Source organism: Medicago sativa, chromosome 8 (assembly GCF_051527215.1).
Source record: "Medicago sativa cultivar Bolivia chromosome 8, Bolivia_mono, whole genome shotgun sequence".
NCBI classification, from domain to species: Eukaryota; Viridiplantae; Streptophyta; class Magnoliopsida; order Fabales; family Fabaceae; genus Medicago; species Medicago sativa.
This window is the reverse complement of record NC_140756.1, coordinates 36,803,558-36,860,822: the sequence shown is the minus strand read 5'-3', so window position 1 is coordinate 36,860,822 and position 57,265 is coordinate 36,803,558. Positions and strand designations below refer to the sequence as shown.

Genomic DNA, 57,265 nt, shown 5'->3' with positions numbered 1-57,265 from the left:
GTTTGAAGATCTTTTTGAACTATCTCCCAAGTAGCAGTAGAGACTTTGACAAATTTTCACCATCTTTATGATTTCCATGTGTCTCATCAGTTTTAACATTGGACACAAAAGTAATGCCCTTGCCTTTCTTATCTGTCTTAGTATGGATGGTTATTTCAAAGTTTTGCAGAGACCCTATCAATTCATCAACCTTCAAAATTGAGATATCATGAGCTTCCTCAAGGGCAGTTACCTTCATGGGTAGTTTTGATAATCTCCCAATCATCCTTAGCCATAGTACATTGCTTGATCAATCTGAACATGTTCTTGTCTACCCCATAGAATAATGCATTCAATGCTTTGGAATTTCCAAGAGTCAGTTCATCTTCAGCAGTGGTCCATTCTTCTTCTAGTTTCAAGACAACTGTCTTGTTCCCATCTTTGCCAAGGGCCACAGGATGTTCCCAATCTTTCAGAACTGCTTTCCAAGTTCTGCTATCATTGGATTTGAGGAAAGCACTCACACATGATTTCCAATAGTCATAGTTTGACCCATCCAATTGAGGTAGTCTGTTAACAAATCCTCCTTCTGTAATATCTCACTTGTCAGTATTGGAATATTACAAGTCGATCATGCCAGAGGATCATTGTAACAAAAAGCAAGTATGACGGAAAAATGTATTAAGTTATGTCACCTAAATACGAGTTAAGTATCAGTGTCGTATTTAACACGCTTAAGATGAAGGACATTTTGGTACTTTCACACAAAAGGGTATTTAAGTGTTTTTAGGCCAATAATCTTCATAATTTTGGGATGTTTCTCTCTCTAGGTTTTGGGGAAAATAGTTCTCTCTTCCTTCTCTCTAGGCCATCGCCCCTTCCTCTCTCCCAATCCACTCAAACTCTCTCAAGGATCCTTTGGATGGGGATGTAGCAAGCATCATAATCTTCTTCTTCTCCTTCATGTAACAACTAGAAAGCTTGGATTGATCATAGAGTTTGATCTTTGGAAGCTTAAGCTTGTACTTATTGCAGGAATTTTCTTAAGTGAGTTTTTTCGCTAGTTCTCCTACCATGGGTTGTGCAATTCCTTGTGACAAAAGTATGAATTGTGTTAGTATATGTTTTAGGGTTTTAGTACCCCTTTGTACCATTTATGATTAAATATTGTTAATTGATGTCATGCATATGATATAAGTTGTTTGTATGATGTTTTTGGAAGATTAGGATGCATTAGAACACTTGAATTTGGAGGTTTTTATGTAAAAATACGATTTCTGCACTTGTGGACTGGTGTCAGCACGCTCAAGCGTGCAAAACGTCGTAACTTCTAGTTCTGCATGCTTGGGAGAACGCTTAAGCGTCTGGAGCACGCTTAAGCCTCCACAACACGTTTAAGCGTGGAGCTCCCAGACATCACTAGACAACACTTTTTGAAAATGTTCCGGTGGTCCAGAAATGTCGTTCGGGGACCTTTTCTTGCAAAATTTTGTTGTAATATGAACCCCTCAATTCCAAGTGTTTAATGTACAATTCCAAACAAGGTTTCAAACAAGGGAAAGGCATGGTAAATCGTTAACAATGCTTGCTGATAAATGATACACAAGAGTGATATGTTACGCAATATGTTCGGGTAGTGATGAACTAAGAAGGGGAATGAATGTAGAGCCTTGACATAGCTTGTCAAGAACTAGAATAACTTGTAAGGAAATAGAATGCTACGCATGAGCAATAAGCTTGATAAGACGCGAAGTGATATAGAGTATTCTCTTTGCATAGGAGCTAGAGTGACCATACGAGTATGGCAAGACGTGAATTGATTAGATATCTATTCACAAAGGAAGTTAAGCAAGCATATAGTTTACCTTTAGTAGGATCGTTTAAGGAACCGAGGTAAAAGAGATAGCATATATAGTTGTAACATTCATGCATGCATAGACCAAGACTTTAAAAGTTAAAAGTGCCATGTCTCTTGTAATCCTTCCAAGGTTGGATACAAGGGGTTCTCATGATGGGAACGGGGTTAGTCGTAAGGAACCCGCATGTCACTTAGTAAGCAAGATGTAGTGGTCGTGTCTCTTGGGATCCACACTAGGTTGGACTCAAGGGGTTCTCCAAGGGGAATGGTTTAGCCGTAAGGGAGCCACGCGTCACTGCAGGAGTTTCGTTGGTTATACCTTAGATAGGTTTCCATCGGTTAGAAGGGATTGTGCTCGGGTTTACTCCACTCTGGGGCTCTCCGTAAAATGAACTCAGATAATTGTTTGTTTGTTCAACGCTAACCTAATGAATGAATTTGACTATGCATATTTATTAGACATTTATATGTCATGTCATAGAGCCATGGCGTAGATTGTCAAGAACTAGTAGACCATTGATGTAGATAGTCAAGAACTATTATGATAGCAAGATAAGATATGTTGTTAGACACAAAGTATGTATGCAATAGAGAATGTAGAGAAAGTTATGTCGATGATGATCTTAGGTTTCCCCTAATCGTCCGGTTTAGAATCGTGTCATGATTATGTTATGCTTAGGCCTCGATACGAAAAACATATTCTTGGCAATGCGGTTTTAGATTCCCCTTGACCGCCATGACACATATAAGAAGTGAAGCCTATAACAAGGTAATAAGAATCTAATGACGGCCCTAGTATGCATGACCGTCTAAGTATGTAAGTCCCCACACACGTATAATCAACCGTCAGGTTGTATTGTAGACACGTGGTGACCGTAGGTTTCCGCCGAGGTTACCTATAGCCCAGGATTAGGTAGAACTCACTAAGACATTATGTCTCATCCCAATCCTTATTTGTTTCAGATAAATAGGTTGGATGGCAAGCTAGTAGCCGAATGGATGTTTCAGCAAGTGTTCGTTCGTACCCGCTGCATGATGATGTGGATATTTGAGGACGTATTTACTATGTTTTAGAAAAGTTGAATTGTATTATCATTGTACGAACGCATATTGTTGTATAAGACATTCATTCAAAGTTTTATTGTTGTAAATTTTAATGTATCCAGTACTAAACTTAACGCACATGCTAAACTTTCTAGATACGTTTAGTGTGGGTGTTACATTTGGTATCAGAGCAGGTCGATTCAGATCGTGCCATGGATCATTAAGTTACAACTAAGGTAGGGGAACCATTGGGTTCCGGGTAGATGTTTTAATTTTTGTTGTTAGTTGAGCCTGATCAACTCAATTTAGCATTCAACGATTAGAACGGATGCCTGAGAGATGGATAGTGTAACATCCCGTTTTCCCAACGTAAAAATTTCATAACAATTATTAGAGTTTTTCATCACAAAACGGAATGTCACATTTCTTAAAAATCATAAATGGAATAAATTAATATTTATCCTTCAAAATTCAATCAACAATTAATTAATACTTTGCAACGGAATTATTCATCATCTAAAACAGTCTTTGGCACGAAGGCCTCATCATAAAAGTCTCATAAATACTCTAAAACATAATAATTAGTTCAAATCCAACAACTTCATTATAAATCTCTTAAAACAATACGTAAGGAATAGAAACAATGTCAAAACTCCCATCCTGTTACGTATCAGAGCACCTAAAGACACTATGTGAGGAGTCCGCTCACGACCACGCCTAATCTTGATTACCTGCAAGTTACTCATACGAAGAGCAACATTTTCAAGCAGAAGGGGTGAGATTTCTCAAACAATAATATTAAGGTCATAAATCATAAATTACATTTAACAGTATAAACATCTTATAATATAACAATTATAATCAAATATATAGACATCATCATTTCATCTTAGCAATATATCATCATATAGCAGTCACAATCATCGTCACATATCATCATACTAAAAGACATCACAAGGTAATTCGTTAAAACATCACAACTTAACAACTTGACTTGACAATGCATCTAGACTCGACTATGCAACTCTTAACGTCTTAAACCATATGGAATCATCATGAAATGCAAATGCATGTGGTACCATTCTAGGGCATAAGCCCTCATCGTCGTTGAGCATAAATATACTCCTAGGGCATAAGCTCTCATCGTCGTTGAGCAAAAGCTCCTAGGGCATGAGCCCTCGTCGTCGTTGAGCAAAAGCTCTAGGGCATGAGCCCTCATCATTAAATGAGTATGCATGGACTCAACATCTTACGTCTTAGAAACTTCATGAACATCTTACAACTCTTTGACTTAGACCGACACTTACATCTTAAATAAGACTCAGCAGTATATGCAGCATATAAATAATTCATCTCATATCAGCTTCATAATACAACATCATCAAATGATAATCAATAACATCTTAAACATCGCATCAACATAAGCATCATAATTAACACATATAGTGCATAAATAACAATATCACATATTTATATAACCCATCTTTAAATCACACATCTTCAAATAACATATTTTTATATAACACATCTTTAAATAACACAACTTCAAATAAGACATCTTTATATCAACGTACATCTTTAGATAGAACATCAGCAGATAATTCACAGATTACACTTCATTAAATAATCCATTCAACACACATCATCAAATAATTCATCATTATTAAATAAACCTTGTAATAAATAGAAATTGAAAGTTTCATTCCTATACTAATTGTTAAATTTCTAACTAAAATCTAAAATAGAAGAAAAAATTTCAAACAGTATAAATGAGAATTCCAAATAAATGGGCACAGGCTCAAATTTGATTAATTGAGTGGTAGTCTGCCAATCGCGTGGCTCCACGAATCTTTAAACGATTGGAAAATGGTAAATATATGTGAAAGCTACATTGAATACAATAACCGTTATTCTCCCTATCAACTTATAACTCCACCATTCCGAGTCTTTGATTTGCAGAAGCTTCAAGTTGGAGGTCTTTTGACAGCTAACATGTCTTAAGTGAATCAGCTCTGACCCGATGCAATTACTTTGTCATAATCCTTAACTTTTGCATAGATCGCCCTTTTGGGTTTCAACCTATCAGGATAATCATTTTTTGTTTTTATGTCTCTAATTTTTTCCTGGACCGCCCTTTTGGGTTTTCAGTCCACCGAGACGCTTTTCAAGTTTGTGACTTATCGAGCTGTTTTTTTTAACAAAGTATTTCTTGACTACATCTGTATTTACAAGACGTGCGAGTTTGTCACCATCCTTTGTAATTAGGCATCCCTTTACCCCTGGAGTCTGGTTGAAAAGATAATATATTTTTTAGCACAAGGTCTCCTTCTCGGGGATGAACTTTCTTGTCCAAAGCCTTCTTCATCCTTTTGATCTAATTGTCCATGACATAAGGCAATATGCGTTTAAGTTCAAGTCAAGCTTGGCCTTCATCAAAACTTCTATTGACGGGGCTTCAACCTCCACGGGAAGCACAACCTCCATGTTGTATACTGAGGGAAGCAGAGGGGGGGGGGGGGGGGGGGGTTGCCCCTATTGAAGCGTGTGTTCTGAAGTACAATATCCATGCAAGACAAATGGTAGCATCTCGTGCCAGTCTTTGTAAGTGAATGTCATCTTCTGGACAAAATTTTGATACTTTTGTTTGCATCTTAGACGGCTAAGATGCCCTAGTAGGCGAGAGATCTCATTGGGAACCTCTTCATCCTTATCTTCTTCATTTTCGAACACAGGGAACTCAATGTTAGGAGAGAGTACAGGGTTGATGTGTTCAACTGGTTATTAATGTATGATTTGATTTTAGCATGTAAATAAATGTTATGATTATTTGTCAAAAAAATGTTATGATTATATGCAAATATTCGAAAATGATTATTCTTTTTCGGTTTTTTTTTGTGTTACCATTTTTCCAGAAAAAAACACAAAATAAAAACAAAAGTCGGGATCAAAACGACCTTTTCATTAATGATGGAAATAAATAAAGCAAAAAGCCCGAACCATGTTCACTTTCGGCTCGGGTGGGACGAAAGGATATATTTTTTTTAAAACAGAAGACAACAAAAAAACACATTATTTGAACAAAGGAATAGTAGAAGGAACATCAACAGTGACCCAAATGCGGCTAAACATTCCATGTGTCAACACTAGGCACCATGATTTGGCAGTGGGTTAGCTTGCACATATAGATTCGGATGTTCGAAGGACAAGATGTTAGCTCGGACAAGGTGCCTTGGCGTGGACCAAATTCCTTTCAAGCAAAGTCGGGAGTAACTCTGAACACTTTCGTAGGAATCGGATTAATCTGTGTCCTTTGAGCACAATTTTGTTGCTTAAATTATTGAGGAGCCTTTTGTCGAGACTGACCTTTCACCATACTTACCTCCTGGTCTTTCTTCTTGGTACCGTTAGTGGGAACACTTTCTTTGACCAGACGTCCTTCTCGGATGAAGATCTTCCAGATGCATACCCATGTTTACTGTAACAGCCCGATATTTGCCAGATTATTTTGAATTGTTTTAATATATGTTTATATGTGCTTGTGTCTGATTATTTATCAATGGGTGAATTTTAAAGGGTTTTAGTGCAAAAAGAGTATTTTGGTCATTTAGTGAGCAAGGGTAAATTAGTAATTTCATGGTGAGGATTATTTTCAGTGTTTCAAGTGAGAACCATTATTTTTACCAAGTTACTAACGTGGTTGTGGTAATTAATTAAGAGCTGGTGTGCAATTGTTATTTTTACCGTTAAGTGAGTAGAAACTTTTCGAATTGGTTAATGAGTGTGTTTAACCCATTAAGACATTAAGGGTTAAGCCCAATAGTGGTGAGCCTATTTAAACATTAGTCTTTGAGGAAATTAGGTCACCTAGTATCATTTATTCATTCTCATAAAACATTTTGAGAGAGGTAGAAAGAGAAGGAGCTAGAGAGAGGGTTTTGAAGAGAGAAGATCTTGGGGAGCAAGAAGAGGGTAGAGACTAAAGGGATTGGAGCTAAATTGAAGCACTAGCTTAGATCTGTGAAGATTTGAGGTAAGGGGGCTAGTTTTCATTCATAATCTTTTGTATAATCTCTTTTCTTCTTAAACCCATAAGTGGTTATTTGTATAAAATGATTATTATGAATTTAATTGATTAAATTCGTGCTTATGCTTGATGTATTGTTTGGGTATGTGAATTTGTTGACAATTAAGTTGTTGTTGATGAAATTACATGCTGAGTATATGTTTATAAGTATTCTTTGTTGATTTTGCTCAAATTGGTATAAATTAGTTGTTGGGTATTTGTGTTGGCTGCATTATTGCTAAAACAAATATCCTTAATATGTAAGTTGGAACCAATGTTCTAGCATGTGGTTAGGCGACTCTGTAAGATGTTGGATACAATGTTCCAACATCCTGGCACGGTTCAGTGTGCCTGGGTTCATACCTATTCTGTACGCGTGTATTTTATCGTTTAAGGAAACCATATTTCCTTTACTTACTGACCAAGTAACACGCATATCTTATAAGAATCAGTTGTGGAATATTTCTAAAATAGATATTTTATTTTAGGAAATATTTGTTATTATTTGGAACGTTCCTAAAAAGGTTTCGACATATTAGGACTTTCCAGATTTGTTTATGATTCTGTTTTGCAGGTTTGCTGAACCTATCTGCAAGTTTACTGAAGCCCAATGAATTATTTAGCCCAAGCTGCTTCAATATAAAAGGAAGACTTCAAGACCTAATTGTTCATTCAAGCCGTCATACTAAAAAGTTTAGATTTTTAGGGTTTGAGTCTTCATGTATTCTGTTTTTGTATCGTTTGTGATGCAAGTCTAAAATCTATATTGTGTACCTTTCTTGTGTCGGTATAGATACTTGTTTAGGACTGAGTTTGTGAGTATTGATACTCTTGTGCATCAAACCGAAGTTGTGAAACAAGGTTTGGTTGTTTGTGTTGGAAGGTAACTTCTATCTTGTTGTGTTTGAGGTCTGATAGGTCACTGGGGCAGTGACTGACCATTAGGATAGTGAGATGGGATCTCAGATCTTGGAGTTCCTAGGTTGAAGTCTATACGGGTAGGTCCTAGGTCATATAGTGTAAACGAGGAGTTTGCTGAGAGCTATTGAATAAGGACTACACTAGTGGATTTCCTTCCTGGCTTGGTAGCCCCCAGATGTAAGCGTGTTGTGTTGAACTGGGTCAACAAACTCACTGTGTTCTTTATTTTTTCTGTCCTTTATTTTCTTGTTTTTATTTCTGTTTTATCGCTCGATGTTGAAACATTAACCAGAACATTGTAAACATTAAAACATCTGACAGAACATTTAGAACAAGTGCGCTAGAATTTCAATTGGCATCAGAGCAGGCACCCTGCCTGTTTTAGGGTGAGCTCCAGGGAGTTCTATTCTGGCATTATGGACAAGGAAGGTGGATTTGTAAACAGGCCCCCTCTGTTGGATGGCATCAACTATGATTACTGGAAATCACGCATGAGTGCCTTTCTCAAATCTATTGACAGCAAAACATGGAAGGCAGTTCTGAAAGGTTGGGAACATCCTGTGCAACTTGATGATGATGGCAACAGGACTGAAGTGTTGAAACCAGAAGAAGAATGGAGTGCTGATGAAGATGAATTGGCTCTTGGAAACTCAAAGGCATTGAATGCTCTATTCAATGGTGTAGACAAGAATATGTTCAGATTGATCAAGCAATGTACTGTGGCTAAGGATGCTTGGGAGATTCTCAAAACTGCCCATGAAGGCACAACGTAAAAAGTGCTAAAATACAACTTCTTACTACTAAATTTGAGAATTTGAAAATGTTAGAAGATGAGAGCATTCAGGATTATCACTTGAATATTCTAGACATTGCAAACTCTTTTGAGTCTCTTGGAGAGAAAATCTCTGAAGAGATATTAGTGAGAAAAATCCTCATATCACTACCAAAGAGGTTTGACATGAAGGTAACTACAATTGAGGAAGCTCATGATATCTCAGGTATGAAAGTTGATGAACTTATTGGCTCACTTCAGAATTTTGAACTAGTTGTTGACAACAAGACTGAGAAGAAAGGTAAAAGTGTGGGACTCATCTCAAATACTGAGGTTACTGAATCACTTGGAAATCTTGTGAGTAGGGAAGACTTGTCAGAGAATCTTGTCATGCTGGGAAGACAATTCAACAAAATTCTAGAGCAAGTAAACAAGAGATCCAGATCAAATGGGCAGAACATCAGATCCAACAAAGATCAACAAATCAGTGATGAGAGGAGTGTGAGACCTGATGAGAAGAACAGTCAATATAAGGAAGTTCAATGTCATGAATGTGAAGGATATGGTCACATCAGACCAGAATGTGCAACCTTCCTTAAGAAACAAAAGAAAAGCTTAGCTGTTACTTGGACTGATGATGATGAATCTGACAGAGATTTGGAAAATGAATCTAACCAACATGTTGCTGCTCTCACTGGAAGAGTTCTTTCTGAGGACGAATCTTGTGATGAAGATCTTGTCTATGATGAGTTGACGATTTCCTACAAAAAACTTAATGACAGAAACACAGATATATGTAAACAACTTGAAGAACAGAAAAACATCACCATCAAATTGGAGGAAGAAAATACTGGTCATCTAGCAAAAATCTCAGAACTCAACAATGAGGTAATTCAGCTGAACTCTCAACTTGATCATGTTATGAAACAAGTAAAAATGATGACCACTGGGACTGATGTTCTAGATGAGATTCTGGAAGGAAAAATTCAGGGTAAACCAAATGGGATAGGATTCATTTCTAAACCATCAGATCAAAGTCAGCAAGCTAAGACCTTTGCCCATGCCCTAGTAGATTATGGGATGGCTAAGAAAAAGAGACCTGTAAAGAATATAAGGTTTGTAGCTTCCACTGGAACAAATAATCTAACAACAGATAAAGGCATGGTGCAACATACCAAGAAACATCAGGTTGAAAAGGTATCTCTGTCCAGGATATGTCATTTTTGCAAGAAAAAGGGGAACATAAGACCTTTCTGCTATAGATTGTATGGATTGACACAACAATCTCGTCAGAAGAGACATAAACCAAGCATGAAAACTGTCAAGAAAGTATGGAAACCTAAGACTTATAACGTAGGATTGATGGCTCACATCTCTCTAAAGACATCTTCTAAGGAAAGCTGGTATTTTGACAGTGGATGCTTTAGGCACATGACTGGGTCTAAAGATCTTCTTAATATTGAGAAATCTTGCACCAACAGCTATGTTGTATTTGGAAATCAGACAAGAGGTAAAATTCTTGGTTCATGTAGGCTGATCAGCCCTGAGTCACCAAAACTTGATAACGTTCTATGGGTAAATGGTCTAACCACCAATCTGATTAGTATAAGTCAACTGTGTGATCAAGGGATGAGGGTGGACTTTAGCAACTCTGCTTGTGTTGTGACTGATAAGAAAAGGGAAGTAATAATGAGAGGTATCAAATCTGAAGGTAATTGTTACTTGTGGATTCCACCTTACAAAGATTGGACTAAGGAACTGACTGGTTCTAATCAAGCTTTGATTCTAGAGAAGAGTGAATGTGTATCTCAATGTACTTGTGAAGATAAGTTCACTTCGGTTGAGAACAGACTCTCAAAACATGTGATACTGGAAAAAGGGTATGTTGAACAAGATGTTCCAACATTATGCCCCATGAACTTGAGCATAGTTATTGTTCCACAAGATACCTCTCAGTACAGTTGGTTAAATTCATATATCTTCAAATTTATCTGTCTCAGTGAGAAAAATATTACAACCCGGATAACGCCTAAGTCTCAAGATAAAGTAGTCACCTTTAATTTAAGAATCTTGGATTACAAGCTTCTTAGAGATTTGAGGGGCATTTTAGAAATTGCACTACGAGAAAAATTATGGCAGTTAATTGCCTTCAAATATGCTCCGTTATTGCACACTAATCTAGGGCAAATTTCTCTAACCTCCCTAAAACCACCAACCACACGCAATAACTTCCATCCTATCATTACATTGTCTTTCTCTTCACTCAAATTCAGAGAAATCGTGTGTGTTATCTTCTTCCCGTTCAAACACCTTCTTGCTCATCACGTCTTTGTCTCTCACCAAATCAATCTAGCTGCTATGATCTTCAAAGACAACCCACAGACCACCAAAGAAAGCTCAACCACAAAACCTTGTGAAATTGAATCGTCTAAAATGATCGATCCCATCTCAATTGTGACTTCTCCAAAATCTAAAATGATCGGTTCAGTGTGCCTGGGTTCATGCCTATTTTGTACGCCCGTATTTTATTGTTTAAGGAAACCATATTTCCTTTACTTACTGACCAAGTAACGCGCATATCTTATAAGAATCAGTTGTTGAATATTTCTAAAATAGATATTTTATTTTAGGAAATATTTGTTATTATTTGGAACGTTCCTAAAAAGGTTTTGACATATCAGGACTTTCCAGATTTGTTTCTGATTCTATTTTGCAGGTTTGCTGAACCGATCTGCAAGTATACTGAAGCCCAATGAATTATTTAGCCCAAGTTGCTTCAGTATAAAAGGAAGACTTCAAGAACTAATTTTTCATTCAAGCCGTCATACTAAAAAGTTTAGATTTTTAGGGTTTGAGTCTTCATGTATTATGTTCTTATATCGTTTGTGATGCAAGTCTAGAATCTATATTGTGTACCTTTCTTGTGTCGGTTTAGATACTTGTTTAGGACTGAGTTTGTGAGTATTGATACTCTTGTGCATCAAACCGAAGTTGTGAAACAAGGTTTGGTTGTTTGTGTTGGAAGGTAACTTCTATCTTGTTGTGTTTGAGGTCTGATAGGTCACTGGGGCAGTGACTGACCATTAGGATAGTGAGATGGGATCTCAGATCTAGGAGTTCCTAGGTTGAAGTCTATACGGGTAGGTCCTAGGTCATATAGTGTAAACGAGGAGTTTGCTGAGAGCTATTGAATAAGGACTACACTAGTGGATTTCCTTCCTGGCTTGGTAGCCCCTAGATGTAAGCTTGTTGTGCTGAACTGGGTCAACAAACTCACTGTGTTCTTTATTTTTTCTGTCCTTTATTTTCTTGTTTTTATTTCTGTTTTATCGCTCGATGTTGAAACATTAACCGGAACATTGCAAACGTTAAAACATCTAACAGAACATTTAGAACAAGTGCTCTAGAATTTCATTAGTGTTCTTTTTGTTGATTTGTTGTGAATTCATGTTTAAACGAAGTTGTTGTTGAACTAGATACGTTGTTGTTGTTGATTTGTACCATGGGTATTTCATTTTGTGAAGTTGTTGTTTGAATTGATGAAGTTTGTGCTAAGTTGTTCATGTGGAGGACCAAAGTGAACTTTTGTTATATGAGGTTGTTGACTGAGTTTTTAATGTTGTTGGATGAATTGGACTTAGTATAATTTCTATTTTCATGTTGTGGATGTGTGTCATGTCGTTTGGGAGAAAAAGAGTTTTTCATGTGAAATGTCGGCGTTTAGGCATTTATGCAAATAAGTGATTATGTGAGGTTTTGGAAAATGATTTTTGGGATTGTGGAAAGACGAATTTTTCTGTAGATTATGATAGAGTCAAGTGTCAGGAGCACGTAGGCGAAAACGGCATCGAAATCCGATTAACGGTTTTAATTTTATGTGCGAAATGGTGAAAATGAAAAAACGGAAAAAAAAAGTTGTGCTGTCAGACGAGCACGACCGTGTGTGTGCTTGGCACGGACCGTGTGTACACTCTGCCTTTTTTTTGGCACGGCTGTGCGTGTGCACGGCACGGGCCGTGCGTGCTCTCAGGACTTCGATTTTTACGTTTTTGTGCTTTTTCACCCAATTCTGTTTTGAATTGGCCTTTGGTGTAGACATAAAAGTTTTAGGTAATTTTGTTAGCTTTCCAATGGCTTCGGTTTGACTTAAAAATGTTTTATGGATTTTGAGTTATCATGAAAACAGTCCAAGTGAGTCTTGGGGAAATTTTAAGGAAACTTAGCATAACTAATTCGAAGTCAACCCAAAACTTAGGGTTTATTTTCAAGATTTAAAACTTGAGTATTAAGAGTCCTATTAGGATGTTTAAGAGTAATTAACCTATGTCTTGTTGAATCAAACTTAGTTATCTTTTGATAATGATTTGCTTTTGCAAAATGATAGGACCTTTGTCGAAAATGGTCTTTAAGCCCGATTGCTTGCCAATCTTTTGTGAATACCTTTGTATGATTACATAAAGATGTATGAATAATTTCTAGGTGTTGAAAATGATATTTATCTTAATATGATGTATTTTCTCCTTTACTTGGAATGTGAGAAATTGTATGTTGTTATTGAATTATGTGAAGAAGTTGATATTAGTGAATACATATATGTTAATTGAATTGTGAATGTTGTTGGTGATTGCATATATGTCAAGTGATGGTGAATTGTTGGTGAATACATATATGCTAAATGAGTGGTGATGATGTGGTGAATTGTTTGTGTGAACATATGCATTGTGTCGAGTCATATGTTCATGCATTCATGACTGATGGTGACGGATGTTATATCAAAAAATGTAAGACTGGTGTGAAATCTTACATACGATGTGTCTGTTGCATTGGGGTGATGACATTGTTAGTGAATGGTACCGCATGCATTTAGGAATCATGTATAGGTGCATTGTCCATCTGTGCACGAGTCTTATTTGCATATGTTTTTGGTGAATGAATGTAATTGGTGAATTACATGTTGGTGACGTTGTGAACTTGTTTGTGTTGTGATTATGTGGATTGGTGTATATGCACATTGGTGGATTTTCTTGATGATTGTGAATAATTGTACTACGCTCTAATTGCATGTCTTACTTGCTTGTGCTTACACTCGGTGAATCAATTGATGATAATTATTTTGATAATAAGGATGAGGTGAAATTTGTATATATATGTATATATACATATGATGTGGTGATTCCTTTGATAATAATGATTGCTTTCTTATAACTTTGAATTGATGAATTGTACTTGTTGAGTTAAGTATGCTAAATGAACAATACGGTGAGTAATCCTTTCATTGATTGATGTTGATAAAGGATGACCTTATGTCGATGACTTGATTAGAGACTGAATATGCTTGCTATGCTATGTTAGTAAAGTGATAGATGAGGTGTATGGAATGAGGGATAATAATCATGTGATGTTAGTATTCTAGGAGGGAGGGGCATGTATATGTGTTATGCATGAAATCCTTGAATGCTTATGTTTGTTTATTCTTGATTATGATTGATGTGAAGCTAACCCATAGTGGTCTATGTTGGACCGCCTACCTATTTGTATGAATGGGTAGACGGCGTGCAAGATTAGTGTAGATGTTAGCACTTGTGGTAAAACATCTCTATGCTTCTGAGATTCTGGTTTTCTCATATGTTGTACATGTTCCCTGCAAATGCTCTATCCAAGGTTGGAACATGTCTGTGAGACTCTGTGCAGATGTTGGCACTTCAGCTGCAACACCTTAATGTAATTCTGAGAATCTGCTTTTCTTATAATTCTAAGTGTACATGTTTCTATCTACTGTCTTATATTATGAAACATGTCTGACAACTTTTTAAAGTCTAAGTTCTGCGTGTGACCTTTGATAGGTCTGCTAGCATGTATCTGCTGATAAGCTTGCTAGTTTGTGAATATTCCTAGAATGACTTATGCCCAGATCCTGAAGGTGATTATGTCAATGCATTAGGAACTTTTAAATGTCCAGATTTTCTGTATGCATGTATTCAGGGGGAGTAATGGAATATTCCTATAAGTAGTCACTCATAACATCATATATTGAGGGGGAGTGATACTTCTGTGTGTGCTTGTGAGTAATCCAAGCTGGGTGAAAGATGTTGAATCAGAAGTTTAACCATTTATGTCTATCACTTGTAAGTTAGGGAATTTGTGTCTCCTGACTTCTATATGTTGTTTGTGATAGTTCTCTGAAGGCATCCAAGTTTGTCACATGTAAGTATAGGAATTTAGGTTTTTGTGCTTCTATGGTTGGTTGGTGATAGTACTCTGTAGGTATGGGAAATTTATTTTTTTCCCTTGCATCTATGTGTGGCAGGTACTCCTGTCTGATGTGCTGAAGGATGTTGGAACATCCTATATCTATAGCATTGGAATTTGATTTTCCTCTGCTCTTGAGAGATCTTGCTTCTCTCCATTTCTGTGTTGGAAGTTATCTTCCTTGAATGTAGCATTGGAACTTAGTTTTCCACTGCTCTTGAGGGAATTTTGGTTCTCTCTTCATCACCTGTACAAGAACTTAGGTTCCCTAGTTGTAGCTCAGGAATTTATTTTTCCTTAGCTCTTGAGACTATGCTACTGATCTAATCTGCTGCTGCATGTCTCTGATCCAGTGTAATACCTCTGCCAGCTTAAGCTGTGATTGAAGACTTGTGAGGTATTCTTTGTATGCACACTTTTGGTTTTTCTAGAGTGATACTACCTGCTACTTCTTCTTCTTGAATATGTGTTTGTGATATCTTGAGGAAGTGTATCTATGGTGTCTCTTTGGATTCTGTGTGCTAGTTGTTTCTTCATTGGTGTGTGCTCATGCTCTTGGAGGAATGGTATTTGTGTATCCCTTTGTTTCATAAGTATTGGACTTAATTTGTTTTAGCTAAAAATTTGCCAAAGGGGGAGATTGTTGGGTATTTGTGTTGGCTGCATTATTGCTAAAACAAATATCCTTAATATGTAAGTTGGAACCAATGTTCCAGCATGTGGTTAGGCGACTCTGTAAGATGTTGGATACAATGTTCCAACATCCTGGCACGGTTCAGTGTGCCTGGGTTCATGCCTATTTTGTACGCCCGTATTTTATTGTTTAAGGAAACCATATTTCCTTTACTTACTGACCAAGTAACGCGCATATCTTATAAGAATCAGTTGTTGAATATTTCTAAAATAGATATTTTATTTTAGGAAATATTTGTTATTATTTGGAACGTTCCTAAAAAGGTTTCGACATATCAGGACTTTCCAGATTTGTTTCTGATTCTATTTTGCAGGTTTGCTGAACCGATCTGCAAGTATACTGAAGCCCAATGAATTATTTAGCCCAAGTTGCTTCAGTATAAAAGGAAGACTTCAAGAACTAATTTTTCATTCAAGCCGTCATACTAAAAAGTTTAGATTTTTAGGGTTTGAGTCTTCATGTATTATGTTCTTATATCGTTTGTGATGCAAGTCTAGAATCTATATTGTGTACCTTTCTTGTGTCGGTTTAGATACTTGTTTAGGACTGAGTTTGTGAGTATTGATACTCTTGTGCATCAAACCGAAGTTGTGAAACAAGGTTTGGTTGTTTGTGTTGGAAGGTAACTTCTATCTTGTTGTGTTTGAGGTCTGATAGGTCACTGGGGCAGTGACTGACCATTAGGATAGTGAGATGGGATCTCAGATCTAGGAGTTCCTAGGTTGAAGTCTATACGGGTAGGTCCTAGGTCATATAGTGTAAACGAGGAGTTTGCTGAGAGCTATTGAATAAGGACTACACTAGTGGATTTCCTTCCTGGCTTGGTAGCCCCTAGATGTAAGCGTGTTGTGCTGAACTGGGTCAACAAACTCACTGTGTTCTTTATTTTTTCTGTCCTTTATTTTCTTGTTTTTATTTCTGTTTTATCGCTCGATGTTGAAACATTAACCGGAACATTGCAAACGTTAAAACATCTAACAGAACATTTAGAACAAGTGCTCTAGAATTTCATTAGTGTTCTTTTTGTTGATTTGTTGTGAATTCATGTTTAAACGAAGTTGTTGTTAAACTAGATACGTTGTTGTTGTTGATTTGTACCATGGGTATTTCATTTTGTGAAGTTGTTGTTTGAATTGATGAAGTTTGTGCTAAGTTGTTCATGTGGAGGACCAAAGTGAACTTTTGTTATATGAGGTTGTTGGCTGAGTTTTTAATGTTGTTGGATGAATTGGACTTGGTATAATTTCTATTTTCATGTTGTGGATGTGTGCCAAGTCGTTTGGGAGAAAAAGAGTTTTTCATGTGAAATGTCGGCGTTTAGGCATTTATGCAAATAAGTGATTATGTGAGGTTTTGGAAAATGATTTTTGGGATTGTGGAAATACGAATTTTTCTGTAGATTATGATAGAGTCAAGTGTCAGGAGCACGTAGGCGAAAACGGCATCGAAATCCGATTAACGGTTTTAATTTTATGTGCAAAATGGTGAAAATGAAAAAACGGAAAAGAAAAGTTGTGCTGTCAGACGAGCACGACCGTGTGTGTGCTTGGCACGGACCGTGTGTACACTCTGCCTTTTTTTTGGCACGGCTGTGCGTGTGCACGGCACGGGCCGTGCGTGCTCTCAGGACTTCGATTTTTACGTTTTTGTGTTTTTTCACCCAATTCTGTTTTGAATTGGCCTTTGGTGTAGACATAAAAGTTTTAGGTAATTTTGTTAGGCTTCCAATGGCTTCAGTTTGACTTAAAAATGTTTTATGGATTTTGAGTTATCATGAAAACAGTCCAAGTGAGTCTTGGGGAAATTTTAAGGAAACTTAGCATAACTAATTCGAAGTCAACCCAAAACTTAGGGTTTATTTTCAAGCTTTAAAGCTTGAGTATTAAGAGTCCTATTAGGATGTTTAAGAGTAATTAACCTATGTCATGTTGAATCAAACTTAGTTATCTTTTGATAATGATTTGCTTTTGCAAAATGATAGGAACTTTGTCGAAAATGGTCTTTAAGCCCGATTGCTTGCCAATCTTTTGTGAATACCTTTGTATGATTACATAAAGATGTATGAATAATTTCTAGGTGTTGAAAATGATATTTATCTTAATATGATGTATTTTCTCCTTTACTTGGAATGTGAGAAATTGTATGTTGTTATTGAATTATGTGAAGAAGTTGATATTAGTGAATACATATATGTTAATTGAATTGTGAATGTTGTTGGTGATTGCATATATGTCAAGTGATGGTGAATTGTTGGTGAATACATATATGCTAAATGAGTGGTGATGATGTGGTGAATTGTTTGTGTGAACATATGCATTGTGTCGAGTCATATGTTCATGCATTCATGACTGATGGTGACGGATGTTATATCAAAAAATGTAAGACTGGTGTGAAATCTTACATACGATGTGTCTGTTGCATTGGGGTGATGACATTGTTAGTGAATGGTACCGCATGCATTTAGGAATCATGTATAGGTGCATTGTCCATCTGTGCACGAGTCTTATTTGCATATGTTTTTGGTGAATGAATGTAATTGGTGAATTACATGTTGGTGACGTTGTGAACTTGTTTGTGTTGTGATTATGTGGATTGGTGTATATGCACATTGGTGGATTTTCTTGATGATTGTGAATAATTGTACTATGCTCTAATTGCATGTCTTACTTGCTTGTGCTTACACTCGGTGAATCAATTGATGATAATTATTTTGATAATAAGGATGAGGTGAAATTTGTATATATATGTATATATACATATGATGTGGTGATTCCTTTGATAATAATGATTGCTTTCTTATAACTTTGAATTGATGAATTGTACTTGTTGAGTTAAGTATGCTAAATGAACAATACGGTGAGTAATCCTTTCATTGATTGATGTTGATAAAGGATGACCTTATGTCGATGACTTGATTAGAGACTGAATATGCTTGCTATGCTATGTTAGTAAAGTGATAGATGAGGTGTATGGAATGAGGGATAATAATCATGTGATGTTAGTATTCTAGGAGGGAGGGGCATGTATATGTGTTATGCATGAAATCCTTGAATGCTTATGTTTGTTTATTCTTGATTATGATTGATGTGAAGCTAACCCATAGTGGTCTATGTTGGACCGCCTACCTATTTGTATGAATGGGTAGACGGCGTGCAAGATTAGTGTAGATGTTAGCACTTGTGGTAAAACATCTCTATGCTTCTGAGATTCTGGTTTTCTCATATGTTGTACATGTTCCCTGCAAATGCTCTATCCAAGGTTGGAACATGTCTGTGAGACTCTGTGCAGATGTTGGCACTTCAGCTGCAACACCTTAATGTAATTCTGAGAATCTGCTTTTCTTATAATTCTAAGTGTACATGTTTCTATCTACTGTCTTATATTATGAAACATGTCTGACGACTTTTTAAAGTCTAAGTTCTGCGTGTGACCTTTGATAGGTCTGCTAGCATGTATCTGCTGATAAGCTTGCTAGTTTGTGAATATTCCTAGAATGACTTATGCCCAGATCCTGAAGGTGATTATGTCAATGCATTAGGAACTTTTAAATGTCCAGATTTTCTGTATGCATGTATTCAGGGGGAGTAATGGAATATTCCTGTAAGTAGTCACTCATAACATCATATATTGAGGGGGAGTGATACTTCTGTGTGTGCTTGTGAGTAATCCAAGCTGGGTGAAAGATGTTGAATCAGAAGTTTAACCATTTATGTCTATCACTTGTAAGTTAGGGAATTTGTGTCTCCTGACTTCTATATGTTGTTTGTGATAGTTCTCAGAAGGCATCCAAGTTTGTCACATGTAAGTATAGGAATTTAGGTTTTTGTGCTTCTATGGTTGGTTGGTGATAGTACTCTGTAGGTATGGGAAATTTATTTTTTTCCCTTGCATCTATGTGTGGCAGGTACTCCTGTCTGATGTGCTGAAGGATGTTGGAACATCCTATATCTATAGCATTGGAATTTGATTTTCCTCTGCTCTTGAGAGATCTTACTTCTCTCCATTTCTGTGTTGGAAGTTATCTTCCTTGAATGTAGCATTGGAACTTAGTTTTCCACTGCTCTTGAGGGAATTTTGGTTCTCTCTTCATCACCTGTACAAGAACTTAGGTTCCCTAGTTGTAGCTCAGGAATTTATTTTTCCTTAGCTCTTGAGACTATGCTACTGATCTAATCTGCTGCTGCATGTCTCTGATCCAGTGTAATACCTCTGCCAGCTTAAGCTGTGATTGAAGACTTGTGAGGTATTCTTTGTATGCACACTTTTGGTTTTTCTAGAGTGATACTACCTGCTACTTCTTCTTCTTGAATATGTGTTTGTGATATCTTGAGGAAGTGTATCTATGGTGTCTCTTTGGATTCTGTGTGCTAGTTGTTTCTTCATTGGTGTGTGCTCATGCTCTTGGAGGAATGGTATTTGTGTATCCCTTTGTTTCATAAGTATTGGACTTAATTTGTTTTAGCTAAAAATTTGCCAAAGGGGGAGATTGTTGGGTATTTGTGGTGGCTGCATTATTGCTAAAACAAATATCCTTAATATGTAAGTTGGAACCAATGTTCCAGCATGTGGTTAGGCGACTCTGTAAGATGTTGGATACAATGTTCCAACATCCTGGCACGGTTCAGTGTGCCTGGGTTCATGCCTATTTTGTACGCCCGTATTTTATTGTTTAAGGAAACCATATTTCCTTTACTTACTGACCAAGTAACGCGCATATCTTATAAGAATCAGTTGTTGAATATTTCTAAAATAGATATTTTATTTTAGGAAATATTTGTTATTATTTGGAACGTTCCTAAAAAGGTTTCGACATATCAGGACTTTCCAGATTTGTTTCTGATTCTATTTTGCAGGTTTGCTGAACCGATCTGCAAGTATACTGAAGCCCAATGAATTATTTAGCCCAAGTTGCTTCAGTATAAAAGGAAGACTTCAAGAACTAATTTTTCATTCAAGCCGTCATACTAAAAAGTTTAGATTTTTAGGGTTTGAGTCTTCATGTATTATGTTCTTATATCGTTTGTGATGCAAGTCTAGAATCTATATTGTGTACCTTTCTTGTGTCGGTTTAGATACTTGTTTAGGACTGAGTTTGTGAGTATTGATACTCTTGTGCATCAAACCGAAGTTGTGAAACAAGGTTTGGTTGTTTGTGTTGGAAGGTAACTTCTATCTTGTTGTGTTTGAGGTCTGATAGGTCACTGGGGCAGTGACTGACCATTAGGATAGTGAGATGGGATCTCAGATCTAGGAGTTCCTAGGTTGAAGTCTATACGGGTAGGTCCTAGGTCATATAGTGTAAACAAGGAGTTTGCTGAGAGCTATTGAATAAGGACTACACTAGTGGATTTCCTTCCTGGCTTGGTAGCCCCTAGATGTAAGCGTGTTGTGCTGAACTGGGTCAACAAACTCACTGTGTTCTTTATTTTTTCTGTCCTTTATTTTCTTGTTTTTATTTCTGTTTTATCGCTCGATGTTGAAACATTAACCGGAACATTGCAAACGTTAAAACATCTAACAGAACATTTAGAACAAGTGCTCTAGAATTTCATTAGTGTTCTTTTTGTTGATTTGTTGTGAATTCATGTTTAAACGAAGTTGTTGTTAAACTAGATACGTTGTTGTTGTTGATTTGTACCATGGGTATTTCATTTTGTGAAGTTGTTGTTTGAATTGATGAAGTTTGTGCTAAGTTGTTCATGTGGAGGACCAAAGTGAACTTTTGTTATATGAGGTTGTTGGCTGAGTTTTTAATGTTGTTGGATGAATTGGACTTGGTATAATTTCTATTTTCATGTTGTGGATGTGTGCCAAGTCGTTTGGGAGAAAAAGAGTTTTTCATGTGAAATGTCGGCGTTTAGGCATTTATGCAAATAAGTGATTATGTGAGGTTTTGGAAAATGATTTTTGGGATTGTGGAAATACGAATTTTTCTGTAGATTATGATAGAGTCAAGTGTCAGGAGCACGTAGGCGAAAACGGCATCGAAATCCGATTAACGGTTTTAATTTTATGTGCAAAATGGTGAAAATGAAAAAACGGAAAAAAAAAGTTGTGCTGTCAGACGAGCACGACCGTGTGTGTGCTTGGCACGGACCGTGTGTACACTCTGCCTTTTTTTTGGCACGGCTGTGCGTGTGCACGGCACGGGCCGTGCGTGCTCTCAGGACTTCGATTTTTACGTTTTTGTGTTTTTTCACCCAATTCTGTTTTGAATTGGCCTTTGGTGTAGACATAAAAGTTTTAGGTAATTTTGTTAGGCTTCCAATGGCTTCAGTTTGACTTAAAAATGTTTTATGGATTTTGAGTTATCATGAAAACAGTCCAAGTGAGTCTTGGGGAAATTTTAAGGAAACTTAGCATAACTAATTCGAAGTCAACCCAAAACTTAGGGTTTATTTTCAAGCTTTAAAGCTTGAGTATTAAGAGTCCTATTAGGATGTTTAAGAGTAATTAACCTATGTCATGTTGAATCAAACTTAGTTATCTTTTGATAATGATTTGCTTTTGCAAAATGATAGGAACTTTGTCGAAAATGGTCTTTAAGCCCGATTGCTTGCCAATCTTTTGTGAATACCTTTGTATGATTACATAAAGATGTATGAATAATTTCTAGGTGTTGAAAATGATATTTATCTTAATATGATGTATTTTCTCCTTTACTTGGAATGTGAGAAATTGTATGTTGTTATTGAATTATGTGAAGAAGTTGATATTAGTGAATACATATATGTTAATTGAATTGTGAATGTTGTTGGTGATTGCATATATGTCAAGTGATGGTGAATTGTTGGTGAATACATATATGCTAAATGAGTGGTGATGATGTGGTGAATTGTTTGTGTGAACATATGCATTGTGTCGAGTCATATGTTCATGCATTCATGACTGATGGTGACGGATGTTATATCAAAAAATGTAAGACTGGTGTGAAATCTTACATACGATGTGTCTGTTGCATTGGGGTGATGACATTGTTAGTGAATGGTACCGCATGCATTTAGGAATCATGTATAGGTGCATTGTCCATCTGTGCACGAGTCTTATTTGCATATGTTTTTGGTGAATGAATGTAATTGGTGAATTACATGTTGGTGACGTTGTGAACTTGTTTGTGTTGTGATTATGTGGATTGGTGTATATGCACATTGGTGGATTTTCTTGATGATTGTGAATAATTGTACTATGCTCTAATTGCATGTCTTACTTGCTTGTGCTTACACTCGGTGAATCAATTGATGATAATTATTTTGATAATAAGGATGAGGTGAAATTTGTATATATATGTATATATACATATGATGTGGTGATTCCTTTGATAATAATGATTGCTTTCTTATAACTTTGAATTGATGAATTGTACTTGTTGAGTTAAGTATGCTAAATGAACAATACGGTGAGTAATCCTTTCATTGATTGATGTTGATAAAGGATGACCTTATGTCGATGACTTGATTAGAGACTGAATATGCTTGCTATGCTATGTTAGTAAAGTGATAGATGAGGTGTATGGAATGAGGGATAATAATCATGTGATGTTAGTATTCTAGGAGGGAGGGGCATGTATATGTGTTATGCATGAAATCCTTGAATGCTTATGTTTGTTTATTCTTGATTATGATTGATGTGAAGCTAACCCATAGTGGTCTATGTTGGACCGCCTACCTATTTGTATGAATGGGTAGACGGCGTGCAAGATTAGTGTAGATGTTAGCACTTGTGGTAAAACATCTCTATGCTTCTGAGATTCTGGTTTTCTCATATGTTGTACATGTTCCCTGCAAATGCTCTATCCAAGGTTGGAACATGTCTGTGAGACTCTGTGCAGATGTTGGCACTTCAGCTGCAACACCTTAATGTAATTCTGAGAATCTGCTTTTCTTATAATTCTAAGTGTACATGTTTCTATCTACTGTCTTATATTATGAAACATGTCTGACGACTTTTTAAAGTCTAAGTTCTGCGTGTGACCTTTGATAGGTCTGCTAGCATGTATCTGCTGATAAGCTTGCTAGTTTGTGAATATTCCTAGAATGACTTATGCTCAGATCCTGAAGGTGATTATGTCAATGCATTAGGAACTTTTAAATGTCCAGATTTTCTGTATGCATGTATTCAGGGGGAGTAATGGAATATTCCTGTAAGTAGTCACTCATAACATCATATATTGAGGGGGAGTGATACTTCTGTGTGTGCTTGTGAGTAATCCAAGCTGGGTGAAAGATGTTGAATCAGAAGTTTAACCATTTATGTCTATCACTTGTAAGTTAGGGAATTTGTGTCTCCTGACTTCTATATGTTGTTTGTGATAGTTCTCTGAAGGCATCCAAGTTTGTCACATGTAAGTATAGGAATTTAGGTTTTTGTGCTTCTATGGTTGGTTGGTGATAGTACTCTGTAGGTATGGGAAATTTATTTTTTCCCTTGCATCTATGTGTGGCAGTTACTCCTGTCTGATGTGCTGAAGGATGTTGGAACATCCTATATCTATAGCATTGGAATTTGATTTTCCTCTGCTCTTGAGAGATCTTGCTTCTCTCCATTTCTGTGTTGGAAGTTATCTTCCTTGAATGTAGCATTGGAACTTAGTTTTCCACTGCGCTTGAGGGAATTTTGGTTCTCTCTTCATCACCTGTACAAGAACTTAGGTTCCCTAGTTGTAGCTCAGGAATTTATTTTTCCTTAGCTCTTGAGACTATGCTACTGATCTAATCTGCTGCTGCATGTCTCTGATCCAGTGTAATACCTCTGCCAGCTTAAGCTGTGATTGAAGACTTGTGAGGTATTCTTTGTATGCACACTTTTGGTTTTTCTAGAGTGATACTACCTGCTACTTCTTCTTCTTGAATATGTGTTTGTGATATCTTGAGGAAGTGTATCTATGGTGTCTCTTTGGATTCTGTGTGCTAGTTGTTTCTTCATTGGTGTGTGCTCATGCTCTTGGAGGAATGGTATTTGTGTATCCCTTTGTTTCATAAGTATTGGACTTAATTTGTGAATACCTTTGTATGATTACATAAAGATGTATGAATAATTTCTAGGTATTGAAAATGATATTTATCTTAATATGATGTATTTTCTCCTTTACTTGGAATGTGAGAAATTGTATGTTGTTATTGAATTATGTGAAGAAGTTGATATTAGTGAATACATATATGTTGATTGATTGTGATGTTATGGTGAATACATATATGTTAATTGAATTATGAATGTTGTTGGTGATTGCATATATGTCAAGTGATGGTGAATACATATATGCTAAATGAGTGGTGATGATGTGGTGAATTGTTTGTGTGAACATATGCATTGTGTCGAGTCATATGTTCATGCATTCATGACTGATGGTGACGGATGTTATATCAAAAAATGTAAGACTGGTGTGAAATCTTACATACGATGTGTCTGTTGCATTGGGGTGATGACATTGTTAGTGAATGGTACCGCATGCATTTAGGAATCATGTATAGGTGCATTGTCCATCTGTGCAAGAGTCTTATTTGCATATGTTTTTGGTGAATGAATGTACTTGGTGAATTACATGTTGGTGACGTTGTGAACTTGTTTGTGTTGTGATTATGTGGATTGGTGTATATGCACATTGGTGGATTTTCTTGATGATTGTGAATAATTGTACTATGCTCTAATTGCATGTCTTACTTTCTTGTGCTTACACTCGGTGAATCAATTGATGATAATTATTTTGATAATAAGGATGAGGTGAAATTTGTATATATATGTATATATACATATGATGTGGTGATTCCTTTGATAATAATGATTGCTTTCTTATAACTTTGAATTGATGAATTGTACTTGTTGAGTTAAGTATGCTAAATGAACAATACGGTGAGTAATCCTTTCATTGATTGATGTTGATAAAGGATGACCTTATGTCGATGACTTGATTAGAGACTGAATATGCTTGCTATGCTATGTTAGTAAAGTGATAGATGAGGTGTATGGAATGAGGGATAATAATCATGTGATGTTAGTATTCTAGGAGGGAGGGGCATGTATATGTGTTATGCATGAAATCCTTGAATGCTTATGTTTGTTTATTCTTGATTATGATTGATGTGAAGCTAACCCATAGTGGTCTATGTTGGACCGCCTACCTATTTGTATGAATGGGTAGACGGCGTGCAAGATTAGTTTTGTTGCTTGCTTGGTTAGTGCTTGAGGATAGCGGAGCTACCTCGTCTATCTATTTTTGGAGTCTTAGCTTAGGGCTCTGATTAGGATGCCGTCTTGTCTTTTATTTTAACGTTGGAGTATGTTGTTGAGATTTTACGCATGTGTCGGGATTTGGAGATTTTATTTATGGATCTATGTTGTTCTTATGACATGAATGTTTTTTTCTCAATGTTTTCCAGTGCTAAAACCCCAAAACATCATTGAAGCAATGCACATTACATCTGGCGTTTCTCGAAAATGAAACTCATGGGCAATATTAACATATACGACAAGAATGGCCTATGAGAGTCTAAGCATGTTTATGTTCGGGTAGCGATAAAACTAAGAATGGGAAAACCATAGAGCCTCGAAGTAGATCGTCGATAACTAGTATGTTAGCATGAAACCTGAGTATGTTAAGCCATGTATTGATAAGTATAAGCAATTGATGACTCACCGCTAAACGAGTAGATTACAAACTCGTGGTGATCATTCATGCAAGTTAAGTATAAGCTCTTCATGTATGAACAAGACTATAAGTAACATGTAGGTGTCGTGTCTCTTGCGATCCACGCCAAGGGGGATTTCAAGAGGTTCACGTTAGGGGGATGGGAGATGCTCCACAAGGTAGTCCCGCACGGCACTGAGAGGAGACTGATGTACCTTAGCTAGGAATTCATCGATCAAGTAAGGGATTGTACTCAGGGTTACTCCACCTGATACACTCTGTAAAATCAACTCAGATAATTGTTTGTTACACGCTAAATTTCTAACATAATGAATAATCATGATTGATGCTATGACACATTTATGTTTGAACATAAAGTATGCACAAGCTTATGCAATAGAACCATATTATGAAGATATTCTGTCGACAATCTTAGTACCTCCCTGATCGTCCAGTTTAGGATCATGTCACGAATGATTTTTGGTTAGGTCTTGATGCGTCATCGTATCTTGACGTAGCGGTCTTTGGTTCCCATGTCTGCCATGACATGTAGAATATAAGACAAGACTTATAAGCTAAGTTATAAAGAGCCTTATGACGATACTAGTATGCACGACCGTCTAGGTTAATATGTTTCACACATGTATAATCAATCGATTGGTTGTATTGTAGACACGTGGTAACCCTAGGTTTTCCACGAGGTTACCTATATCCTAGGATTAGGTAGAACTCACTGAGACATTATGTCTCATCCCAATCCTTATTTGTTTCAGATCAGCAGGTTGGTTTAGCAGGATGTTGCAGGCATGTGGCCAAATGGATAATCAACAAGGGCTCGTTCGTACCGGTTGCAAGATTTCAAGAGTGATTTATCATGTATTGTAGTGTATATAATATTCATTCGAAGACTTTATGTTGTAAATATTAATATATCCAGTACTAAAGATAATGCACATACTAAACTTTCTAGCTATGTTTAGTCTGGGCGTTACAATCTGCTTATAAAAAAATAAAATAAAAACATTTTATGTTTCAAATTTATTTTATTTCTGCATTAAACTTGCTTTGTACTTTAAAATAAAGTGCTAATTATTGAAATTGACCTTGTAATATACACGAAATCTACAAAACGACCCTGTAAAATAAAAAAACACTTATTATGATCCTGTAATTCGAGATTCTTATTATTTTGTAATATACGTGAAGTCCAAAAAAGCAACCTAGACATTGATTTTTTTTTTTATGATTTTTTAGAGGTTTGTTAAAAACGTTCAAATATGGTTGTACACAAAAAATTAGAAATTTTCGACAAGCGACAAATTAATTATGAATTTTTAAAGCGTAAAAAAAATAAAAAAACAAAACAACGGAAATATCGACTTATAAATCAAATTATGAGCTTATTGTTTGCAGAGTCTTCTTTAAAAACACATAAAAATTATCAGCAATGTTTCAAAGCATTTCAATTTATTTTAATTTTTCAACCAAAACGTGCAAAATTAAAATTTTGTTCCTAGTAAGTGTATGCTCACAGGTCAAATTTTGTTCTCAAATTTTGTAGGCATGGTTAAAACATAATAAGAACTTTCACAATGAAATTTTTCAGTTTTGAAACGAGAGACAAATTAATTATAAATTATTTAAAAAATTCAATTATGGGGAATAAAACTTCATAATTAATTTTTCATCCGTCGAAAAAATATAATTTTTTGTTTCAAGCCATATTTTATTATCCTAAACATGCCTGGAAAGAATCATGAAAAAATTCAATCTCTAGGTCACGTTTTTGGACTAAGCATATATTATAGGGTCAAAAATAAGAAGAATATCAAATTATAAGGCTATAACATATGCTTTTTATTTTACAAGGTCATTTTTCAAACATAGTGTATATTACAGGTTTAATTTGAACAATTAACCCTAAAATAAAATATGAGTACATGAATTAAATTAATAGTTTAATTATGAATGTTAAAATTTATGCGATTGAATGGAATTAATTAAGTGCATTTTGTAGGTATATTGGTTGCGAATAATTATTTTTTAATGAGAGCCTAAAAAACTTATATTTTTTGAAGAGAAATCAGTTTTGTGTGTAGAAACTCTAAAGTAAGTTAGACTTTATTTTGTGTGTAGAAAGTCTAAAGTAAGTTCGACTTTTCTATTTCCCTATTGTAGTTTTTTTCTATGGTGTAGTTTTTTTTAAATGCCCTTGGTGTTAGGTATTGTAATTCATTAATGACTAATTGTATATTGTTTGATTATCCTTGTTGTTTTACATATCATCAAATGAGTGATTTGTGAAATTGTTGATGCACTTTCGAATTTATTATTTTGATAGCTAATATGTTACACTACCCTATTTTGGATAGTTAATTATTTTGGACATTCCTTTTGCTTTGTGGATTTTGTTAAAGAAGAAAGAAAAGTGTAAAAAATATAAGTGTCAAACATAAAATTCAACCACCAGTAAGAGAAATTTGAGAGGGGAGGTGGGAAAACTGGGCTAATAGGTAGTGTTCTCAGTCAAAATTTAAACGATACCTTTCCATGATACTATGCCACATATATCTTTCACAAATTATAGATTTGAAAGAAATCTATATTCCTCTCCCCCCATTTAATTTTTTTTACAATATATCCTTCTATTTTTGTTGTTGTGTGAAAATGAATCAAAGTTGAGAACAGTGACCATATAAAAATCTAACAACATGATCATACATCATTTTGAAACTTTATGCTATTTTTTTAAAATCAATTATGATGCTACAAAATATGATATTATATCTAGCTTGACTTTATGTTTTCTAGGGTCAGGTGCTTGCTCATGTTATGTCTTGGCTATTTGCTCTACCTAAAATTTTGGTTATTTATGTTTGAGTCATTTTAACTAGATAGTCCTTTAAATTGTAACGTGGTTTGTATGGATGGAATCTGTGGTTTCTCATTTCATTCTGGATAGAAACTCTTGATTTTCCTGTGGAATTTTCTGCGTAATCTGATGATAAATTCGAAGGAAAAATGTTTCCTGCGGATTTTGCCAAGGATTTGCACTCCTAGATAATAACTTCGTTGTGGGTAGTTATTTCATAAGGATTTTAAAAACCGCAGCAAACATTCATACAAAAATTTCCTCAAGAAAAGCATATAATATCCGCAGGAAAGTTTTGCACTTTTGCAATCCAAAATCGTGTTAAAAACTCTTGTAACTAGATGTGATTGAAATAAAATAATAGCGTTTGTTTTCGAAGAGACAAAATAATAGTGTTTGTTACCCCGCCGACAGGTCATTGAAGAAATAGGCGACAATAACTCGATAATTTAATGGTGTCGAATACACATCAATTCTATTATATTTAATTGATTTTATTTGATTTTTTTTGAAAAAAAGGTATCAAGGATAGATCCTTTATTTATTTTAGTGGCAAATTTGTTTCAATGTATTTGGTCGTGGATCTGTGTAACATCCCACTCGTCAGCAATATGAGTTTTAACAATTGGACGTGTTCAGGAAATTCATTTACGATGAGGAATGAGAATGATTAAGACGAAGGGTATTTTGGTAATTGCACCGAAAGAGTATATAAGCATGTTTTGGTCACAAATATTTGTCTTAATCATTTCTCTCTCTAGGTTTAAGAATTCAAGCTCCTCTATATAACAGCCCGATTTTCGTTAGATTTATTTTAATTGTTTTTATGCGTGTTTTAATTATGCTCGTATGTGATTAATTACTTATGTGTGTATTTTAGTGGGTTTCAGTGCTAGAGGGGTATTTTGGTCTTTTTATGGGCAAGGGTAAATTAATAATTTTGTGGTGAGAATTATTTTTAATGTTTTACGTGAGAATCATTATTATTTTTTTACTAAGTTCTAGTGGGTGGTGGTAATTATTTAGAGCCGGTAACTATCATTGTTTCTACCCGTGAGTGAATAGAAACATTTTGAATTGGTTAATGAGTGTGTTGAGCCCATTAAAACTTTTAAGGGTTAAGCCCAATAGTGGCGAGCCTATTTAAACCTTAGTCATTGGGAAAATTAGGTCACCTAGTATCATTTGTTCATTTCATAGAATTTTGAGTGAGGAAGAGAGAGAAAGTTCAAGAGAATGAGCAAAAAGGGTTAGAAGAGAGAAGCTTGAAGAACCAAGAGGTGACAGAGATTTTAGGAGATAAATTGAAGCTTTTGCTAGAATTATTTCTAATTAAGGTAAGGGGGTTAGATTTCATTCATAATCTCTTAGTTTAATCTGTTCTCTAATTCTATGTAAAAGTGCTTATTTGTATATAAAGTGATTATTATGAATTTAATTGGTAAAATTCATGCTTATGCTTTGTTGTAATGTTTAGGTATGTGAATTTGATGTTGATTAAGTTGTTGATGATGAAATTACATGCTCAAGATGTGTATATATGTATACTTGTGTTTTCATTCAAAATTGAGGAAATATGATATTGTTGTTGATGAGTTGTTGATGAATTCATGATTGGTTGTTGTTGTTGCTGTTATGAGATGTTGTTGTTGATTTTGAAACCTTGGGTAATCATAATCATACAGCTTATTATGAAATTGTGTTGTTTTTGATGATTTTTATGAAAAATGGGTCATATGGTGATTTTTGTTAAAATGATGTTTTGGTTCAAGTTTTATATGGATTTGTGTCCCTTTTTATGTTTATAAACGGTTGGACAAACTTTGGGATCAAATTTGAGCTTAAGGGATCAAAAATTGGGGTTTTGGGGTGAATGTTGAGTTTTTCCCGAGAGCTATCTGTCATAGCTCGCCATGGCGAGTGATTTACTCGCTGGGGCGAGTTGCTCTCTGACAACATGCCCGGTTTCGCGTTCTCACGTCTTTTTCGCAAATTTTTGTTTTGATTTGGCATTTGGTGTAAATATGAAAGTTTTAGATAATTGTGTTAGCTTTCCAATGGTTTTGGTTTGACTTGAAAATGATTTTTGGATTTTTGGATTTTGGTTTATGATAATTTAGGATAACTTTCTAAGTCAACCCAAAACTTATGGTTTGTTTCCAAACATCAAAACTAGAAGTATTAGGAGTTTAATTATGAGGTTTAAGAGTATTTAACATATCTCTTGTTGAATCTAACTTGGTTTTGTTTAGAAAATGAATTGGTTTTGCATTATAAGTAAAACGATACGAACTTTGCAAAACTTGTTTGTTTGCAAACATTGATGTATACACTACTACACTCATATGTGATTTGTATATATTCTTAGTTGAGGTTTCCAAACTTGTTTGTTTTGTTTTGTCGGATAACTTGGAAAAGGGTAAAATGATACGAACTTGTCGTAACTTGTGATTTTGATGATTTTGTCGTATTTGGCCGGTGAAACGCACATGTATACTCTACTGTACACATGTGGTCTAGGTGTATACATAGTTAATTCATTGGATCTTGTTTACTTGGTTTTGGTTCAATTGTCTCAATTATTTTAAAGTTGTAAAATGAGAGACGAACTTTGTCGAAAATAATCTTTAAGACCAAATACTTGGCAAATCTTTTGTGAATAGTGTGATATGATTATAAGAATATATGTGAATGTTTGCTAGGTGTTGAATATGATGTTTGTCATAGTGTGTTGAATAGTGTGAATGTTTTCTCCTTTACTTGAATAGTGAGAAATTGGATGAAGTTGTTGGATTATATGATATAGTTGATGTTGATTAAAGCATATATGTTGATTGATGGTGATGTTGTTAGTGAATACATATATGTTGAGTGATGTTTATTTTGTTGATGATTGGATATATATTATATGAGTGGTGATGACATGGTGAATTGTTTGTGTGTGAACTTATGCATTGTTGTCGAGTCATATGTCTGAAGGTGAGAAAAACACAAGAAGGGGGGTTGAATTATGTTACCTTTTTTTTCGTTTTCTCCTAAACTGAAAACATTAACCAGAAGCAAATAGAGTTCTGCTTCTGAAGTGATGTTCAGGATTAACTTGCAGCGGAAAAAAACAGAGAGAGAAAGAAGAAAAACACAAAGCAATTATACAGGTTCCTTCCACAAATCGGAAGTAGTCCTGTCCCCTTGCACTTCCAAGGAGAGTTCACTATAATGTAATATCTGATTACAATTGCTCACTGCTAAAACTAGCAAGAGACTTCAAACTGCTCAAGCACAACTGCAAGAGACTTCCTATGCTCCTCAACACGATCAAGATACTTCTAATGCTCAAGCACAACTGCAAGAGACTTCTAGTCAAACAAAATTACAAAGAAAATTGTTTGAGGTTGAACACTTGATATACAATCAGTGGTGTTCACAATACAAATCAGATACAGACTCTTAAGACTCTACAATATCTAAGATATGAAATTTGAAACAGAAATTCTAATGAACTTTTGAATGCAGAATAATTTCAGCAGAGTTTTGGCACTTGTAAATTGTTGTTGAGGCCTTGCCTGTAACACCCTACTTCTATTAAGCGGTAAAACGCGCGAATACATCAGACATATTCTAGAAATAGATGATACGTCTTCAAAATCAACATACATGCATAAAGATCATGTTACATAACATAGCAGCGGAACATACATATAATTCTTAAACATCTTCAAATCTCAACATGATACAAACGTATTCTCCAAATCTCAAATAACAAGTACCATCTCAACTCCAAAATACATAATCAAATAAAACAACATGCAAGAACTACCCTAGATCAGAGCCCTAATCTAGACACTTGCACATAAAAGAGGAACTCCACTCCTCGGCAACATCAAGCAAAATAGTCTAAGCATCCTGCACTCCATCTACCCGTCCATACAGAAAGGTAGGTGGTAAACCACTGAGGGTTAGCATTACATCATCATAATCCATATAAGATTTAAACAAGAACATTGGAGATGAAAGAATATATTCAAGAATAACAATTCATACATGTATTCACAAGTATTCACAACATTCATATCATTCATTCCATCATTCCAAGTTCATATCAACAAGTGTACCATACACATATCACAACTTCACATTGTCAATTAACAATTAACAATCCAATCCACAATTACAATTAGCAATTCAACCACCAAGCACATCTCAATGCAATTCAATTCACCAACAATTTATGCAATGTCTCTAGACTCATCTAGATGCATGTGGTACCAAATCACCTTAAGGTCGTCACCTCCGATGCAACAAAAACATCGTAATCACCACCATTGGATATGAAATCCACCACCATTAGTCATGAATGCATGAACATATGACTCAACTACAATGCATATGTTCACACAAACAAATCACCTCACATCACCAATACTTGTATATATGCAAACAACAACAATTCACCACCACTTAACATATATAGAATCACCAACAACATCCATAATTCAAGCAACATGTAGTTGTCACATAAATATACCCCAATCATCTTCACATAAGGTATAGTATTATCCACAAAGAATTCACAAGATAATTAATTCTTAAGGTCATTTTCTACCAAGTTCGTCTCCAAGAGTCACAACTTAGAAATACTAGAGGTTATGAACCAAAACAAATTCTACAAGCTCAATTGCCTATGCCATGTATTCTCACAAGTCACTTATACGTGCAGTAGAGGTTACATAAGCATTTCATCGGCTACATAGGAAGGATTCACAAAAATTCCGAAGTTCGTCTCACTAAATCATTTTTCACAAAAATTTACATTTTCAAAGAAGACAAGTTAGATTCACTGCATCATAGTTTAAATGTCATTAAACACCTTAGTTGAACTCATAAAAATCAAGTTTCGAAGATTGGAAACAATCCATAAGGTTTGGGTAGACTTAAAAATAGTTATGCGGAATTTTCGTAAAATTTCACCAAGACCACCTTGGAGTATTTTCATCATAACTCAAAAACCAAAAATCATTTTCAAGTCAAACCAAAGCCATTGGAAAGATAACAAAATTATCTACAACTTACATGTTTACACGAAAAATCAATTCAAAACAGAAACGTGTAAAACAGACGCAAGAACGCGAAATAGGGGATGCTTCCACTGTGCAGCTCGCCCCGGCGAGTAAATCACTCGCCTCGGCGAGTAAAGCCACAGGGAGCACCTCCTGCTCGCCTCCAACTCGCCCCCATCTCGCTGTGGCGAGTAGGGACAGTCCAGTTAGAGAAAAACCCATTTTTTTTTACCCCAAAACCCCAATTTTGACTTTCCAATACTCAAATTTGATCCCAAAGTTTGTTTAAACATTTCTAAACATGAAAAGACACTCAATTCCATATAAAATTTGCCCCAAAACATCCTCCTAACAAAAATCATCATTTGACCCATTTTTCATTAAAACTTCAAAAACAACACAAAGTCATAGCAAACCCCACAATTATGATTACCCAAGGTTTTAATCATCAACAACAACATCTTTCAGCAACAACAGCAACTAACTATCATGAATTCATCAATAACTCATTACAACAACATCTCATATCATCATTTTTGGACAAAAATGCAAAACACACATATAACCACAACTTAAGCATGAACTTTCATCATCAACAATTCAATTAACATTAAATTTACGTACCCAAACATTGCATCAAAACCTAAGCACGAATTTACAATTAATTAGGTTCAATTCCTCAATTTCACAAAATGGGTAAAAAGAAAAAGTTATGAAATTATGAGTGAAGCCTAACCCTCTTACCTCTAACACCAAGAATCTCTAACCCAAGCTTCAATTTAGCTCCTAGATGATGAATCCCATCTTTGCCTTCTAACCCTTGTTCTTCAACCTCTTCAAACCCTTTCTTCTCTCTAGCCTCTATCTCTTCTCTCAAATGAAATGAAATGAGAAATGTTTGTAAAACCTAATTTTCACCAACAACTAGAGTTTATATATATGCTTTATTCAATTGGGCTCAACTCACAAACCTTAATAGGCCTAGCCCATTTCTATTCTAACCTCCAAAAATGTTATTACTCACTTAACGGTAAATTATATCACAAACGGTCACTTACCGGTAAATATAATAATTACTACAACTCCTTAATACTTAGTAAAATAATAATTCTCACTAAGCACTAAAAAAATAATCCTCAACCAAAATTACAAAATTACCCTTACTCTCAAAATGACCAAAATGCCCCCAAGTCTAAATGACTAAAATACCCTTCTGACACCGAATTCTACAATTCCCAACCAAAAATACACACAGAGGCAAATAATCACATAAGAGCACATATAACATACATAAATAAATAATAAAATAAATCTAGCGAAAATCGGGCTGTTACAACTCTCCCCCACTAAAAAGAATTTTCGCCCTCGAAAATTACCTGAAGGAAACAACTCTGGATACGCAACCCTCATCCTACTCTTCGATTCCCAAGTGGCACTCTCACCAGTCGGTCCAACCCAAATCACTTTAACCAAAACGATCTCCTTGCCACGCAAACGCTTCATCTCTCGATCGTCAATCCTCACTGGCCAAGTCTCAACAGTCAAATTATCTCTTACTTCCAAATCATCCACTTGAATCACATGAGACACATCATACACATACTTCTGCAACTGAGACACATGAAACACATCATGAAGATTCGACAAAGATGGCGGTAACGCAATCCTATACGCTACAACCCCAACCTTCTCAACAATCTCAAACGGTCCAACAAAACAAGGAGTCAACTTCCGACACTTCAAAGCACGTCTGACACCGGTTACAGGATTCACTCTCAAAAACACATGATCACCAACCTGAAATTCAATGTCCTTCCTCCTCTTATCATGATAACTCTTCTGCCTACTCTGAGACGCTCTCATCTTTTCTTGGATCATCTTAACCTTCCCGGTCGTCTCTTGCACAACTTCCGGTCCTAACAAAGCACTTTCACATGACTCATACCAACACAAAGGAGTCCTACACCTTCGACCATACAAAGCTTCAAACGGTGCCATTCCAATACTAGAATGAAAATTGTTCTTGTAAGTAAACTCAATCAACGGTAAACATTCGACCCAACTGACACCTTGCTCCAACACACAAGCTCTCAACAAATCTTCCAAACTCTGAACAGTCATCTCCGTCTGACCATCAGTCTGGAGATGATAAGAAGAACTCAACCTCAACTTAGTTCCCAAAGCAACTTGCAAACTCTCCCAAAACTTAGAAGTAAACCTCGGATCTCGATCCGAAACAATACTAGAAGGAATACCATGCAATCTAACAATCTGCTCAATGTAGATCTCAGCCAACATCGCCACAGACATACCAGTCTTGATAGGAACAAAATGTGTCGACTTCGTCAACCGTTCAACAATCACCCAAATTGAAAAAAAACCCTTCACAGTCTTCGGCTAAGCTCCAACAAAGTCCATTGATATACTATCCCACTTCCACTCTGGCACAAACAACGGTTGCATTAAACCTGACGGTTTCTGATGTTCTATCTTAGATTTCTAACAAATCAAACAAGCATACACAAACTCTACAATCTCTTTCTTCATTCCAGGCCACCAAAACAACCTCTTCAAATCCTGATACATCTTAGTCGCTCCTGGATGAATACTCAAACTACTTTTATGACCTTCTTCCAAAATCCTTCTCTTAAGCTCAAGAACTCTCGGTACACAAACACGATCACGAAACATCAAAACACCGTTCTCATTCAACCTGAAGTCCCCACCCTTGCCTTGATTAACCAACACCACTCGATCCACGAGTTCCAAATCTTCCTTCTGTCCATTCTTAATCTCTTCCAAAATATTACTCGTCAGCTTCAACATTCCCAATCTCACACCATCTGGCGTCAACTCACTAACCAAACTCAAATCTCGAAATTGCTCAATCAATTCCAACTCTTTAACCATCAAAGCAGACATATGCAACGACTTCCTACTCAAAGCATCAGCAACAACATTTGGCTTCCCAGGGTGATAACTCAACTGAAAATCGAAATCCTTTAGATACTCCAACCATCTTCTTTGCCTCATATTCAACTCCCTCTGGTCAAACAAATACTTCAAACTCTTGTGATCACTAAACACTTCAAACTTAGAACCATAAATATAGTGCCTCCAAATCTTCAACACATACACCACTGCCGCCAATTCCAAATCATGAGTCAGATAGTTCTTCTCATGCACGTTCAACTGCCTCGAAGCATAAGCCACAACCTGACGATTCTGCATAAGCACACCACCAAGACCCAACTTAGAAGCATCACAATACACAACAAATGATTCCTTCGGATTCAGAAAAATCAACACTGGAGCTGACGTCAACCTCTTCTTCAACTCTTGGAAACTCTTCTCACACTTAGCATCCCAAACATAAGCTTGTCCATTCCAAGTCAACTGCGTCAATGGCAACGCCAACTTAGAGAATCCCTCAATGAACCTCCGATAATAACCTGCTAAACCAATAAAGCTTCTAACTTCAAAAATAGACTTAGGTTATTCCCATTGTAACACTGCATCAACCTTCGACGGATCCACGACAATACCACCTTTGGAAATCACAAGACCAAGGAAACTCACTTCCCGCAACCAAAACTCACACTTCGACAACTTAGCAAACAACCTCTTCTCTTTCAAGACTCCCAACACAATCCTCAAATGCTCGACATGCTCTTCCTCAGACTTTGAATACACCAAAATAGCATCTATAAACACCACCACAAAACGATCCAGAAAAGGATGAAATATTCTATTCATGTATTCCATGAAAACACCTGGCGCATTATATACTTCAAATGGCATCACAGAATACTCTTAGTGTCCATACCTTGTTCTGAACGCAGTTTTAAATATATCTTCCGCCTTTACCCTAATCTGATGATATCCTGATCTCAAAACAATCTTGCTGAACACTTCCGCACCAACCAACTGATCCATCAAATCATCAATCCTTGGAAGCGGATACCGATTCTTGATTGTCACCTTGTTCAACTGCCGATAATCAACACACAACCTCATGCTTCCATCTTTCTTCTTAACAAGCAACACAGGAGCACCCCACGGAGAAACACTTGTAACAGTCCGATTTTCGCTAGTTTTATTTTATTATTTATTTATGTGTATTATATGTGCTCTTATGTGATTATTTGCCTCTGTGTATATTTTTGGTTGGGAATTGTAGAATTCGGTGTAGAAGGGTATTTTAGTCATTTTGGATTTAGGGGCATTTTGGTCAATTTGAGAGTAGGGGTAATTTTGTAATTTTGGTTGAGGATTATTTTAGTGATTGGTGAGAGTTAGTATTTTACTAAGTGTTAGGAAGTTGTAGTAATTACTTATTACCGTTAAGTGACCGTTAGTGTCATATTTTACCATTAAGTGAGTAGTAACATTTTGGGTGTTAGAATAGAAATGGGTTAGGCCCATTGAATTTTGTGAGATAAGCCCAATTGAGTAGAGGATATATAAACTCTAGTTGTTGGTGAAAATTAGGTTTACAAACATTTATCATTTCATTTCATTTGAGAGAAGAGATAGAGGCTAGAGAGAAGAAAGGTTTTGAAGAGATTGAAGAGGAAGACTAGAGCTAGAAGAGGTGATTCATCATCTAGGAGCTAAATTGAAGCTTGGGTTAGAGATTCTTGGTGTTAGAGGTAAGAGGGTTAGGTTTCAACCATAATTCCTAAATTGTTTCTCTTTACCCATTTTTGTTAAATTGATGAATTGAACCTAATTGTTGTAAAATTCGTGCATAATTGTTGTTGTTATGTTTGAGAACATGATTTATATGATAATTGCATGTTAGTATGTGAATTAACATGTTTAAATGCATAGTTGTTGGTGTTTTGTGTTCTTGAGCAAGTTTAATGAGAAATGAAGTTGTGGTGATGATATTTGGATGATACATTTGTATTAAGTTGAGATTTGGAGATGTTCATGAATTATACGTATGTTCCGCTGCAATGTTATGTAACATGATCTTTATGTATGTATGTCTGATTTTGAAGACGTAACATCTATTTCTAGAATATGTCTGATGTATTCGCGCGTTTTACCGCTTAATAGAAGTAGGTGTTACAAGTTGATATCAGAGCCTGGTTAGTCTTGTCCAGACTAGTAGATTAGTGTTTGTTGATTTACCCTGTTATTATGTGAATGGTAATGAGTTACCTTCGGTACTTGTTCTTTTGTTGTTGTGATGTTGTTCTTATCTGTTGGTTGGTTGTTTTCCCGTTGTATGCGACATGTATGGAAGTAATGTCGGTACTTGTTCCGGTGTTCCGTTCTTTTAGGCAGACCTGAGCTAAGTGGGGAGAAGCCGCATACTCCAGTTATCTTTTGGATTGAGAAGCTCAGTTGTTTGTGGTTGTGGTTTTGGCGAAGTTTGAGGAGCTTTCGAGGTTTTGTTCGTACATCAATGCGGAGGGTGCGATGGTTTCCAAGTGTGTGAGGTTTGAAAGCGGTTTGAGGCCCGACATCTATCAGTACATGTGTATTCAGGAGATCCGTGATTTTGATACCTTGGTGCATAAGTGTCGTATGTTTGATGATGCTGGAAGAGCTAAGGTTAATCACTACAAGGCTCAGAATGAGAAGAAAGGAAAGAGTCATGGATTTGGAAAGCCGTATAACAAGGATAAAGGAAATAAGAGAGAATTTGGTGGAGGCTCTAAGGTGAATGTTGCTGAGGTGAGGTGCTATAAGTGTGGCACATTGGGTCATTTTGCAAATGATTGCAAGGGTGGTGAGAAGTGCTACAAGTGTGGAGAAGCAGGTCACAAGGCTTTTGAGTGCAAGAAGGAGATCACTTGCTATAATTGTGGTGAGAAGGGGCATATCAGTACTAAGTGTACCAAGCCGAAGAAGGCGGCGGGGAAGGTGTTTGCATTGAATGCGGAAGAGGTGGAGAATCCGGATAATCTCATTCGAGGTATGTGTTTTATCAATAGTACTCCTTTGATTGCCATTATTGATACTGGTGCTACTCATTCTTTTATTGCGGTTAGTTGTGTTGAGCGTTTGGGTTTGGTTGTGACTCCGTTGTTTCGAGGGATGGTTATCGACACCCCAGCTAGTGGTTCGGTGACTACTTCTTTTGTGTGTGCTAAGTGTCCTGTTAGTTTTGGCAATGTTGATTTTGAGTTGGATCTTGTGTGTCTTCCGTTGAAGCATATGGACGTGATTTTTGGTATGGATTGGATGTTGACTTTTGGTGTTAACATTAATTGTTTGACCAAGAGTGTAACGTTTTCTAAGCCTGTAGCTGAGGAAGGTGGGAAGTTCTTGACCGTAGAGCAAGTGAAGAAGTCTTTGGATGGTGCATCTAGTGTGTTCATGATGTTTGCTTCTTTGAATGAAAGTAGTGAGAAAGGTGTCGGTGATTTGCCGGTAGTGCAAGAGTTTCCAAAAGTATTTCCGGACGACGTTACCAAGTTACCGCCGGAGAGGGAAGTTGAGTTTGCAATTGATTTGGTGCCAGGAACGAGTACTATTTCGATTGTGCCTTATCATATGTCTGCATTAGAGTTAGGTGAATTGAAGAAGCAGTTGGAAGAGTTACTTGAGAAGCAGTTTATCAGGTCGAGTGTTTCTCCGTGGGGTGCTCCTGTGTTGCTTGTTAAGAAGAAAGATGGAAGCATGAGGTTGTGTGTGGATTATCGGCAGTTGAATAAGGTAACAATCAAGAATCGGTATCGGCTTCCAAGGATTGATGATTTGATGGATCAGTTGGTTGGTGCGGAAGTGTTTAGCAAGATTGATTTGAGATCAGGATATCATCAGATTAGAGTAAATGCGGAAGATATATCCAAAACTGCGTTCATAATGAGGTATGGACACTATGAGTATTCTGTGATGCCATTTGGAGTGTCTAATGCGCCAGGTGTTTTCATCGGGTACATGAATAGAATATTTCATCCTTTTCTAGACCGTTTTGTGGTGGTGTTTATAGATGATATTTTGGTGTATTCGAAGTCTGAGGAAGGGCATGCCGAGCATTTGAGGATTGTCTTGGGAGTCTTGAAATAGAATCAGTTGTTTGCTAAGTTGTCGAAGTGTGAGTTTTGGTTGCGGGAAGTGAGTTTCCTTGGTCATGTGATTTCTAAGGGTGGTATTGATGTAGATCCGTCGAAGGTTGATGCAGTGTTGCAGTGGGAATCACCTAAGTCTGTTTTTGAAGTTAGAAGCTTTCTTGGGTTGGCAGGTTATTATTGGAGGTTCATTGAGGGATTCTCTAAGTTGGTGATAGATGTTTGGCAAGTGCACCAAATACTATCGAAGTAGTAAAAATATCGATCCCACAAGGACTGTTTTTAACTTCAATAATTCAATCGCGTTATAAAAATAGGATGTATAAAAGTTTATTTTTGTTTGCCACTAGGCAGTAGATTTGGTTTGATTTTATGAAATCAAATAAAAGAATAAGATTTGATTAAGAAAATATGGAGAGATGAGATCAGGTCTTCGAATCCTCTATGTTTCCCTTAATTGGTTACTGCACCTATTGTTACTAATGATTTTCTAGTTTTACGATAGTTAACAAATTAGCCCTAATCAATCCCTTGAGTTAGGACCCTCTTCTTAAACTACAGCCCCTAATTCCTTAGGTGGTCTAATAATCCTTGAAGGTTTTATGAACGTTAACCTAATATCACTAACAAACGATTATCCATTCCTAGACTAACCATGTTTATTAGAACAATTCAATTAGGTCTAAGTCGAAAGCTATGGTCAGTAGTCATTCGTTCTCACAAAATCATGTTTATATTTGATCAGGATATAAAAAGCATTAAGAACAATTGAATTGAATAAAGACTAGAAATTCATTAATAAACAATAGAGTTTCACAGCAACATATGATCAATTAGGGTTACATAGGTTCATCTCCGACCTAATCTCTAAGAGATTTAGCTACTCATAATTGAGTTTACAAATAGCATAATCAATGAAAGAATTAAAACATACATAAACTGGGTTAGAGATGATGAAATCCTCTCCGCTGCAGCCTTCTGGGTGTTAAAATCGCACTTTAGCTCTCCAAAATCGTAATCCTCATGTTTGAGACTGACTTCAGCTTAAATAGGCAAATCTGGATCGCCCAAAATCGTACCACGATGACACAAATCGTACCACGATTGGTACTTTAAACCCTAATTTCCTTTAAAGCCCTTCTTGAAATCGTATCACGATTGGTTGGATCGTATTACGATCCAGCTTCTTCAAAAACATGCTCTCTGACTTCAAGTAATCGCATTGCGATTAGAGAATCGCAGTACGATGGCTTCATTCCAGTTCTTCCAAATTTGATGCTTTTAACTGCTCCTGGACACTAAATGTTTCTTAGAACTCTATCAAAATGTCAAAATAAGTCCTAAATATTACGTAATGACAGCATGTCATCAGTTGGCGTTGCCATTGATGCAGTTGACTCTGAAAAAACAAGCTTATGTTTGGGATGCTAAGTGTGAGAAGAGTTTCCAAGAGTTGAAGAAGAGGTTGACTTCGGCTCCAGTGTTGATTTTGCCGAATCCGAAGGAATCGTTTGTTGTGTATTGTGATGCTTCTAAGTTTGAAGATGGGTCTTGGTGGTGTGCTTATGCAGAATCGTCAGGTTGTGGCTTATGCTTTGAGGCAGTTGAAGTGCATGGGAAGAATTATCCGACTCACGATTTGGAATTAGCAACCGTTGTGTATGTGTTGAAGATTTGGAGGCACTATCTGTATGGTTCTAAGTTTGAAGTGTTCAGTGATCACAAGAGTTTGAAGTATTTGTTCGACCAAAAGGAGTTGAATATGAGGCAAAGAAAATATTTGGAGTATCTTAAGGATTTTGATTTTCAGTTGAGTTATCACCCTGGGAAGGCGAATGTTATTGTTGATGCTTTGAGTAGGAAGTCGTTACATATGTCTTCTTTGATGGTTAAAGAGTTAGAGTTGATTGAGCAATTCTGAGATTTGAGTTTGGTTAGTGAGTTGACGCCGGATGGTGTGAAGTTGGGCATGTTGAAGCTGACGAGTAATATTTTGGAGGAGATTAAGAATAGTCAGAAGGAAGATTTGGAACTTGTTGATCGTGTGGTATTGGTTAACCAAGGTAAGGGTGGAGACTTCAGATTGGATGAGAACGATGTTTTGATGTTTCGTGATCGTGTTTGTGTGCCGAGAGTTCTTGAGCTTAACAGAAGGATTTTGGAAGAAGGTCACAGAAGTAGTTTGAGTATTCATCCAGGAGCGAGTAAGACGTATCAGGATTTGAAGAGGTTGTTTTGGTGGCCTGGAATGAAGAAAGAGATCGCAGAGTTTGTGTATGCTTGTTTGGTGTGTCAGAAGTCTAAGATTGAACATCAGAGACCGTCAGGTTTGATGCAACCGTTGTTTGTGCCAGAGTGGAAGTGGGATAGTATATCAATGGATTTTGTTGGACCTTTGCCGAAGACTGTGAAGGGTTTTGATTCTATTTGGGTGATTGTTGATCGGTTGATGAAGTCAGCACATTTTGTTCCTATTAAGACCGGTATGTCTGTGGCAAAGTTGGCTGAAATCTACATTGAGCAGATTGTTAGATTGCATGGTGTTCCTTCTAGTATTGTGTCAGATCAGGATTCGAGGTTTACTTCTTAGTTTTGGGAGAGTTTGCAAGCTGCTTTGGGAACTAAGTTGAGGTTGAATTCTGCTTATCATCCACAGACTGATGGTCAGACGGAGAGGACTATTCAGAGTTTGGAAGATTTGTTGAGAGCTTGTGTGTTGGAGCAAGGTGTCAGTTGGGTCGAATGTTTACCGTTGATTGAGTTTACTTACAACAACAGTTTTCATTCTAGTATCGGAATGGCACCGTTTGAAGCTTTGTATGGTCGGAGATGTAGGACTCCATTGTGTTGGTATGAATCAGGAGAAAGTGCTTTGTTAGGACCGGAAGTTGTGCAAGAGACGACCGAGAAGGTTAAGATGATCCAGGAGAAGATGAGAGCATCTCAGAGTAGGCAGAAGAGTTATCATGATAAGAGGAGGAAAGACCTTGAGTTTCAAGTTGGTGATCATGTGTTTTTGAGAGTGAATCCTGTAACTGGTGTTGGACGTGCTTTGAAGTGTCGAAAGTTGACTCCTCGTTTTGTTGGACCCTTTGAGATTGTTGAGAAGGTTGGGGTTGTAGCGTATCGGATTGCACTACCACCATCTTTGTCGAACCTTCATGATGTGTTTCATGTGTCTCAGTTGCGGAAGTATGTGTATGATGCGTCTCATGTGATTCAAGTGGATGATTTGGAAGTAAGGGATAATTTGACTGTTGAGAATTGGCCAGTGAGGATTGAGGATCGGGAGGTGAAGCGTTTACGTGGCAAGGAGATCTTTTCGGTTAAAGTGATTTGGGTTGGACCGACTGGTGAGAGTGCCACTTGGGAGTCGAAGATTAGGATGAGGGTTGCGTATCCAGAGTTGTAACAGCCCGATTTTCGCTAGTTTTATTTTATTATTTATTTATGTGTATTATATGTGCTCTTATGTGATTATTTGCGTCTGTGTATATTTTTGGTTGGGAATTGTAGAATTCAGTGTAGAAGGGTATTTTAGTCATGTTGGATTTAGGGGCATTTTGGTCATTTTGAGAGTAGGGGTAATTTTGTAATTTTGGTTGAGGATTATTTTTAGTGATTGGTGAGAGTTAGTATTTTTACTAAGTGTTAGGAAGTTGTAGTAATTATTTATTACCATTAAGTGACTGTTAGTGTCATATTTTACCATTAAGTGAGTAGTAACATTTTGGGTGTTAGAATAGAAATGGGTTAGGCCCATTGAGGTTTGTGAGATAAGCCCAATTGAGTAGAGGATATATAAACTCTAGTTGTTGGTGAAAATTAGGTTTACAAACATTTATCATTTCATTTCATTTGAGATAAGAGATAGAGGCTAGAGAGAAGAAAGGTTTTGAAGAGACTGAAGAGGAAGGCTAGAGCTAGAAGAGGGGATTCATCATCTAGGAGCTAAATTGAAGCTTGGGTTAGAGATTCTTGGTGTTAGAGGTAAGAGGGTTAGGTTTCAACCATAATTCCTAAATTTTTTCTCTTTACCCATTTTTGTTAAATTGATGAATTGAACCTAATTGTTGTAAAATTCGTGCATAATTGTTGTTGTTATGTTTGAGAACATGATTTATATGATAATTGCATGTTAGTATGTGAATTAACATGTTTAAATGCATAATTGTTCGTGTTTTGTGTTCTTGACCAAGTTTGATGAGAAATGAAGTTGTGGTGATGAATTGTGCATGAATTTGTGTTCATTAGTTGTTGTTATTGATTTGGAACATATTGTTGTTGAATTGGTGCGTTGGGTACCAAGATTGATGAATTGATGATGAGATTTGATATTGTTGTTGAAGTTGAAAGTGTAATGATAATTTGGTGAATTTGGTTATGTTGATGATTTAATTCCAAAATTTGTATGTGTTTAAGTGTATTGAACCTATTTTGACCTATAAACACTTTCTGGAACTTGTTTTGGTGAATTGGGGGATTGAAAATTGGATTTTGGGGTAAAAATGGGTTAGAACCCGTAACTGAGTTCTGGAATTCTGATGAAGGACGCTTTAGCGTGCTTAGGACGCTAAAGCGACCCATCAGCGTCCCAGAAGCGTCCCAAAAGCGTGCTGTTCCAGGACTTTATGGAACTAGGACGCTAAAGCGTGCAGAGGACGCGAAAGCTTCCTAGCCCCAGTTCAACAACTTTTGATTTTTGTTTTCGTGTACTTGGGGACCAATCAGATACTTCTAAAATGTTTCTTTGGACATAATTAACCTCTGTTTACACTTTTAATCCTACTGGAACATGATTTGATTTGGTTTGGACTTGAATTTATAAAAATCGTCTAACTTTTATAAAAACGGTCCAAACGTCGATTTTCCAAAAACTCGTTTTCTCCGAAAATTGAAGTGGGATTAGAGTTGTTTAATGTTTATATGATTTCTAAAAATGGTTGTGATTGGTTCCATCAAGTTTGAACTTGTTTTGCTTTTAAAATGTAAAATTTTGTGAAAAGTGATAAAGTGAGACGAACTTTGAGTTTTTCGTGAATTCGTCGCGATTGGCCGATGAAATGCTTATGTAACCTCTACTGCACATATATGAGACTTTTGAGAATACATGGCATAGGCAATTGAGCTTGTTTACTTGGTTTTGGCTTAATTGCTCAATTACTTGTAATATTTTGACTTGAGAGACGAATTTGATCGAAAATGATTTTTGAGAGCCAATTGTTTATCAACCTTTTATGAATAGATTAATATGATTATAAGATGATGTATGAATGGTTGTTGAGTGATGAATATGATGTTTGTGATCATATGTTGTATTTGTTCATTTGTATGGATTATGTGGAATTGTGGCAACTATATGTTGATTTATGTGGAGATGATTGGTGGTGTATTTATGTGTGACAACTATATGTTGATTGTGTTGTGGATGTTGTTGGTGATTGTATATATAATATGTGGTGGTGAATTGTTGTTGATTGCATATATACAAGTATTGGTGATGGTGAGGTGATTATTGTTTGTGTGAACATATGCATTTGTAGTTGAGTCATATGTTCATACATTCATGACTGATGGTGGTGGATTTTATATCCAATTGAGGTGATTACGATGTTTTTGTTGCATCGAAGGTGACGACCTTGAGGTGATTTGGTACCACATGCATCTAGATGAGTCTAGAGCCATTGCATAAACTATTGGTGAATTGAATTGCATTGAGATGTGTTTGGTGATTGAATTGCTAATTGTAATTGTGGATTGAATTGTTAATTGTTAGATGCATGTGTTAGACTCATCTAGATGCATGTGGTATCATAATCACCACCATTGGATATAAAATCCACCACCATTAGTCATGAATGCATGAACATATGACTCAACTACAATGCATATGTTCACACAAACAAATCACCTCACATCACCAATACTTGTATATATGCAAACAACAACAATTCACCACCACTTAACATATATACAATCACCAACAACATCCATAATTCAAGCAACATGTAGTTGTCACATAAATACACCCCAATCATCTTCACATAAGGTATAGTATCTATCCACAAAGAATTCACAAGATAATTAATTCTTAAGGTCATTTTCTACCAAATTCGTCTCCAAAAGTCACATCTTAGAAATACTAGAGGTTATGAACAAAAACAAATTCTAAAAGCTCAATTGCCTATGCCATGTATTCTCACAAGTCACTTATACGTGCAGTAGAGGTTACATAAGCATTTCATCGGCTACCTAGGAAGGATTCACAAAAATTTCGAAGTTCGTCTCACTTAGTCATTTTTCACAAAAATTTACATTTTCAAAGAAGACAAGTTAGATTCACCGCATCATAGTTTAAATGCCATTAAACACCTTAGTTAAACTCATAAAACTCAAGTTTCGAAGATTGGAAACAATCCATAAGGTTTGGGTCGACTTAAAAATAGTTATGCGGAATTTTCGTAAAATTTCACCAAGACCACCTTGGAGTATTTTCATCATAACTCAAAAACCAAAAATCATTTGGCAAGAACGCGAAACAGGGGATGGTGCCACTGTGCAGCTCGCCCCGGCCAGTAAATCACTCGCCTCGGCGAGTAAAGCCACAGGGAGCACCTCCTGCTCGCCTCCAACTCGCCCCCAGCTCGTTGTGGCGAGTTGGGACAGTCCAGTGACGAGAAAAACCCATTTTTTTACCCCAAAACCCCAATTATGACTTTCCAATACTCAAATTTGATCCCAAAGTTTGTTTAAACATTTCTAAACATGAAAAGACACTCAATTCCATATAAAATTTGCCCCAAAACATCCTTGTAACAAAAATCACCATTTGACCCATTTTTCATTAAAACTTCAAAAACAACACAAAGTCATAGCAAACCCCACAATTATGATTACCCAAGGTTTTAATCATCAACAACAACATCTCTCAGGAACAACAGCAACTAACTGTCATGAATTCATCAATAACTCATTACAACAACACCTCATATCATCATTTTTGGACAAAAATGCAAAACACACATATAACTACAACTTAAGCATGAACTTTCATCATCAACAATTCAATTAACATTCAATTTACGTACCCAAACATTGCATCAAAACGTAAGCACGAATTTACAATTAATTAGGTTCAATTCATCAATTTCACAAAATGGGTAAAAAGAAAAAGTTATGAAATTATGAGTGAAGCCTAACCCTCTTACCTCTAACACCAAGAATCTCTAACCCAAGCTTCAATTTAGCTCCTAGATGATGAATCGCCTCTTTGCCTTCTAACCCGTGTTCTTTAACCTCTTCAAACCCTTTCTTCTCCCTAGCCTCTATCTCTTCTCTCAAATGAAATGAAATGAGAAATGTTTGTAAAACCTAATTTTCACCAACAACTAGAGTTTATATATATGCTCTATTCAATGGGGCTCAACTCACAAACCTTAATGGACCTAACCCATTTCTATTCTAACCTCCAAAAATGTTATTACTCACTTAACGGTAAATTATATCACCAACGGTCACTTACCGGTAAATATAATAATTACTACAACTCCTTAACACTTAGTAAAATAATAACTCTCACTAAGCACTAAAAAAATAATCCTCAACCAAAATTACAAAATTACCCTTACTCTCAAAATGACCAAAATGCCCCCAAGTCTAAATGACTAAAATACCCTTCTAACACCGAATTCTACAATTCCCAACCAAAAATGCACACAGAGGCAAATAATCACATAACAACACATATAACATACATAAATAAATAATAAAATAAATCTAGCGAAAATCGGGCTGTTACATTGCCAATCTCTAAGTCTTCACTCCTTTATATAGAGGTGTGAAAGAGACGTTGTGAATTGTCAGCACATCAAAAAAGAGTCGTTTGAAGCTTTGATCAATCACCAATGATCTTTTTCCTGATATGTTTATTGTCCTATGAAGGATCAATTTCAAATCCATTCCCATTGTGAAGGAACATCGTTGCAGGCAGAGCTGTTTGTCTTGTCTTGTAGCAGAGACAAAAATAGAGTAGTGGAGGTAGTGGTTGTACACTTCGTACAATTGTACTTTGTTAACGCTCTTTGAAGAATAAGCATCCCATGACTTCAAATCCTTTCAAAATGATTGTTGCTTCACTCTTCCAGTATTCTGCAATGCTTAGACGAGTTTAAATCCATTGAACAACCTCTGAAGCTTTAAGTCTTGCATCTCCTGAAGAACTTCAGCTTCTGGTGATGAACTTGCTTCTGATGAGATGCTTCTGATGAACTTGCTTCTGATGATATCATCACTTCAGGAGCACTTTGACTTGAGGAGCACTTCTCTTTAGATGTTTTAAGTTTCCTTTATGTTGATTCCTTAGCTCTCTTTTGTTCATCCAGAACCTATTTAAGATGTCAAATTTTGTCTATGGTCCTGTACACTTGAACAAATATTAGCTTAACCAATTGACAATTTTTAATACCTTGTTATCATCAAAACTCTCAAAGGTTTATTGTTAAACACATTTTGTTTCAACAATCCCCCCTTTTTTGATGATGACTAACAATAGTATTTAAAATGTGCAATTGTTGTTAATCTAATTAACAAGTTGACTATAAGGGTTTGAGGTTTGTAAGCTCCCCCTGAGTCTAATAGTACTTTAAGGTGAGCTTTGTAAGCTTCCCCTGAGTTCTATCCATGTTAATTAAATTCATCATTTAAATGCTCAATAACACTCAGAATATTCTCACATCAATAGACTAAGAGATAAGAGATAGGTCCTATTAATTTAAGTTGGTTAAAATTAAATTAATGGGGCTCAGATCCTATAAATACTATACATCTACTCCCCCCTTTTGTCATCAACAAAAAGTTTAAAAACTAAAGACAAAAAGAAAGAAATAGGAAAAAAATAGTGAGAAAAATATGTCAGAGCAAAAATACAAGGAATATATCAGAGCAAGACAATTGAGTTCAGAAGCATAAATATTGATCAATAGCGCAAAATATGTTCAGAAGCAAAAATTGAAGTCAGAAGCACAATAAATTTAAGAAGATGTTAAACAAAGAAACTTAAGACAAAGATCTAAACAAGCTAAAATATGGTGTGCAACTAAGGGTTGGCTTGTTTGTTGAACATCTCCATCATCTGTTTCAGCATCATGTTTGTCTCTTCTTGTTGCTTCTTCATAGCTTCTTGCTGTTGCTTCATTTCATTCTTGAAATCTTCATTGCTCTTGATCAGATTCTCTTCTCTGACTTTGGCTTCTTCCAGCTTTGCTTCAGTATCAGTCTTATACTCAAGCCAAAGTAGCTTCTGCTCTAAGAGTTCTTCCTGCAGCTTCTTATTCTCCCTTTCCAAAACAACATTCCTTTGTATCAAGTCTAAGCTAGTAGATGTTGTTTTGAAGTTAATCTTGTTCAAGAAGATTAAATCCAATTTCCTAGGATGCACACCAGTAGGAATGAAGTCAGTGACCTCTCTTCCTTTTATGCTTGGAGGATTCTGCACCCAAGTTTTCAGAATCTTAACTTCTTCTAGATCGCTGTCAACACTTTTCAGCCAATCTTGAAGCTTTTGTTGAGCCATGTCTTGAGCATCAATACAAGTTCTTTGAAGTGCAGTCAAGATGTAGTCAACTCTTTCCTTCAGTCTTTGCCATTGCTTTTCATAGATGTCCTTGTGAATCATGTTATTCCTAGCCTAAATGAGCTTGTTCAGCTCCTGAAAGATCTTCTCACACACATATGTTAATAGAGTAGAATCTAGAAAGATGGTTGGTGGTGAGGGTACTTTTGAAGGTTTGGTAGGAGCAACAGATTGTATAGCTAAATGGGAGGATTATGGTTGGCTGTTTGTGGATGTTGGAGTTTGATTGTTGGTTGATGTTTGATCATGAACAGACTTTTCAATCTTAGTAGAGGATGATTGCTCAACCTCAACATCAGAAGCATCTGATGTGATCATGAAGTCAGGTTCAATGACGGTTTCAGGGATAACATGTGATATAGATTGATCATGAACAAGTTGTTTAGGAAGAAATAGTTCAGAAACAACATGTTCAAGTGTAGAGACATGTTCAGAGCAAGTTGTTGAGGCCATTTGTAGGTTTGGTGTTTGGTGTTGGGGGCTTTCTAAAGTAACTTCATCAGAAGCTACTTCAGAGGCTTTCTGTATATTTAGCTCAACACCTGCTAGTTCATCAGAGTAGTGATTGACCAAGTTGTCTAACACAGAAGTTTCAGAAGCTTGGTTGGTTGAAGGTGGATGAGATGATGATCAAGCATTAAGGATGGTAGTCTCAGAACCTATGTGTTCATCTAAAAACTCTGCATCAGTAGGAACACCATTTAAGGGTGGAATCATTGGTGGTTTAAAAGGATGATTATTAGGTAGTTTATTAAAAAAAATCTTCTTTCATTTGAGACATGCCAATGATTCTTTCATTAATGTTTGAGTTTATAGGTTCATGAGGGATGTTGTCAGCAGGCATTTTGTGGAGTTTGGTTGAGTAAACCTGGCCTATAGGTATATCATCTAAGTTTAAAGAAGATGATGAAGATGTGGATTGGGAGGATAAGGATAGGGTTGACTCTGATTCTACTACTATAACATCTTCAGAGTGTGGAGAATCAGGATTAACTATATCAGCTTCTGGAGCAGCAGCTTCTGAACCAGCAACTTCATCCTCCTGAGGTTCTGCACTAGTTTTAACAACCATCAACATACTCCCAGCTTCTGAAGTTACCATTTCCTGTAGATTATTCAGTAGCTTGAACCAATTGTTCTGTAATAACACCAGCATCTTCCCTTGCAATGCTTGATACAGGAACTTCAATTCCCTTTGTAATTTGTCTGATCTTTGCAAGTGTAGCAGCATCTTCAGCCTTCTTTTTCTTAACTTCCCTTGTGACCATCTCAGTAGTAGCCACAATCTGCTCTTCCTCTTCAGCCACATATGCTGACTCTTTCAACTTCCTGATAGTTGTCTTCCTCTTCTTCTTTGGGATTGGAGGTTGATCAGGAGCAGTTTGAGAAGAAGCAACAGCTTTCCCACTCCTGGTTCTTTTGTTCAGAACCTTATATGTATCCAGGTCCTGAACTTCCTCCTGAATGGTTGGTACAACAGGACCAACAACATCACCTTAATAGGATCCTTCTCCTTCTTTGCCTTCTTGGACTTCTTAGCAGGTTGTTCATGAGCCTCTTCCAAAAATTCATCTTTGCTGATTGCTTTCCTCATGGACTTCCTACTTCTTGCTACAGGCAAAGCACCACCGTACATATTCTCAGATACATCTCAAGCCTGATAACTTTGTCAGTTGTTGCAAAGTGGTCTTTGATGTAATTCATCTGGATTTCAAGAGGGTTCTTCTTGCATATGGGAGAGAAGTCTTCCATCAGATTTGACTGTGCACTTGATTCACTCAAATCAGTGCTGAGCTTTTTGAAAAACTCAATCAACTTCATGTTCTTGAGTGTTTTCCCATTGATGACCTTTCATGTTGCAGTAGCCAGTTGCTCATCTGTAAAGAAGTTTACCTTGCTGAGAGCATTCAGAATCACTCCTTGATAAAGGATCTCTAAGATGAGTCTTCCATAGGGAACCCAACACCTCTTGTTCTCTTGGCTTTCCATATGCACCTTTCTTTGTGTTGTTGAACATGGATTGATTGACAATCTCGTTCCATGGACTGGTCTTTGAATTGGTTATCCCACCTGTGTGTTTTCCTGATGCATCTCTTCTGAGAACAAAAGCTATATTCTTTTCTGAGATGAAAACTGGGATTCCCATGATGCTTGACCTAATCTCAGTGCATCTGAATGGTTCCAACCCCATTTCTTCTCTAGTCTTCCCTTGAAGAGTATGGTCAATCAGCACTTTCTTTGTTTCTTCCAACATAGCTGCATTTCTATCATAGACATACGCTCTCACCCATAAGTGCCTTACCAAGGTCTCGTATGTTGGGCCATTCAACATATTAAAGTACTCCATCAACCCTTGCATTTCATGATAGCTTCTGATGTCACACCCGTGATGAGCTAAAGAAGTGAAATCAACTGGATTCTTCGTTCGAATCTTTAGGTCCCATTCTTCCAAAGACATGGTCCTTCCTTTGATTTCGTAGGCAGGTGCTTCTTGCATGCTAGATGATGATTCTAGAATAGAACTTGATGATGCCATTAAAGTTGAAGAAAGCTTTTTAGGGTTCTAGGTTTTGATTGTAGAGAAGGTGTTTTACTTCGTAGAGAATAGATGAGAAAGGAAAGTGTATAATCATCTTTAGAAGCACATTTTCCTCAGAACCTCAATAAAGAGCTTCTAATGGACCATTGCTTCTGAACAACTTCAAGACTTAAATTCTAATTCAGGAGCAAGCAAATTTAATCAAACACAAAGTGCATGTTCAAATTTTTCTTTATAAAATCAAATATTTCCACAGTTAAAGGCTTAGTAAATATAATCAGACATAAAGTGCATGTTCAAATTTTTCTTTATAAAATAAAATCTTTCCACAGTTAAATACTTTATACAATCAAAGTGCATGTTCAAATTTTTCTTTATAAAATCAAATTCCTATTCAGTTAAAGGCATATTAAATCAAATATTTCCATTGATGTTTAGTATCAATGAATTGTATATCTAAAATTCCTTTTTGAGCATAGTCTCTAATATAGTGGTGTTTGATTTCAATATCCTTGGATCTTGAATGTAGAATTGGATTCTTTGACAAACAAATAGCAGCAATATTATCACAATAAATGGGAATACTGTTAGCATTAATCTGATAGTCTTCCAACTGATGTTTCATCCAAAGTAGTTGAGTACAACAACTTGCAGCTGAGATGTATTCTGCTTCTGCTGTAGACATAGCAATAGTTGCTTCTCTTTTGCTAGCCAAGGATATCATATTATCACCCAGAAACTGGCAATTTCCACTGGTTGACTTTCTTTCAATCCTATCACCAACTAATCTAAGGATTTCCTATAAAGGAGTCCAAGATTAGTTGTTCCTTTCAAATACCTGAAGATTCTCTTAACAGCAGTTAAATGAGATTCTCTAGGATCAGATTGGAATCTTACACACAAGCATACACTGAACAAAATATCTGACCTAGATGCAGTTAGGTATAACAAAGAACGAATCATACCTCTATACAGCTTCTGGTCTACTGTTGATCCAATATCTTCTTTGCTTAAGGTGCAGGTTGGATGCATTGGAGTGTTCATCACTTTACAATCTTCCAGCTTGAACTTCTTCTGAAGCTCCTTAGTATATTTTGTTTGATGAACGTATACTCCATCTTTTCTTTGATTGATTTGAATTCCAAGGAAGAACTTCAGCTCTCCCATCATGCTCATTTCAAATTCATCCTGCATTAACTTAGAAAATTCCTTGCAAAGAGATGCATTAGTAGAACCAAATATTACATCATCAACATATATCTGCACAACAAGAATGCCTTTCTCAAGAGTCCTTCTGAAGAGTTTTGTGTCAACCTGACCCCTTTTAAAATCACTTTTGATCAATAAATTACTTAGTCTATCATACCAAGCTCTGGGAGCTTGTTTCAAGCCATATAGTGATTTCTTAAGTTTGTAAACATGGTCAGGATGCTTAAGATCCTCAAAACCAGGAGGTTTCTTGACAAACACTTCTTCTTCAATGACTCCATTAAGAAATGCACTCTTGACATCCATTTGATATAATATTATGCCATGATTTACTGCATAGGATAGAAGTAACCTAATTGCTTCCAATCTTGCAACTGGAGCAAATGTTTCAGTATAATCAATGTCTTCTTATTGACTATAACCTTGTGCAACAAGTCTAGCTTCTGAGTTAGGAAGAGAGAGAGGAAGAGAGAGAGTTCAAGAGAAGGAGCAAAAAGGGTTAGAAGAGAGAAGCTTGAAGAACCAAGAGGTGATAGAGATTTTAGGAGCTAAATTGAAACTTTCGCTAGGATTATGCTAATTAAGTTAAGGGGGGTAGATTTCATTCAGAATCTCTTAGTTTAATCTCTTCTCTAATTCTACGTAAAAGTGCTTATTTGTATAAAGTGATTATTATGAATTTAATTGGTAAAATTTGTGTTTATGCTTTGATGTACTGTTTGGGTATGTTAATTTGATTTGATTAAGTTGTTGATGATGAAATTACATGCTCAAGATGTGTATATAAGTATACTTGTGTTTTCATTCAAAATTGAGGAAATATGATGTTGTTGTTGATGAATTGTTGATGAATTCATGATTCGTTGTTGTTGATGTTTGTTATGAGATGTTGTTGTTGATGATTGAAACCTTGGGTAATGATAATCATAGAGCTTATTATGAAATTGTGTTGTTCTTGAGGATTTTTATGAAAAATGGGTCAAATGGTGATTTTTGTTAAAATGATGTTTTGGTTCAAGTTTTATATGGATTTCAGTCCCTCTTTATGTTTATAAACGTTTGGACAAACTTTGGGATCAAATTTGAGCTTATGGGATCAAAAATTGGGGTTTTGGGGTGAAAATTGTGTTTTTCCCGAGAGCTACCTGTCATAGGTCGCCATGGCGAGTAATCTGGTGGCCATGGAGAGTGCATAAGATGTCTAGCTCGCCATTGCAAGTGATTTACTCGCCGGGACGAGTTGCTCTCTGACAGCATGCCCTGTTTCGTGGTCTCGCGTCTTTTTCGCACATTTCTGTTTTGAAAATGATTTTTGGATTTTGCGTTATGATGAAAATACTCCAAGTGAGTCTTGGTATAACTTTATGATAATTTTGCATAACTATTTCTAAGTCAGCCCAAAACTTATGGTTTGTTTCCAAACTTCAAAACTATAAGTATTAGGAGTTTAATTAAGAGGTTTAAGAGTATTTAACCTATGTCTTGTTGAATCTAACTTGGTTTTGTTTTGAAAATGAATTGGTTTTGCATTATGAGTAAAAGGATACGAACTTTGCAAAACTTTGAGATTTGAGTGAGTTGGCCTATGAAACGTTGATGTATACACTAATGCTCTCATATGTGATTTGTGTATATACTTAGTTGAGGTTTCCCAACTTGTTTGTTTCTTTTTGTCGGATAACTTGGAAAATGGTAAAATGATACGAACTTGTCGTAACTTGTGATTTTGATGATTTTGTCGTAGTCGGCCGGTGAAACGCACATGTATACTCTATTGCACTCATATGTGGTCTAGGTGTATACATAGTTGAGGCATTGGATCTTGTTTCCTTGGTTTTGGTTCAATTGTCTCAATTATTTTAAAGTTGTAAAATGAGAGGCGAATCTTTTGTGGATAGTCTGATATGAATATATGAAGATATATGAATGATTTCTAGGTGTTGAATATGATGTTTGTCATTGTGTGTTGCATTTTCTTCTTTACTTGTGAGAAATTGGATGGATTTGTTGGATTATGTGATATAGTTGATGTTGATTAAAGCATATATGTTGATTGATGGTGATGTTGTTGGTGAATACATATATGTTGAGTGACGTTTATTTTGTTGATGATTGCATATATATTATGTGAATGGTGATGACGTGGTGAATTGTTTGTGTGAACATATGCATTGTTGTCGAGTCATATGTTCATGCATTCATGACTGATGGTGACAGATTTATATCCAATTAAGGTGATTATGATGTGCAGTTTGAATCATGGGGTGACGGCCTAGACGTTGTTGATGACGGTACCACATGCATTTAGAAGTCGTGTCTAGGAACATATCATGTCGTGGCATGAGTCCTAGTTGTTATAATACTTGGTGTTCGATGTGAATGTGATTGATTGATTACATGTTGGTGACGTTGTGAACTTGTTTGTGATTGTTAAATGTTGTTTGGAAGTTAAATTTATCTGTCATGCTATTAATTGAAGTTTAATCCAATGCTTGTATTTTCAAATTGTTTATGTTGATTATGATTGATGTGAAGTTAACCCCCAATGGTCAGCGGTGGACTGCCTACCTATTTGTATTAATGGGTAGAGGGGATGCAGAAGTAGTTGTTGATTGCTTGTTGAGTGTTTGGATAACGGGAGGTATCTCCGTTATCAGTCTTTGGAGTCTTAGAGTAGGCTCTGATCTAGGATGCATGTCTTTATGATTATTCTAGATTGATTATGTTG

The 57,265-nt window shown here is 36.2% G+C and overlaps 3 protein-coding genes across 3 annotated transcripts; 2 read left to right on the top strand and 1 right to left on the bottom strand.

The window, feature by feature from the left end:
• The first annotated feature begins 8,281 nt into the window (after positions 1-8,281).
• On the top strand, positions 8,282-8,638 carry LOC146898871 (uncharacterized). The gene has a single exon (XM_085736637.1). It carries the CDS (start codon positions 8,282-8,284, stop codon positions 8,636-8,638), a length of 357 nt encoding a protein of 118 aa, XP_085592763.1.
• Positions 8,639-8,685: 47 nt separating this feature from the next.
• On the top strand, positions 8,686-45,836 carry LOC146898870 (uncharacterized). Its single transcript, XM_085736636.1, has 2 exons — positions 8,686-10,597; positions 45,709-45,836. The coding sequence occupies exons 1-2, from the start codon at positions 8,686-8,688 to the stop codon at positions 45,834-45,836; spliced, it is 2,040 nt and encodes a 679-aa protein (XP_085592762.1).
• Positions 45,837-52,662: 6,826 nt separating this feature from the next.
• Positions 52,663-53,325, bottom strand: LOC146898869 (uncharacterized). Its single transcript, XM_085736635.1, has one exon. It carries the CDS (start codon positions 53,323-53,325, stop codon positions 52,663-52,665), a length of 663 nt encoding a protein of 220 aa, XP_085592761.1.
• Between the last annotated feature and the right edge of the window lie 3,940 nt (positions 53,326-57,265).

Bases quoted from the DNA above. Each gene is read 5' to 3' on its own strand.
- LOC146898871 (XM_085736637.1), top strand. From the start codon at position 8,282: ATGGACAAGGAAGGTGGATTTGTAAACAGGCCCCCTCTGTTGGATGGC.
- LOC146898870 (XM_085736636.1), top strand. From the start codon at position 8,686: ATGTTAGAAGATGAGAGCATTCAGGATTATCACTTGAATATTCTAGAC. The intron at 10,598-45,708 runs GTTGGTTAAATT...ATTCTGATGAAG, and splicing joins ACAAGATACCTCTCAGTACA to GACGCTTTAGCGTGCTTAGG.
- LOC146898869 (XM_085736635.1), bottom strand. From the start codon at position 53,325: ATGGCATCATCAAGTTCTATTCTAGAATCATCATCTAGCATGCAAGAA.